Raw genomic sequence first — 72,089 nt, 5'->3', positions numbered from 1 at the left:
AAGACTCTTAAGGGACGTAGGTTGCGTCCAATCACAAATAGCCCGAACCTTGACAGGATCCATCTCAATAGAAGAAGGGGAAAAAATGTACCCCAAAAAAGAGATCTTCTGAACCCCAAAAGTACACTTTGAACCCTTTACAAACAAAGAATTGGCCTGCAAAACCTGAAAAACCTTCCTGACCTGTTGAACATGCGACTCCCAGTCATCAGAAAAAATCAAAATATCATCCAAATACACAATCATAAATTTATCCAGATATTCACGGAAAATATTGTGCATAAAGGACTGAAAGACTGAAGGGGCATTAGAAAGACCAAAAGGCATCACCAGATACTCAAAATGGCCCTCGGGCGTATTAAATGCAGTTTTCCACTCATCTCCCTGCTTAATCCGCACCAAATTATACGCACCCCGAAGGTCAATCTTAGAGAACCACCTTGCCCCCTTAATACGAGCAAACAAATCAGTCAACAGTGGCAAAGGATACTGATATTTGACCGTAATCTTATTCAACAGCCGATAATCAATACAAGGCCTCAGGGAACCATCCTTTTTACCCACAAAAAAAAACCCTGCTCCTAAAGGGGATGAGGATGAACGGATATGTCCCTTTTCCAAGGACTCCTTAATATACTCTCGCATAGCAGCATGCTCTGGCACAGACAGATTGAACAAACGACCTTTAGGAAACTTGCTGCCAGGAATCAACTCTATAGCACAATCGCAATCCCTGTGAGGAGGGAGCGAACTAAGTTTAGGCTCCTCAAAAACATCACAGTAATCAGACAAAAATGCCGGAACCTCAGAGGGAGTAGATGAAGCAATGGAAACCAAAGGTGCTTCCCCATGAGCCCCCTGACATCCCCAGCTTAATACGGACATTGTTTTCCAGTCAAGAACTGGGTTATGAGTTTGTAACCATGGCAATCCAAGCACTAAAACATCATGCAAATTATGCAACACAAGGAATCGAATCACCTCCTGATGGTCTGGAGTCATACACATAGTCACTTGTGTCCAGTATTGAGGTTTATTCCTAGCCAATGGTGTGGAGTCAATACCCTTCAAAGGGATAGGGACTTCCAGAGACTCTAGACTAAACCCACAGCGCCTGGCAAAGGACCAATCCATAAGACTCAGGGCGGCGCCAGAATCCACATAGGCATTCGCGGTAATAGATGATAACGAACAAATCAAAGTCACAGACAAAATAAACTTAGACTGCAAAGTGCTAACTGCAAAAGACTTATCAACCCTTTTTGTGCGTTTAGAGCATGCTGATATAACATGAGCAGAATCGCCACAATAGAAGCACAACCCATTTTTACGCCTATAATTCTGCCATTCACTTCTGGACAGAATTCTATCACATTGCATATTCTCCGGTGCCTGTTTAGAAGACACCGCCAAATGGTGCACAGGTTTGCGCTCCCGTAAACGCCGGTCAATCTGAATAGCCATTGTCATGGACTCATTCAGACCTGTGGGCGTAGGAAATCCCACCATGACATCTTTAACGGCGTCAGAGAGACCCTCTCTGAAATTCGCCGCCAGGGCGCACTCATTCCACTGAGTAAGCACAGACCATTTTCGAAATTTTTGACAATATATCTCAGCTTCATCATGCCCTTGAGAGAGGGCTATCAAGGCTTTTTCAGCCTGAATCTCCAAATTAGGTTCCTCATAGAGCAACCCCAACGCCAGAAAAAACGCATCCACATTGAGCAGCGCAGGGTCCCCTGGCGCCAAAGCAAATGCCCAATTCTGGGGGTCACCCCGCAGCAAGGAAATAACAATCTTAACCTGCTGAGCGGGGTCTCCAGCGGAGTAAGATCTCAGAGAAAGATACAATTTACAATTGTACTTAAAATTCAAAAAACGAGATCTATCTCCAGAAAAAAACTCTGGTATAGGAATTTTAGGTTCAGACATAGGAGCATGTATGACAAAGTCTTGTAAATTTTGAACCCTAGAAGCGAGATTATTCAGATTTGAAGCTAAACTCTGGATATCCATTTCTCAGCAGCTGAGATCTGAGCCATTCAGGGATTAAGAGGAGAGAAAAGCAGCAGACTGCAATTATGGCTAGACAGACTTCAGAGGAAAAAAAAAAAAAAGGTGTCAGAGACTTCTTTTCTCTCCTTCTTCAGCCAATACTTAACACTTTGGCCGGCTATACTGTCATGGTTCCCAATGGCAGGGACATAGGCAAAAACAGGACTAGCTCTAAGAAGATGGAATCTAAGCTGACCGCGATGCTGAACCTCACGCACAACTACCAGTGGCAGGGGAACGTACCTGCGTTTTATCCCTAGACGTCTCGCACCAGCCGGAGATCTAGCTACCCCTAATAGAGGAAACACAGACCTGGCTTGCCTCCAGAGAAAACCCCAAAGTGATAGTAGCCCCCAACATATAATGACGGTTAGTTAAGAGGAAAACACATACGCAGGATGAATACAGGTTCAGCAAAGAGAGGCCCACTAACTAGATAGCAGAGAATACAAAAGTGGACTTCGCGGTCAACTCAAAACCCTGCAAAATACCATCCTGAAATGACTTTAAACTCCGGTATCAACTCATGACACCGGAGTGGTCATTTCAGTTCACTAGAGCTTCCAGCAGCAAGATTCATATAAATGCACGCTGGACAAAAGGTACAACTGATCCAAATGAACGCTGGACAAAACTTTCACAAAAGGTACAGATGATCCAACTTATCTGAATCAGCAGACTTGGAGCAGGTAGCAAGTAACAGAGGAGCTCTGGTAACATTGATAGCCGGCAAGTAAATGACTGAGAAGCCAGACTATATAGGAAACTCCCATTTCCTGATGGGAACAGGTGCACTGGAGATAAAAGACAGAAGTCAACCAGTACCACCAGTAGCCACCAGAGGGAGCCCACAAACAGAATTCACAACAGTTTTCCTTTATTGGATGCTGTCCTTCGCTTGGTTGTTCCTTCCCGGTGAAAGACCTGGCTATTCATTGCTTGCCTTGAGAAACACTTGATGGTGTCTCCGCAGCTTTTCTACATACATTATAATAGGGATCGACAGGTCTTCCACTATGCCCAATCCAGAAGATGGACACCCAACCATGACTATTCAAATTTTCACAAATTTTTGTTAACATCTGCAGCAGCAACAGCAGGCACAGAAGCCTCACTGTTATGATCTGGTGGCCTAAGAGCAGCATGAGACGTACTCTGGAGAAGGTGGTACCTTCACTGACCACAGACCCTGAACTTAGCACCGCAACTAGAAGTAGCCAAGGAATGTACCTAGCGCTCCCTAGACATCTCGACACAGCCGGAGGACTAATTACCCCTAGAGATAGAAAAGGGAAATCTATCTTGCCTCAGAGAAAATCCCCAAAGGATAGACAGCCCCCCACAAATATTGACTGTGAGAGGAGAGGGAAAAAAACATACACAGACTGAAATCAGAATTTAGCAAAGGAGGCCACTTCTAGCTAAATAGAAAGGATAGGACAGAGTACTATGCAGTCAGTATTAAAACACTAGAAAATATCCACCACAGAAAATACAAAAATCTCCACAGCTAACTAAAGATATGGAGGGTATATCTGCATCTCCAGAGATACCAGCTTGGCTAAACAATTCCTTATACAGACCAAGCTGGACAAGACAAAAACATGGAAAAGAACTGAACAATAAGGCCACAGCATGTGGACAGCAAAAAATCAAGGCCAGAACTTATCTTTTTTGAAATGAACTGCAAAGCAGGAGAGACCAGGCAGAGATATGAATCCTCCAGGAACAAAGGACAACTGGCACTGACTAAAGGGTGAAGCAAGACTAAATAGCCCAGTCACAATTGCAAAAAGTGAACACACCTGATAAATGCTGCGATTCAGAGACAGCAGCGCTACCACTTACAACCACCGGAGGGAGCCCAAGAGCAGAATTCACAACAGTACCCCCCCCCTTGAGGAGGGGTCACCAAACCCTCACCAGAGCCCCCAGGCCGATCCGGACGAGCCAAATGAAAGGCACGAACCAAATCATCAGCATGAACATCGGAGGCAACAACCCAAGAATTATCCTCCTGGCCATAACCCTTCCATTTGACAAGATACTGAAGCTTCCGCCTCGAAAAACGAGAATCCAAAATGTTCTCAACCACATACTCCAACTCCCCATCAATCAACACCGGGGCAGGAGGATCAACAGAGGGATCAACGGGCACCACATATTTCCACAACAAAGATCCATGAAAAACATTATGGATGGAAAAAGAGGCTGGAAGGGCCAAAAGAAAAGACACTGGATTGATAATCTCAGAAATCCTATAAGGGCCAATAAACCGAGGCTTAAACTTAGGGGAAGAAACCTTCATAGGGACATGACGGGAAGACAACCAGACCAAATCCCCAACCCGAAGCCGGGAACCAACACACCGACGACGGTTAGCAAAACGCTGAGCCCCCTCCTGAGACAACACCAAATTGTCAACAACATGAGCCCAAATTTGCTGCAACCTGTCAACCACAGAGTCCACCCCAGGACAATCAGAGGGCTCAACCTGCCCCGAAGAAAAACGAGGATGAAAACCAGAGTTACAAAAGAAGGTTGAAACCAAGGTAGCAGAACTAGCCCGATTATTATGGGCAAACTCGGCCAATGGCAAGAAAGCCACCCAATCATCCTGATCAGCAGACACAAAGCATCTCAAATAAGTCTCCAAAGTCTGATTAGTTCGCTCGGTTTGGCCATTTGTCTGAGGATGAAATGCGGAAGAAAAAGACAAATCAATGCCCAGCCTAGCACAAAAGGCCCGCCAAAACCAAGAAACAGACTGGGAACCTCTATCGGACACAATATTCTCCGGAATGCCATGCAAATGAACCACATGCTGAAAAAACAACGGAACCAAATCAGAAGAGGAAGGCAACTTAGGCAAAGGTACCAAATTAACCATCTTAGAAAACCGGTCACAAACCACCCAGATAACTGACATCCTCTGGGAAACCGGAAGATCCGAAATAAAATCCATAGAAATATGCGTCCAAGGCCTCTCAGGGACCGGCAAAGGCAAAAGCAACCCACTAGCGCAGGAACAGCAAGGCTTGGCCCGCGCACAAGTCCCACAGGACTGCACAAAAGAATGCACATCCCGTGACATTGAAGGCCACCAAAAGGACCTACCAACCAAATCTCTGGTACCAAAAATCCCAGGATGACCAGCTAACACAGAACAATGAACCTCCGAAATCACTTTACTAGTCCATCTGTCAGGAACAAACAATTTCCCCACTGGACAGCGGTCAGGTTTATCAGCCTGAAATTCCTGAAGAACTCGTCGTAAATCAGGGGAGATGGCAGGAAGAATCACCCCTTCCTTCAGAATACCGACCGGCTCAAGGACCCCAGGAGAATCAGGCAAAAGGCTCCTAGAGAGGGCATCAGCCTTAACATTCTTAGAACCCGGAAGATACGAGACCACAAAATCAAAACGGGAGAAAAACAGGGACCATCGGGCCTGTCTAGGATTCAGCCGTTTGGCAGACTCGAGATAAATCAGATTCTTATGATCGGTCAAGACCACAATACGGTGCTTGGCCCCCTCAAGCCAATGTCGCTACTCCTCAAATGTCCACTTCATAGCCAACAACTCGCGATTGCCGACATCATAATTGCGTTCCGCAGGCGAAAACTTTCGAGAAAAGAAGGCACACGGTTTCATCAAGGAACCATCAGAATTCCTCTGAGACAAAACGGCGCAGGCGCCGATCGATCTGAATGGCTAGAGACATAGATTCACTCAGACCAACAGGCGTGGGGAACCCCACCATAACATCTTTAAGGACTTCAGAAAGACCCTTTCTGAAAATTGCTGCCAGAGCGTCCTCATTCCATTTAGTGAGCACAGACCATTTTCTAAATTTCTGGCAGTATAATTCTGCCGCTTCCTGACCCTGGCACAGAGCCAACAAGGTTTTTTCCGCATGATCCACAGAGTTAGGTTCATCATACAATAATCCGAGCGATTGAAAAAATGCATCTACATTAAGCAATGCCGGATCCCCTGACTCAAGGGAGAATGCCCAGTCCTGAGGGTCACCACGCAGCAGAGAAATAACTATTTTAACTTGCTGAGTGGGGTCACCAGAGGAACGGGGTTTCAGAGTAAAAAACAATTTGCAGTTATTTTTAAAGTTCAAAAACTTAGATCTATCCCCATAAAACAAATCTGGAGTAGGAATTCTAGGCTCTAAGGCTGGAGTCTGAACAACATAATCTTGGATACTCTGAACTCTTGCAGCAAGCTGATCCACATGAGAAAACAAACCCTGAACATCCATGTCCGTGCCCAAATCCACCCAGAGATTAAGAGGAAGGAGAAAGACAAAACAGACTAAAGAGAAAAAAATGGCTCTGAACTCTTTTTCTTTTCCTTCTTTTGAGATGCATTCAACTCATTTTTGGCCAGTTGTACTGTTATGGACTGGTAATTTAGGAGCGACATGCGACTAGCTCTGGGCAGGTGGTAACTATACAGACCGCAGTTCCTGATCTTAACACAACACTAGCAGTAGCCATGGGATGTTCCTGTCACTCCCTGGACACCTCGTTACAGCCGGAGAACTAGCTACCCCTAAAGGTAGAAACAGGAAAGCTATCTTGCCTCAGGGAAAATCCCCAAAGGATAGGACAGCCCCCCACAAATATTGACTGTGAGAGGAGAAGGAAATGACATACGTAGTATGAAACAAGATTTAGCAAAGGATGCCAATTCTAGCTAGATAGACAGTAAGGAAAGAAACACTGTGTGGTCAGTAATAAAAACTAGAAAAAGTCCACCGCAGAGATATGCAAAAATCTCCACACCTGACTAAAGGTGTGGAGGGCAAAATCTGCAGCCCAGAGCTTCCAGCTTAGCTGAATAGATCCATACTGATAAGCTGGACAAATGAGCAAAACATAGAATGTGCTGAACAATAAAGTCCACAACAAGTGGACAGCAAAAGGACAAAAGGACTTATCTTTGCTGAACTGGACAGAGTGTCAGGGAAATCCAAAAGAGCAGTGGCTCCAAGCAGGAACAATTGACAACTGGCATTGATTGAGGAATAAGGCCAGACTAAAAAAGCCGAGCCAGAAAGACGATCAGTGGGAGCAGCTGCTGATGCTAAATCCAAGAAGCAGCTATACCACTCAAAACCACAGGAGGGAGCCCAAGAGCAGAATTCACAAAAGTGCTACTTACAACCCCTGGAGGGAGCCCAAGAGCGGAATTCACAACAGCCAATGCAGTGTGATAGGATTCTGTCTAGAACGGAACAACGGGAATTCAGACGTCAGAATAGGTTGTGTTTAGTGTTGAGCGATACCGTCCGATACTTGAAAGTATCGGTATCGGAAAGTATCGGCCGATACCGGCAAAGTATCGGATCTAATCCGATACCGATACCCGATACCAATACAAGTCAATGGGACTCAAGTATCGGACGGTATCCCTGATGGTTCCCAGGGTCTGAAGGAGAGGAAACTCTCCTTCAGGCCCTGGGAACCATATTAATGTGTAAAATAAAGAATTAAAATAAAAAATATTGCTATACTCACCTCTCCGACGCAGCCTGGACCTTACCGAGGGAACCGGTAGCGTTCTTTGCTTAAAATGCGCGCTTTTACTTCCTTCCGTGACGTCACGGCTTGTGATTGGTCGCGTGCCGCCCATGTGGCCGCGACGCGACCAATCACAGCAAGCCGTGACGTAATTTTCAGGTCCTCAATGCCTAATTCTAGGCATTCAGGAATTTAAAATTACGTTCCGGCTTGTGATTGGTCGCGTCGCGGTCACATGGGCGACGCGACCAATCACAAGCCGTGACGTCACGGGAGGCAGGAGACGCGCGCATTTTTAAAATTACGTCACGGCTTGTGATTGGTTGCGTGCCGCCCATGTGACCTCGACGCGACCAATCACAGCAAGCCGTGACGTAATTTCAGGTCCTGATGCCTATTTCTACATTGAGGACCTGAAATTACGTCACGGCTTGCTGTGATTGGTCGCGTCGCGGTCACATGGGCGGCACGCAACCAATCACAAGCCGTGACGTAATTTTAAAAATGCGCGCATCTCCTGCCTCCCGTGACGTCACGGCTTGTGATTGGTCGCGTCACCCATGTGACCGCGACGCGACCAATCACAAGCCGGAACGTAATTTTAAATTCCTGAATGCCTAGAATTAGGCATTGAGGACCTGAAAATTACGTCACGGCTTGCTTTGATTGGTCGCGTCGCGGCCACATGGGCGGCACGCGACCAATCACAAGCCGTGACGTCACGGAAGGAAGTAAAAGCGCGCATTTTAAGCAAAGAACGCTGCCGGTTCCCTCGGTAAGGTCCAGGCTGCGTCGGAGAGGTGAGTATAGCAATATTTTTTATTTTAATTCTTTATTTTACACATTAATGTTGTTTCGATACCGATACCCGATACCACAAAAGTATCGGATCTCGGTATCGGAATTCCGATACCCGCAAGTATCGGCCGATACCCGATACTTGCGGTATCGGAATGCTCAACACTAGTTATGTTTTTATTGTGGCGATGCTTCTCATGTAATTTCAGTCTGCCCTAAGCGTACAAAGAGGATCACTAGTTCATTTACCATCAGTACTGTACAACCTAAATTTCTGTTATTGGTGTCCTTGATCTGCTCATTGTCATCATTTTCTGTCATGGCGTTTGTGGATTCAGGCGCCGCCTTGAACTTAATGGATTTTGAGTTTGCCAGGCGTTGTGGTTTTCCCTTGCAGCCTTTGCAGAACCCTATTCCTTTAAGGGGGATTGATGCTACACCTTTGGCTAAAAATAAGCCCCAGTTTTGGACACAGGTGACCATGCACATGGCGCCAGCCCATCAGGAAGATTGTCAATTTCTGGTGTTGCATAATTTGCATGATGTTATCGTGCTGGGTTTCCCGTGGTTGCAGGTACATAATCCTGTGTTGGATTGGAAATCTATGTCTGTGACTAGTTGGGGTTGTCAGGGGGTTCATTGGCCAAGCCTTGTTGTTCCCGTGCTAGTGGGTTACTTTTGCCATTGCCGGTCCCTGAGAGGCCCTGGATGCATATTTCTATGGATTTTATTTCTGATCTTCCGGTTTCCCAGAGGATGTCGGTTATCTGGGTTGTTTGTGACCGGTTTTCTAAGATGGTTCATTTGGTGCCTTTGCCTAAATTGCTTTCCTCTTCAGAGTTGGTTCCGTTGTTTTTTCAGCATGTGGTTCATTTGCATGGTATTCCGGAGATATTGTGTCCGACAGAGGTTCCCAGTTTGTTTCTAGGTTTTGGCGGGCCTTTTGTGCTAGGCTGGGCATTGATTTGTCTTTTTCTTCTGCATTTCATCCTCAGACAAATGGCCAGACCGAGCGAACTTATCAGACTTTGGAGACTTATTTGAGATGCTTTGTGTCTGCCGATCAGGATGATTGGGTGGCCTTTTTGCCATTGGCCGAGTTTGCCCTCTTTTACCGGGAAGGAACAACCACGGGAAGGGCAGCATCCAATAAAGGAAAACCACCTATGCCAAAACATGGTATCCATCCATAGTCTCTTAACTAGGCACTGCTCCTAATAGCCAGTTTCCTACTCCACGCTGATGAGGGGCAAATTCCCCCGAAACAGCTGTCTGTGGATGGATACCATGTTTTGGCATAGGTGGTTTTCCTTTATTGGATGCTGCCCTTCCCGTGGTTGTCCCTTCCCGGTGAAAGACCTGGCTATTCATTGCTTGCATTGAGAAACACTTGATGGTGTCTCCGCAGCTTTTCTACATGCATTATAATAGGGATCGACAAGTCTTCCACTATGCCCAATCCAGAAGATGGACACCCAACCATGACTATTCAAATTTTCACAAATTTTTGTTAACATCTGCAGCAGCAACAGCAGGCACAGAAGCCTCACTGTTATGATCTGGTGGCCTAAGAGCAGCATGAGACGTACTCTGGAGAAGGTGGTACCTGTACTGACCACAGACCCTGAACTTAACACCGCAACTAGAAGTAGCCAAGGAATGTACCTAGCGCTCCCTAGACATCTCGACACAGCCAGAGGACTAATTACCCCTAGAGATAGAAAAGGGAAATCTATCTTGCCTCAGAGAAAATCCCCAAAGGATAGACAGCCCCCCACAAATATTGACTGTGAGAGGAGAGGGAAAAAACATACACAGACTGAAATCAGAATTTAGCAAAGGAGGCCACTTCTAGCTAAATAGAAAGGATAGGACAGAGTACTATGCGGTCAGTATTAAAACACTAGAAAATATCCACCACAGAAAATACAAAAATCTCCACAGCTAACTAAAGATATGGAGGGTATATCTGCATCTCCAGAGATACCAGCTTGGCTAAACAAATCCTTATACAGACCAAGCTGGACAAGACAAAAACATGGAAAAGAACTGAACAATAAGGCCACAGCATGTGGACAGCAAAAAAATCAAGGCCAGAACTTATCTTTGTTGAAATGAACTGCAAAGCAGGAGAGACCAGGCAGAGATATGAATCCTCCAGGAACGAAGGACAACTGGCACTGACTAAAGGGTGAAGCAAGACTAAATAGCCCAGTCACAATTGCAAAAAGTGAACACACCTGATAAATGCTGCGATTCAGAGACAGCAGCGCTACCACTTACAACCACCGGAGGGAGCCCAAGAGCAGAATTCACAACAGTACCCCCCCTTGAGGAGGGGTCACCGAACCCTCACCAGAGCCCCCAGGCCGATCCGGACGAGCCAAATGAAAGGCACGAACCAAATCATCAGCATGAACATCGGAGGCAACAACCCAAGAATTATCCTCCTGGCCATAACCCTTCCATTTGACAAGATACTGAAGCTTCTGCCTCGAAAAACGAGAATCCAAAATGTTCTCAACCACATACTCCAACTCCCCATCAATCAACACCGGGGCAGGAGGATCAACAGAGGGAACAACGGGCACCACATATTTCCACAACAAAGATCTATGAAAAACATTATGGATGGAAAAAGAGGCTGGAAGGGCCAAAAGAAAAGACACTAGATTGATAATCTCAGAAATCCTATAAGGGCCAATAAACCGAGGCTTAAACTTAGGGGAAGAAACCTTCATAGGGACATGACGGGAAGACAACCAGACCAAATCCCCAACCCGAAGCCGGGAACCAACACACCGACGACGGTTAGCAAAACGCTGAGCCCCCTCCTGAGACAACACCAAATTGTCAACAACATGAGCCCAAATTTGCTGCAACCTGTCAACCACAGAGTCCACCCCAGGACAATCAGAAGGCTCAACCTGCCCCGAAGAAAAACGAGGATGAAAACCAGAGTTACAAAAGAAGGTTGAAACCAAGGTAGCAGAACTAGCCTGATTATTATGGGCAAACTCGGCCAATGGCAAGAAAGCCACCCAATCATCCTGATCAGCAGACACAAAGCATCTCAAATAAGTCTCCAAAGTCTGATTAGTTCGCTCGGTTTGGCCATTTGTCTGAGGATGAAATGCGGAAGAAAAAGACAAATCAATGCCCAGCCTAGCACAAAAGGCCCAACAAAACCTAGAAACAGACTGGGAACCTGTATCGGACACAATATTCTCCGGAATGCCATGCAAACGAACCACATGCTGAAAAAACAACGGAACCAAATCAGAAGAGGAAGGCAACTTAGGCAAAGGTACCAAATGAACCATCTTAGAAAACCGGTCACAAACCACCCAGATAACTGACATCCTCTGGGAAACCGGAAGATCCAAAATAAAATCCATAGAAATATGCGTCCAAGGCCTCTCAGGGACCGGCAAAGGCAAAAGCAACCCACTAGCGCAGGAACAGCAAGGCTTGGCCCGCGCACAAGTCCCACAGGACTGCACAAAAGAACGCACATCCCGTGACATTGAAGGCCACCAAAAGGACCTACCAACCAAATCTCTGGTACCAAAAATCCCAGGATGACCAGCTAAAACAGAACAATGAACCTCCGAAATCACTTTACTAGTCCATCTGTCAGGAACAAACAATTTCCCCACTGGACAGCGGTCAGGTTTATCAGCCTGAAATTCCTGAAGAACTCGTCGTAAATCAGGGGAGATGGCAGGAAGAATCACCCCTTCCTTCAGAATACCGACCGGCTCAAGGACCCCAGGAGAATCAGGCAAAAGGCTCCTAGAGAGGGCATCAGCCTTAACATTCTTAGAACCCGGAAGATACGAGACCACAAAATCAAAACGGGAGAAAAACAGGGACCATCGGGCCTGTCTAGGATTCAGCCGTTTGGCAGACTCGAGATAAATCAGATTCTTATGATCGGTCAAGACCACAATACGGTGCTTGGCCCCCTCAAGCCAATGTCGCTACTCCTCAAATGCCCACTTCATAGCCAACAACTCGCGATTGCCGACATCATAATTGCGTTCCGCAGGCGAATACTTTCGAGAAAAGAAGGCACACGGTTTCATCAAGGAACCATCAGAATTCCTCTGAGACAAAACGGCGCAGGCGCCGATCGATCTGAATGGCTAGAGACATAGATTCGCTCAGACCAACAGGCATGTGGCACCCCACCATAACATCTTTAAGGGCTTCAGAAAGACCCTTTCTGAAAATTGCTGCCAGAGCGTCCTCATTCCATTTAGTGAGCACAGACCATTTTCTAAATTTCTGGCAGTATAATTCTGCCGCTTCCTGACCCTGGCACAGAGCCAACAAGGTTTTTTCCGCATGATCCACAGAGTTAGGTTCGTCATACAATAATCCGAGCGATTGAAAAAATGCATCTACATTAAGCAATGTCGGATCTCCTGAATCAAGGGAGAATGCCCAGTCTTGAGGGTCACCACGCAGCAGAGAAATAACTATTTTAACTTGCTGAGTGGGGTCACCAGAGGAACGGGGTTTCAGAGCAAAAAACAATTTGCAGTTATTTTTAAAGTTCAAAAACTTAGATCTATCCCCATAAAACAAATCTGGAGTAGGAATTCTAGGCTCTAAGGCTGGAGTCTGAACAACATAATCTTGGATACTCTGAACTCTTGCAGCAAGCTGATCCACACAAGAAAACAAACCCTGAACATCCATGTCCGCGCCCAAATCCACCCAGAGATTAAGAGGAAGGAAAAAGACAAAACAGACTAAAGAGAAAAAAAATGGCTCTGAACTCTTTTTCTTTTCCTTCTTTTGAGATGCATTCAACTCATTTTTGGCCAGTTGTACTGTTATGGACTGGTAATTTAGGAGCGACATGCGACTAGCTCTGGGCAGGTGGTAACTATACAGACCGCAGTTCCTGATCTTAACACAACACTAGCAGTAGCCGTGGGATGTTCCTGTCACTCCCTGGACACCTCATTACAGCCAGAGAACTAGCTACCCCTAAAGGTAGAAACAGGAAAGCAATCTTGCCTCAGGGAAAATCCCCAAAGGATAGGACAGCCCCCCACAAATATTGACTGTGAGAGGAGAAGGAAATGACATACATAGTATGAAACAAGATTTAGCAAAGGAGGCCAATTCTAGCTAGATAGACAGTAAGGAAAGAAACACTGTGCGGTCAGTAATAAAAACTAGAAAAAGTCCACCGCAGAGATATGCAAAAATCTCCACACCTGACTAAAGGTGTGGAGGGCAAAATCTGCAGCCCAGAGCTTCCAGCTTAGCTGAATAGATCCATACTGATAAGCTGGACAAATGGGCAAAACATAGAATGTGCTGAACAATAAAGTCCACAACAAGTGGACAGCAAAAGGACAAAAGGACTTATCTTTGCTGAACTGGACAGAGTGTCAGGGAAATCCAAAAGAGCAGTGGCTCCAAGCAGGAACAATTGACAACTGGCATTGATTGAGGAATAAGGCCAGACTAAAAAAGCCGAGCCAGAAAGACGATCAGTGGGAGCAGCTGCTGATGCTAAATCCAAGAAGCAGCTATACCACTCAAAACCACAGGAGGGAGCCCAAGAGCAGAATTCACAAAAGTGCTACTTACAACCACCGGAGGGAGCTCAAGAGCGGAATTCACAACAGCCAATGCAGTGTGATAGGATTCTGTCTAGAACGGAACAACGGGAATTCAGACGTCAGAATAGGTTGTGTTTAGTGTTGAGCGATACCGTCCGATACTTGAAAGTATCGGTATCGGAAAGTATCGGCCGATACCGGCAAAGTATCGGATCTAATCCGATACCGATACCCGATACCAATACAAGTCAATGGGACTCAAGTATCGGACGGTATCCCTGATGGTTCCCAGGGTCTGAAGGAGAGGAAACTCTCCTTCAGGCCCTGGGAACCATATTAATGTGTAAAATAAAGAATTAAAATAAAAAATATTGCTATACTCACCTCTCCGACGCAGCCTGGACCTTACCGAGGGAACCGGTAGCGTTCTTTGCTTAAAATGCGCGCTTTTACTTCCTTCCGTGACGTCACGGCTTGTGATTGGTCGCGTGCCGCCCATGTGGCCGCGACGCGACCAATCACAGCAAGCCGTGACGTAATTTTCAGGTCCTCAATGCCTAATTCTAGGCATTCAGGAATTTAAAATTACGTTCCGGCTTGTGATTGGTCGCGTCGCGGTCACATGGGCGACGCGACCAATCACAAGCCGTGACGTCACGGGAGGCAGGAGACGCGCGCATTTTTAAAATTACGTCACGGCTTGTGATTGGTTGCGTGCCGCCCATGTGACCTCGACGCGACCAATCACAGCAAGCCGTGACGTAATTTCAGGTCCTGATGCCTATTTCTACATTGAGGACCTGAAATTACGTCACGGCTTGCTGTGATTGGTCGCGTCGCGGTCACATGGGCGGCACGCAACCAATCACAAGCCGTGACGTAATTTTAAAAATGCGCGCATCTCCTGCCTCCCGTGACGTCACGGCTTGTGATTGGTCGCGTCACCCATGTGACCGCGACGCGACCAATCACAAGCCGGAACGTAATTTTAAATTCCTGAATGCCTAGAATTAGGCATTGAGGACCTGAAAATTACGTCACGGCTTGCTTTGATTGGTCGCGTCGCGGCCACATGGGCGGCACGCGACCAATCACAAGCCGTGACGTCACGGAAGGAAGTAAAAGCGCGCATTTTAAGCAAAGAACGCTGCCGGTTCCCTCGGTAAGGTCCAGGCTGCGTCGGAGAGGTGAGTATAGCAATATTTTTTATTTTAATTCTTTATTTTACACATTAATGTTGTTTCGATACCGATACCCGATACCACAAAAGTATCGGATCTCGGTATCGGAATTCCGATACCCGCAAGTATCGGCCGATACCCGATACTTGCGGTATCGGAATGCTCAACACTAGGGTTGAGCGAAACGGGTCGATCATTTTCAAAAGTCGCCGACTTTTGGCTAAGTCGGCGTCTCATGAAACCCGATCCGACCCCTGTGCTTGTCGGCCATGCGGTACGCGACTTTCGCGCCAAAGTCGCGTTTCAATGACGCGAAAAGCGCCATTTCTCAGCCAATGAAGGTGAACGCAGAGTGTGGGCAGCGTGATGACATAGATCCTGGTCCCCACCATCTTAGAGAAGGGCATTGCAGTGATTGGCTTGCTGTCTGCGGCGTCACAGGGGCTATAAAGGGGCGTTCCCGCCGACCGCCATCTTACTGCTGCTGATCTGAGCTTAGGGACAGGTTGCTGCCGCTTCATCAGAAGCAGGGAGAGCGTTAGGCAGGGTCCACTAACCACCAAACCGCTTGTGCTGCAGCGATTTCCACTGTCCAACACCACCTTCGGTGTGCAGGAACAGTGGAAGCTATTTTTTTTTTTTTTTCCCCTCAGCGCTGTAGCTCATTGGGCTGCCCTAGAAGGCTCCGTGATAGCTGTATTGCTGTGTGTACGCCACTGTGGAAACCAACTGCTTTTTTCAAAGCACATATCCTCTTGTTCCTTCCTTTCTGCACAGCTATCTTTTTTGTTTGTCCACACTTTTTATTTAATTTGTGCATCAGTCCACTCCTATTGCTGCCTGCCATACCTGGCTTACATTACTGCAGGGAGATAGTAATTGTAGGACAGTCCCTGTTTTTTTTTTTTGGTTTTTTTTTTGTGGGAGATTAAGATTGGCATTTCTGCTACAGTGCCATCCCTGTGTGTGCCATCTCTCACTGAGTGGGCCATAGAAAGCCTATTTATTTTTTCCGTGATTTGTGTTCTAAAATCTACCTCAACACAGAAACACTACATCAATCAGTGGGAGAAAAATATTGGCCTCAGTCAGGGCTTGTGTGCCACTGCTGTGTGTGCGCTATCTCTCATTCAGTGGGCTATAGCAAGCCTATATTTATTTTTTTTTTTTTTTTTTAATATTATTTGGTTTCAAAAGTCTCCCTGAAAAAAAAAAAAAACCTAAAAAAACAGTGGGAGAGTAATATTGCCCTTTCAGCTTGTGTGCCAGTCTTGACTCCTGGGTGTGCCACCTCTCTCCCTTTCATTCAGTGGGCCATAGAAAGCCTATTTATTTTTTCCGTGATTTGTGTTCTAAATTCTACCTCAACACAAAAACACTACATCAATCAGTGGGAGAAAAATATTGGCCTCAGTAAGGGCTTGTGTGCCACTGCTGTGTGTGCTATCTCTCATTCAGTGGGCTATAGCAAGCCTATTTTTTTTTTTTTTTTTTTTTTTTTTATATTATTTGGTTTCTAAAGTCTCCCTGAAAAAAAAAAAAAACCTAAAAAAACAGTGGGAGAGTAATATTGCCCTTTCAGCTTGTGTGCCAGTCTTGACTCCTGGGTGTGCCACCTCTCTCCCTTTCATTCAGTGGGCCATAGAAAGCCTATTTTTTTTTTTTTAATATTATTTGGTTTCTAATTCTCCCTGAAAAAAAAAAAAAAACCTAAAAAAACAGTGGGAGAGTAATATTGCCCTTTCAGCTTGTGTGCCAGTCTTGACTCCTGGGTGTGCCACCTCTCTCCCTCTCATTCAGTGGGCCATAGAAAGCCTATTTATTTTTTTTTTTAAATATTATTGGGTTTCTAAAGTCTCCCTGAAAAAACAAAAAATACATAAAAAAACAGTGGGAGAGTAATATTGCCCTTTCAGCTTGTGTGCCAGTCTTGACTCCTGGGTGTGCCACCTCTCTCCCTTTCATTCAGTGGGCCATAGAAAGCCTATTTTTTTTTTTTTTTTAATATTATTTGGTTTCTAATTCTCCCTGAAAAAAAAAAAAAAACCTAAAAAAACAGTGGGAGAGTAATATTGCCCTTTCAGCTTGTGTGCCAGTCTTGACTCCTGGGTGTGTCACCTCTCTCCCTCTCATTCAGTGGGCCATAGAAAGCCTATTTATTTTTTTTTTTAAATATTATTGGGTTTCTAAAGTCTCCCTGAAAAAACAAAAAATACATAAAAAAACAGTGGGAGAGTAATATTGCCCTTTCAGCTTGTGTGCCAGTCTTGACTCCTGGGTGTGCCACCTCTCTCCCTTTCATTCAGTGGGCCATAGAAAGCCTATTTTTTTTTTTTTTAATATTATTTGGTTTCTAATTCTCCCTGAAAAAAAAAAAAAAACCTAAAAAAACAGTGGGAGAGTAATATTGCCCTTTCAGCTTGTGTGCCAGTCTTGACTCCTGGGTGTGCCACCTCTCTCCCTCTCATTCAGTGGGCCATAGAAAGCCTATTTATTTTTTTTTTTAAATATTATTGGGTTTCTAAAGTCTCCCTGAAAAAACAAAAAATACATAAAAAAACAGTGGGAGAGTAATATTGCCCTTTCAGCTTGTGTGCCAGTCTTGACTCCTGGGTGTGCCACCTCTCTCCCTTTCATTCAGTGGGCCATAGAAAGCCTATTTTTTTTTTTTTTAATATTATTTGGTTTCTAATTCTCCCTGAAAAAAAAAAAAAAACCTAAAAAAACAGTGGGAGAGTAATATTGCCCTTTCAGCTTGTGTGCCAGTCTTGACTCCTGGGTGTGCCACCTCTCTCCCTCTCATTCAGTGGGCCATAGAAAGCCTATTTATTTTTTTTTTTAAATATTATTGGGTTTCTAAAGTCTCCCTGAAAAAACAAAAAATACATAAAAAAACAGTGGGAGAGTAATATTGCCCTTTCAGCTTGTGTGCCAGTCTTGACTCCTGGGTGTGCCACCTCTCTCCCTCTCATTCAGTGGGCCATAGAAAGCCTATTTATTTTTTTTTTTAAATATTATTGGGTTTCTAAAGTCTCCCTGAAAAAACAAAAAATACATAAAAAAACAGTGGGAGAGTAATATTGCCCTTTCAGCTTGTGTGCCAGTCTTGACTCCTGGGTGTGCCACCTCTCTCCCTTTCATTCAGTGGGCCATAGAAAGCCTATTTTTTTTTTTTTTTTAATATTATTTGGTTTCTAATTCTCCCTGAAAAAAAAAAAAAAACCTAAAAAAACAGTGGGAGAGTAATATTGCCCTTTCAGCTTGTGTGCCAGTCTTGACTCCTGGGTGTGCCACCTCTCTCCCTCTCATTCAGTGGGCCATAGAAAGCCTATTTATTTTTTTTTTTAAATATTATTGGGTTTCTAAAGTCTCCCTGAAAAAACAAAAAATACATAAAAAAACAGTGGGAGAGTAATATTGCCCTTTCAGCTTGTGTGCCAGTCTTGACTCCTGGGTGTGCCACCTCTCTCCCTTTCATTCAGTGGGCCATAGAAAGCCTATTTTTTTTTTTTTTTTAATATTATTTGGTTTCTAATTCTCCCTGAAAAAAAAAAAAAAACCTAAAAAAACAGTGGGAGAGTAATATTGCCCTTTCAGCTTGTGTGCCAGTCTTGACTCCTGGGTGTGTCACCTCTCTCCCTCTCATTCAGTGGGCCATAGAAAGCCTATTTATTTTTTTTTTTAAATATTATTGGGTTTCTAAAGTCTCCCTGAAAAAACAAAAAATACATAAAAAAACAGTGGGAGAGTAATATTGCCCTTTCAGCTTGTGTGCCAGTCTTGACTCCTGGGTGTGCCACCTCTCTCCCTCTCATTCAGTGGGCCATAGAAAGCCTTTTTTTTTTTTGGTTTTTTTAATATTATTTGGTTTCTAAAGTCTCCCTGAAAAAAACAAAAAAAACATAAAAAACAGTGGGAGAGTAATATTGCCCTTTCAGCTTGTGCGCCAGTCTTGACTCCTGGTTGTGCCACCTCTCTCTCTCTAATTGTGGGCCATAGAAAGCCTTTTTTTTTTTTTTTTTTAATATTATTTGGTTTCTAAAGTCTCCCTGAGAAAAAAAAATAAATAAATTAGGTGGGAGATTAATATTGACATTAGTGCTTGAGTGACAGTCCTGCGTGTGTGTCATCTCTGTGATTTTGTGCCACAGAAAACAGAGTGTGTAACATTGTGCCTGATTTTCCTTGTGGTCTCACCAACCTGTTAAGGGATATTGAAATCATACTGAAGTTATAGCTCACCGTGTAAGTTGTTTGATAGCAACAAATAAAGTTACTTTGGTTAAGATTTTAAAACAATGAGGAAGTCTGGTGCAAGAGGTCGTCGTGGGCGTTCATTGTCAGCTGGTAATGATGGTAGTGGTAGTGGAGCATCAGGTGGTCGTGGGGATAAAAATATTCCACCTAAGTCTGGAGCTGTGGAGCCAGTTTCGTCGTCAGGCTACACAAGGCCTCGAACGCTCTCTTTTCTGGGAGTAGGAAAACCGCTTTTAAAGGCGGAGCAGCAACAGCAAGTTTTGGCTTACATTGCAGACTCAGCCTCTAGCTCTTTTGCCTCCTCTTCCGAAACTGGTAAATGTAAAAGCAGCGCGTCGCTTGTGGATGTTCACGGTCAGGGACAAGTCGCTTCCTTGTCCTCCTCAGCAAAAACTACAACAAGAGAGAAGGATGCAGCAGGCGACACAACGGGTCACTCCATGGAGCTCTTTACACATACCGTCCCTGGCTTAGAAAGTGAAACATTTAACAGGCCATGCCCATTACAAGTATATTCTGACATGGAGTGCACTGATGCACAGCCACAGCCAGAGTACTATGCTGCTCCTTTGACTCAGACCACCACATTGCCCTCTCAGGGTACAGATCCACAATCAGACCCTGATGAGACTATGTTGCCCCGCCACGAACGCTATACCACCGACCGACACAGTGACACAGACGAAGTTGCACACGAGCTCGAAGAGGAGGTAATAGATGACCCAGTTATTGACCCCGATTGGCAGCCATTGGGGGAACAGGGTGCAGGCGGCAGTAGTTCAGAAGCGGAGGTGGAGGAGGGGCCGCAGCAGGCATCAACATCGCAACAGGTTCCATCTGCCGGGCCCGTATCTGGACCAAAACGCGTGTCAAAGCCAAAACCTGTTGGAGCACAGCGTTGCCATCCGGTTAAAGCTCAGTCTGCAATCCCTGAAAAGGGATCAGAGTCTAGGAAGAGTGCAGTCTGGCATTTTTTTAAACAACATCCAACTGATCAGCGCAAAGTCATCTGTCAAAAATGTTCAACTAGCTTAAGCAGAGGTCAGAATCTGAAAAGTCTAAATACTAGTTGCATGCATAGACACTTAACCACCATGCATTCTCAAGCCTGGACTAACTACCAAACGTCCCTCAAGGTTGTAGCACCCTCGGCCAATGAAGCTAGTCAGCAACGCAACATCCCTTCCGTCACTGTAAGGCCACCATTTTCCGCACCACCGGCAGTATCTGTGCAGGTTTCTTTGCCAGCCAAAAGCAGTCAGGGTCAGGGAATCACCAGTTTTGTAGGAGGAAATATTGCATGTAGGGCACCGGCGGAAACAATACCGTCTCCAACCGTCTCTCAGTCTGCCATGTCCACCGGCACACCCGAAAGTTCCACGATCTACAGCTCTCCAGTCCAGCTCACCCTACATGAGACTCTGGTTAGAAAAAGGAAGTACTTATCCTCGCATCCGCGTACACAGGGTTTTAACGCCCACATAGCTAGACTAATCTCGTTAGAGATGATGCCCTACCGGTTAGTTGAAAGCGAAGCTTTCAAAGCCCTGATGGAGTACGCTGAACCACGATACGAGCTACCCAGTCGACACTTTTTTTCCAGAAAAGCCATCCCAGCCCTGCACCAGCATGTTAAACAGCGCATCGTCCATGCACTCAGGCAATCTGTGAGTACAAAGGTGCACCTGACTACAGATGCATGGACCAGTAGGCATGGCCAGGGACGTTATGTGTCCATCACGGCACACTGGGTGAATGTGGTGGATGCAGGGTCCACAGGCGACATCAATTTAGGGACAGTTGTGCCTAGCCCACGGTCTAGGAAACAGTTGGCTGTAGGCGTTCGCACCCCCTCCTCCTCCTCCTCGTCCTCCTGCAGAAGCTACAGCTCTTCCACAGAACGCAGTCGGCCAACCACTCCATCGGCAGATGACACTGTTGCACACCAGTTGTCCCATTATGGGCCAGCTACTGCCAAGCGTCAGCAGGCTGTATTGGCTATGAAGTGTTTGGGCGACAACAGACACACCGCGGAAGTTCTGTCCGAGTTCTTGCAACAAGAAACGCAGTCGTGGCTGGGCACAGTAGATCTTGAGGCAGGCAAGGTAGTGAGTGATAACGGAAGGAATTTCATGGCTGCCATCTCCCTTTCCCAACTGAAACACATTCCTTGCCTGGCTCACACCTTAAACCTGGTGGTGCAGTGCTTATTGAAAACTTATCCTGGGTTCTCCGACCTGCTCCTCAAAGTGCGTGCACTTTGCTCACATATCCGACGTTCGCCTGTACACGCCAGCCGTATGCAGACCTATCAGCGGTCTTTGAACCTTCCCCAGCATCGCCTAATCATAGACGTTGCAACAAGGTGGAACTCAACACTGCACATGCTTCAGAGACTGTGCGAACAGAGGCGTGCTGTTATTTATTTGTGGGAGGATACACGGGCAGGCAGTAGGATGGCAGACATGGAGTTGTCAGGTGTGCAGTGGTCGAAGATACAAGACATGTGTCAAGTCCTTCAGTGTTTTGAGGAATGCACACGGCTGGTTAGTGCAGACAACGCCGTAATAAGCATGAGCATCCCCCTAATGCGTCTGCTGATGCAAAGTTTGACGCACATAAAGGAGCAGGCGTCTGCACCAGAGGAAGAGGGAAGCCTTGATGACAGTCAGCCATTGTCTGGTCAGGGCAGTGTACAGGACGAGGTAGCGGGCGAAGAGGAGGTGGAGGACGAGGAGGATGATGGGGATGAGTATATTTTTAATGCGGAAACTTTCACGGGGGCACAGGAAATTGGTTGCGTGTCACGGCCGGGTTCTGGTTTTTTGAGGGACACAAGTGACGTAGATTTGCCTGCAACTGCCCCTCAACCAATCACAACCGGAGATTTGACAAGTGGAACTTTGGCCCACATGGCGGATTATGCCTTACGTATCCTACAAAGGGACACACGCATTACGAAAATGATGAACGATGACGATTACTGGTTGGCCTGCCTCCTTGATCCACGCTATAAAGGCAAATTGCAAAATATTATGCCACATGAGAACTTGGAACTAATATTAGCAACCAAACAATCAACTCTTGTTGACCGTTTGCTTCAGGCATTCCCAGCACACAGCGCACGTGATCGTTCTCACACGAGCTCCAGGGGGCAGCAGACTAGGAGTGTTAGGGGTGCACACATCAGAAGTGGCGTTGGACAGAGGGGTTTTCTGACCAGGTTGTGGAGTGATTTTGCTATGACCGCAGACAGGACAGGTACTGCTGCATCAATTGAAAGTGACAGGAGACAACATTTGTCCAGTATGGTTACTAACTATTTTTCATCCCTTATCGATGTTCTCCCTCAACCGTCATTCCCATTTGATTACTGGGCCTCCAAATTAGACACCTGGCCAGAATTGGCAGAATATGCATTGCAGGAGCTTGCTTGCCCGGCAGCAAGTGTCCTATCAGAAAGAGTATTCAGTGCTGCAGGGTCAATATTAACCGAAAAAAGGACTCGTCTGGCTACCCAAAATGTTGACGATCTAACATTCATTAAAATGAACCACAACTGGATTTCAAAATCTTTTGCCCCACCTTGCCCGGCCGACACCTAGCTTTCCTATGAAAAGCTCTTGCCTGTGAATTACTTTTCTAATGTCTAATTTGCTGCTGCAGATTGTACAGCATACGACATGTTTACACCTCCCTAAATGGCCAAACTCCCCACACGGGGCCGTGGTATCGCGACTTGGCGCAAGCACCCGTGAGACTGCTGTTTGTCTGAAGAGGTGGGTGTGCTCGCTTTTGGTTGACGGCATTGCTACTGGGTCCCTCATAGTACAATGTAGTGTCTCTGGCGGTGGTGGTGCGCACCCAACGTCAGACACACCGTTGTAACATGAGTGGCCCTGGGGCGGTCCCGCCGGCCTCAAGAGAGTTCCCCCCTACCCCAGCTCAAACTGGGCTCTACTACGTGCAAAATTATGTCGCACAGCTCCACCAATCTTTAGTCTATTCGCTGACATCATTCAATGTCTGGCACTGACAATACAAATTTGTAGACATCTATGATGCAACTTAAAGTAGTCTGTGTCTGTGTCCTATATTGGCACCATTAAATAGTTACTGCCAAATTACTATGTCAGAAACACAGCAGATGAGCCCACCCCTGTACCTAAGTATGCCATCTTTTTTTTTGTTTTGGTTGTTTTGCGAGACATTAACATCTATTTATATTTTGGGAGTACTGGGACAGACACTCCTTGCACTACTCCTCCACTCAGCACCAAGCTGCCTGCCCGTGTATCCATGTAACCGCTGTAAAACTGCCATGAGCCTATTGTTTGTTATTTTAGGCCTTTGATAGCCTGTCTGCGGTCCCTACTCCTCCACTGACCACCAAGCTGCCTGCCCGTGTATCCATGTAACCGCTGTAAAACTGCCATGAGCCTATTGTTTGTTATTTTAGGCCTTTGAAGCCTTTCTGCGCTCCCTCCTTCCACTAGTCCTCCACTGACCAGACCACTGCTGCCCGTGTACCCCTGGAACCAATTTTAAAGTGCCTACAGCCAGCCCATTTTATTGTGTTAGGCCTTCGAAGCCTGTCTGCGGTCCCTCCTTCCACTAGGCCTCCACTGACCAGACCACTGCTGCCCGTGTACCCCTGGAACCAATTTTAAAGTGCCTACAGCCAGCCCATTTTATTGTGTTAGGCCTTCGAAGCCTGTCTGCGGTCCATACTTCCACTAGTCCTCCACTGACCAGACCACTGCTGCCCGTGTACCCCTGGAACCAATTTTAAAGTGCCTACAGCCAGCCCATTTTATTGTGTTAGGCCTTCGAAGCCTGTCTGCGGTCCATACTTCCACTAGTCCTCCACTGACCAGACCACTGCTGCCCGTGTACCCCTGGAACCAATTTTAAAGTGCCTACAGTCAGCCCATTTTATTGTGTTAGGCCTTCGAAGCCTGTCTGCGGTCCATACTTCCACTAGGCCTCCACTGACCAGACCACTGCTGCCCGTGTACCCCTGGAACCAATTTTAAAGTGCCTACAGCCAGCCCATTTTATTGTGTTAGGCCTTCGAAGCCTGTCTGCGGTCCATACTTCCACTAGGCCTCCACTGACCAGACCACTGCTGCCCGTGTACCCCTGGAACCAATTTTAAAGTGCCTACAGCCAGCCCATTTTATTGTGTTAGGCCTTCGAAGCCTGTCTGCGGTCCATACTTTAAATACTCCTCCACTCACCACCAAGCTGCCTGCCCGTGTATCCATGTAACCGCTGTAAAACTGCCATGAGCCTATTGTTTGTTATGTTAGGCCTTTGATAGCCTGTCTGCGGTCCTTACTTTAAATACTCCTCCACTCACCACCTAGCTGCCTGTGTATCCATGTAACCGATGTAAAACTGCCATGACTGCCTACTGTTTGTTATTTTAGGCCTTTGATAGCCTGTCTGCGGCCCCTACTTGCAATACTCCTCCACTGACCACAATGCTGCCTGGAGTGCCTGCCTGTGTATCCATGTAACCGATGTAAAACTGCCATGACTGCCTACTGTTTGTTATTTTAGGCCTTTGATAGCCTGTCTGCGGCCCCTACTTGCAATACTCCTCCACTGAGCACAATGCTGCCTGGAGTGCCTGCCTGTGTATCCATGTAACCGATGTAAAACTGCCATGACTGCCTACTGTTTGTTATTTTAGGCCTTTGATAGCCTGTCTGCAGCCCCTACTTGCAATACTCCTCCACTGACCACACCAATGCTGCCCGTGTACCCCTGGAACCTATTTAAAAGTTCATAGAGCCTAGTTATATATTTTATTTACTATTAATAAGGCCATGATGGACTACGCTGTACCACGCTACAAGCTAACCAGTCGACACTTCTTTTGCGAGAAAAGCCATCCCAACCCTCCACCAGCATGTAGAAGACCGCATTGTCCATGCACTCTGGCAATCTGTGAGTACAAAGGTGCACCTGACAACAGACGCATGGACCTGTAGGCATGGCCACGGAAGATTACGTGTCCATTACGGCGCAATGGGTTAATGTGGTGGATGCATGGTCCACAGGGGACAGCCTACTAAGTCTGTCTGCAGTCCCTAATTCAAATTGTCCTCCACTGTCTAAATCGGAACTTCCACCTTCTGGCTTTCGGCCTATAGTATCAGAAATTAAACTGCATTTGGCCTTCAACTTTGGTTAGGGCCTACTAACGGCTTCTGCCCCTCCCTGGTGTTGCCCTCAACTAAATAAAGCTGAGCTTCAACCTTCCGGCTCTCATTATGTGGTTTAAAAAAAAAAAATGGTGGTTAGGGCCTACTAACGGCTTCTGCCCCTCCCTGGTGTTGTCCTCAACTAAATAAAGCTGAGCTTCAACCTTCCGGCTCTCATTAAGTGGTTTTAAAAAAAAAATGGTGGTTAGGGCCTACTAACGGCTTCTGCCCCTCCCTGGTGTTGTCCTCAACTAAATAAAGCTGAGCTTCAACCTTCCGGCTCTCATTAAGTGGTTTTAAAAAAAAAATGGTGGTTAGGGCCTACTAACGGCTTCTGCCCCTCCCTGGTGTTGTCCTCAACTAAATAAAGCTGAGCTTCAACCTTCCGGCTCTCATTATGTGGTTTTAAAAAAAAAAAAAATGGTGGTTAGGGCCTACTAACGGCTTCTGCCCCTCCCTGGTGTTGTCCTCAACTAAATAAAGCTGAGCTTCAACCTTCCGGCTCTCATTAAGTGGTTTTAAAAAAAAAATGGTGGTTAGGGCCTACTAACGGCTTCTGCCCCTCCCTGGTGTTGTCCTCAACTAAATAAAGCTGAGCTTCAACCTTCCGGCTCTCATTATGTGGTTTTAAAAAAAAAATGGTGGTTAGGGCCTACTAACGGCTTCTGCCCCTCCCTGGTGTTGTCCTCAACTAAATAAAGCTGAGCTTCAACCTTCCGGCTCTCATTAAGTGGTTTTAAAAAAAAAATGGTGGTTAGGGCCTACTAACGGCTTCTGCCCCTCCCTGGTGTTGTCCTCAACTAAATAAAGCTGAGCTTCAACCTTCCGGCTCTCATTAAGTGGTTTTAAAAAAAAAAAAAATGGTGGTTAGGGCCTACTAACGGCTTCTGCCCCTCCCTGGTGTTGTCCTCAACTAAATAAAGCTGAGCTTCAACCTTCCGGCTCTCATTATGTGGTTTTAAAAAAAAAATGGTGGTTAGGGCCTACTAACGGCTTCTGCCCCTCCCTGGTGTTGTCCTCAACTAAATAAAGCTGAGCTTCAACCTTCCGGCTCTCATTAAGTGGTTTTAAAAAAAAAAAAAATGGTGGTTAGGGCCTACTAACGGCTTCTGCCCCTCCCTGGTGTTGTCCTCAACTAAATAAAGCTGAGCTTCAACCTTCCGGCTCTCATTAAGTGGTTTTAAAAAAAAAAAAAATGGTGGTTAGGGCCTACTAACGGCTTCTGCCCCTCCCTGGTGTTGTCCTCAACTAAATAAAGCTGAGCTTCAACCTTCCGGCTCTCATTAAGTGGTTTTAAAAAAAAAATGGTGGTTAGGGCCTACTAACGGCTTCTGCCCCTCCCTGGTGTTGTCCTCAACTAAATAAAGCTGAGCTTCAACCTTCCGGCTCTCATTATGTGGTTTTAAAAAAAAAATGGTGGTTAGGGCCTACTAACGGCTTCTGCCCCTCCCTGGTGTTGTCCTCAACTAAATAAAGCTGAGCTTCAACCTTCCGGCTCTCATTAAGTGGTTTTAAAAAAAAAAAAAATGGTGGTTAGGGCCTACTAACGGCTTCTGCCCCTCCCTGGTGTTGCCCTCAACTAAATAAAGCTGAGCTTCAACCTTCTGCTCCAAATTACCATTTTAAAAAATGCAATAGGCTTTTCCGGCCTACTAAAGGTGTCTGCCCCTCCCTGGTGTTGTCCTCAACTGAACAAAGCTGAGCTTCCACATTCTGGCTTTCGCCCTATACTATCAGATATTAAACTGCATTTGGCCTACTAGTGTGGTTAGGCCCTTGAAACAGTGTCTGCTGCTCTTGGGTTTGCTACTCCACTGAACAAAGCAATGCCGCCTGTTTAGTCCTGTTACCAATTTTGAACTGCATGTAGCCTACTTTATTCTTTGGCCCTATATCTGTTTCCTCCTCATCCTGCCCATTGCCCAGCCACTGCTAAATGAGTCTGCTGGTACATTGACCTAGACCACTACATTCCCCTTGTACTCTACACAGCCAGAATCTGTCCCTGCTGAAAGTAAGGTTCCCCTTCCCGCATGTTATACCACCTTACACAGGGACAAAGAGGAAGGTGCAGATGAAAGTGCAGGTTCCTTCATCAGGTGGGGGGGCATACTCGTTGGCGACGTCACTGGCACAGGGCCCCTCAGAGTACGCAAAAGTGTCGCTGCTGGTGGGAGGCGCCCCCGCCATGCAAACACACCGCCGTACTTTGAGGGGCCCTGTGCCAGTGGCAATGCGAACGAGTGGGCCCCCCCTGCTTGCTCAGGATCACAGCACTTGCAACTTTTAAATACTTACCTTTCCCTGCAACACCGCCGTGACGTAGTCCGCATTTCCTGGGCCCACGAAAAACTTGAGCCAGCCCTACTCCCCCCACAACTTTCCCCCAATTCCCTATGCCCAACTATTATTATACAGTTAATTAAGATTGGCAAGCTTCAGAAACAAGAATGGATGTTTTTGGCATTAAAATGGGCACTGTAGGTGTTTTCCTGGCCTCCACTCACTGCCGACTATGCTTCCCCATTGACTTGCATTGGGTTTCGTGTTTCGGTCGATCCCCGACTTTTAGCGATAATCGGCCGACTGCACTCGACTCGACTCTGGACAAAATCGGGTTTCCCAAAACCCTACTCGATCTTAAAAAAATGAAAGTCGCTCAACCCTACTCAACACTAGTTATGTTTTTATTGTGGCGATGCTTCTCATGTAATTTCAGTCTGCCCTAAGCGTACAAAGAGGATCACTAGTTCATTTACCATCAGTACTGTACAACCTAAATTTCTGTTATTGGTGTCCTTGATCTGCTCATTGTCATCATTTTCTGTCATGGCGTTTGTGGATTCAGGCGCCGCCTTGAACTTAATGGATTTTGAGTTTGCCAGGCGTTGTGGTTTTCCCTTGCAGCCTTTGCAGAACCCTATTCCTTTAAGGGGGATTGATGCTACACCTTTGGCTAAAAATAAGCCCCAGTTTTGGACACAGGTGACCATGCACATGGCGCCAGCCCATCAGGAAGATTGTCAATTTCTGGTGTTGCATAATTTGCATGATGTTATCGTGCTGGGTTTTCCGTGGTTGCAGGTACATAATCCTGTGTTGGATTGGAAATCTATGTCTGTGACTAGTTGGGGTTGTCAGGGGGTTCATAATGATGTTCCTTTGATGTCAATCTCCTCTTCTTCCTCTTCTGAAATTCCAGAGTTTTTGTCTGATTTTCAGGATGTATTCGATGAGCCCAAGTCCAGTTCCCTTCCACCGCACAGGGACTGTGATTGTGCGATTGACTTGATTCCAGGCAGTAAGTTTCCTAAGGGCCGACTTTTCAACCTGTCTGTGCCTGAACATACCGCCATGCGGAGTTATGTTAAGGAGTCTTTGGAGAAAGGGCATATTCGGCCATCTTCTTCACCGTTGGGAGCAGGTTTTTTTTTGTTGCTAAGAAAAATGGCTCCTTGAGACCTTGTATTGATTGTCGCCTCTTGACTAAGATCACGGTCAAGTTTCAATACCCTTTACCTTTGCTTTCCGATTTGTTTGCTAGGATTAAGGGGGCTAGTTGGTTTACGAAGATTGACCTTCGGGGGGCATATAATCTTGTTCGTATTAAGCAGGGTGATGAATGGAAAACTGCGTTTAATACGCCCGAAGGCCATTTTGAATACCTTGTGATGCCATTCGGGCTCACTAACGCTCCATCTGTTTTTCAATCCTTCATGTATGATATCTTCCGGACTTATATTGATAAATTCTTGATTGTATATTTGAGAGATAAAGGTATTAAATGGCAACATTATCAAATCTCCATAAATATTATCATTGCCCTATACTGGATATATATAAACCCAGCCAGATAACTTTGCATGAAATGGTAATGTGGGAAACCACATAAAAAACGACCAAATTGGGTGCTAATACAACAACATCTTTATTGAAAATCAACACAGACAAGTAAAAAACCTACTAAGGCTCAGGACAGAAGACAGAACAAGGTGCAATAATGGTGGCAATATACCCATCAAATGGCCACCATGTCCAGAAATCGTGCGGACCAGTAACCGATGGCTACCCTCTCCAGATAAACATCAAGTCTGTATCATATATATCATTCATAACCCCATGGTCCTCTAAGACCGTACAACTCACCCTATATATGCCCAGAAAACCAGGACTAATCACCGCAATTGCGGTCGGGAGTATACCTGTAAACAGGGGGATGTTGAGAAGGAAGCCCGGACCGGTCACCGCACGAGCACCCGATGCGCGTTTCGGAGCGGAAGCTCCTTCGTCAGGGGGCACCCCCTGACGAAGGAGCTTCCGCTCCGAAACGCGCGTCGGGTGCTCGTGCGGTGACCGGTCCGGGCTTCCTTCTCAACATCCCCCTGTTTACAGGTATACTCCTGACCGCAATTGCTGTGATTAGTCCTGGTTTTCTGGGCATATATAGGGTGAGTTGTACGGTCTTAGAGGACCATGGGGTTATGAATGATATATATGATACAGACTTGATGTTTATCTGGAGAGGGTAGCCATCGGTTACTGGTCCGCACGATTTCTGGACATGGTGGCCATTTGATGGGTATATTGCCACCATTATTGCACCTTGTTCTGTCTTCTGTCCTGAGCCTTAGTAGGTTTTTTACTTGTCTGTGTTGATTTTCAATAAAGATGTTGTTGTATTAGCACCCAGTTTGGTCGTTTTTTATGTGGTTTCCCACATTCCCATTTCATTGATTGTATATTTGGACGATATTTTGATTTTTTCCGATGATTGGAAGTCTCATGTGGAACAGGTCAGGATGGTATTTCAGATCCTTCATGACAATGCTTTGTTTGTGAAGGGGTCTAAGTGTCTCTTTGGGGGGCAGAAGGTTTCTTTTTTGGGCTTTATTTTTTCTCCCTCATCTATGGAGATGGATCCGGTTAAGGTTCAGGCCATTCATGATTGGATTCAACCCACATCCGTGAAGAGCCTTCATAAATTTTTGGGTTTTGCAAATTTTTATCGCCGGTTCATTGCTAACTTCTCCAGCGTGGTTAAACCCTTGAATGATTTGATGAAAAAAGGTGCTGATGTGGCAAATTGGTCCTCTGCGGCTGTCTCTGCCTTTCAGGAGCTTAAACGCCGATTTACTTCTGCTCCGGTGTTGCGCCAACCAGATGTTTCTCTTCTGTTTCAGGTTGAGATTGATGCTTCTGAGATTGGGGCAGGGGCCGTTTTGTCTCAGAGGGATTCTGTTGGTTCTTTGATGAAACCGTGTGCCTTCTTCTCCCGCAAGTTTTCGCCTGCTGAACGCAATTATGATGTCGGCAATCGGGAGTTGTTGGCTATGAAGTGGGCGTTTGAGGAGTGGCGACATTGGCTTGAGGGAGCTAAGCACCGTATTGTGGTCCTGACCGATCATAAGAATTTGATTTACCTCGAGTCTGCCAAACGGCTGAGTCCTAGACAGGCTCGATGGTCCTTGTTTTTTTCCCGTTTTGATTTCGTGGTTTCGTATCTTCTGGGTTCTAAGAATATTAAGGCTGATGCCCTTTCTAGGAGTTTTTTGCCTGATTCTCCTGAGGTCCTTGAACCGGTCGGCATTCTGAAAGAAAGGGTGGTCCTTTCTGCCATTTCCCCTGAGTTACGGCAGGTTCTTCAGGAATTTCAGGCTGATAGACCTGACCGCTGTCCTGTGGGGAAATTGTTTGTTCCTGACACATGGACTAGTAGAGTGATTTCTGAGGTTCACTGTTCTGTGTTGGCTGGTCATCCTGGTATTTTTGGTACCAGAGATTTGGTTGGTAGGTCCTTTTGGTGGCCTTCGTTGTCACGTGATGTGCGTTCTTTTGTGCAGTTCTGTGGGACTTGTGCGCGGGCCAAGCCTTGTTGTTCCCGTGCTAGTGGGTTACTTTTGCCATTGCCGGTCCCTGAGAGGCCCTGGATGCATATTTCTATGGATTTTATTTCTGATCTTCCGGTTTCCCAGAGGATGTCGGTTATCTGGGTTGTTTGTGACCGGTTTTCTAAGATGGTTCATTTGGTGCCTTTGCCTAAATTGCTTTCCTCTTCAGAGTTGGTTCCATTGTTTTTTCAGCATGTGGTTCATTTGCATGGTATTCCGGAGAATATTGTGTCCGACAGAGGTTCCCAGTTTGTTTCTAGGTTTTGGCGGGCCTTTTGTGCTAGGCTGGGCATTGATTTGTCTTTTTCTTCTGCATTTCATCCTCAGACAAATGGCCAGACCGAGCGAACTTATCAGACTTTGGAGACTTATTTGAGATGCTTTGTGTCTGCCGATCAGGATGATTGGGTGGCTTTTTTGCCATTGGCCGAGTTTGCCCTTAATAATCGGTCTAGTTTGGCTACTTTGGTTTCGCCTTTTTTTTTGTAATTTTGGTTTTCATCCTCGTTTTTCTTCTGGGCAGGTTGAGCCTTCTGACTGCCCTGGTGTGGATTCTGTGGTTGACAGGTTGCAGCAGATTTGGGCTCATGTGGTGGACAATTTGGTGTTGTCTCAGGAGGAGGCTCAACGTTTTGCTAACCGTCATCAGTGTGTTGGTTCCTGGATTTGGGTTGGTGATTTGGTTTGGTTGTCTTCCCGTCATGTTCCTATGAAGGTCTCTTCCCCTTAGTTTAAGCCTCGGTTTATTGGTCCTTATAGGATTTCTGAGATTATTAATCCGGTGTCTTTTCGATTGGCGCTTCTGGCCTCTTTTGCAATCCATAATGTCTTCCATAGATCTTTATTGCGGAAATATGTGGTGCCCGTTGTTCCCTCTGTTGATCCTCCGGCCACTGTTTTGGTTGATGGGGAGTTGGAGTATGTGGTTGAGAAGAATTTGGATTCTCGTTTTTCGAGGCGGAGGCTTCAGTACCTTGTCAAATGGAAGGGTTATGGCCAGGAGGATAATTCTTGTGTTTTTGCTTCTGATGTCCATGCTGCTGATCTTGTCCGTGCCTTTCATCTGGCTCGTCCTGATCGGCCTGGGGGCGCTGGTGAGGGTTCGGTGACCCCTCCTCAAGGGGAGGGTACTGTTGTGAATTCTGCTTTTGGGTTCCCTCCGGTGGTAGTAGTAGGTGGTAATGCAGTTGTCCCTGGGTTGCAGTCCTGGTCAGGTGTGTCTGCTGATTGCAGTTCTGACTGGGGTATTTAGGTGTGCAGGATTCATTAGTCCTTTCCAGTTGTCAATTGTTGTTGGGAGGTGTTGGACCTCTGCCTGGTTCCTCCTGTCTTTCTGCCAAATCAGCAAAGATAAGTGTCTGTTCTTTTTTTCCTGTGGCACACATGCTGTGTGCTTCGCAATTCAGTGCTATTCTTTGTGTTTTCTTGTCCAGCTTAGATTGTGTCAGTATTTTCTCAGTCTTGCTGGATTCTCTGGAGTGGCAGATATACATTCCATGTCTTTAGTTAGATTGTGGAACTTTTTGTATTATCTGTTGTGGATATTTTTGGAAGGGTTTTAATACTGACCGCCTAGTAATCTGTCCTATCCTTTCCTATTTAGCTAGAGTGGCCTCTTTTGCTAAATCCTGTTTTCTACCTGCGTGTGTCTATTCTTCTCCTACTCACAGTCATTATTCGTGGGGGGGCTGCCTATCCTTTGAGGGTCTGCTCTGAGGCAAGATAGCATTCCTATTTCCATCTATAGGGGTATTTAGTCCTCCGGCTGTGTCGAGGTGTCTAGGGTTTGTTAGGCACACCCCACAGCTACTTCTAGTTGCGGTGTTAGTTCAGGATTTGCGGTCAGTACAGGTTCCACTGACTCCAGAGTAAGTTTTCATGCGGCTCCAAGGTCACCGAATCATAACATACGTCCTCTTTCATGAATTCACATAATTTACCTGTAGTGAAACCTCCATCAGGGGGAGCTGGTGAGGGAAGAGAGGTTAAACACTAAGCCAGAGAATAAAAAAGCCAGACAGAGAACTTAGCAACAGAGACAGATACCAAGAGACGGGGTCAGAGATAAGCTGGGGTCATACACGTGAATACAAGTCAAAGTCAGGAAGATCACCAAGGTACAAGGGTCAGAGGCTCTAAACTGAAAGCTTGAGCTATCACTAACACTGGTCAGCAGGCTGTGATGGACTGAAATAGCCAAGCTAGCTCCAGAACGAGGCCGAGGAGATTAACTCCTGCATGACCAGTCCCAATAGAGGACAGCAGAAAAAACACTCCAGACTGGGCCATGACATTACCATTCTCCCACATAAACTTTCATATCTCAGTCAAATTAGCATCCATAAAATCCCATGCTTTCATATAGAATTCTACCGGCAATTAATCTTTACCCAGTGTCTTATTGTCAGGATTCAAACCTAGCAGCTTCTGTGCATCAGACAGCAGCTCTACTTTCGTCCCCTCAAAGCGACTTCAATGTGATGTGGTCCCTAAAAAAAATGGTTTTATAAATTTTGCTGGAAAAGTGAAAAATCGCTGGTCAAACTTTAATCCTTATAACTTCCTAACAGAAAAAGTTCTGGTTCCTAAATTGTGCTGATGTAAAGTAGACATGTGGGAAATGCTATTTATTAACTATTTTGTGTGACATATCTCTGTGACTTAAGGGCATAAAAATTCAAAGTTGGAAAAAAGATAAATTTTCCAAATTTTTGCCAAATTTCCATTTTTTTTCACAAATAAACGCAAGTCATACCAAATAAATTTTACGACTAACATGAAGTACAATATGTCATGAAAAAACATTCTCAGAATAACCAGGATCTGTTGAAGCATTCCAGAGTTATTACTTCATAAATTGACAGTGGTCAGAAATGTAAAAATTGGCCCGTCATTAACGTGCAAACCATCATCGGGGGGGTAAAAAGGTTAAGTACTGTTTCTGCAGTATATTGCAGATTAATGAATTCACAGTCACACTGATTATGCAGGTACAGCACTTTCATGTGTATCTCTTGAGTCTTTGGACTATTAATCACAGTCTAGGACTATCACTCTTCAATGTGCTTCAGCATTGCAGTAGTACATCACAATCATATTAGGTCCATTTCTGTATATGTGGAGTGAGCTTTTTTCTCTGATGTCTTATCCCTAACCTGTAGAATCCTAAAATCAAACTCTTGGCCAGCCCTCATCTTTTATAGTCCTTGTGATAGTTCCTTATAATTGGCTGCATTAAACCATGTGATGTGATAGTTGCAAGTCGTTATGGGAAAGCCTGCATGGCTAAAACTTTAGAATCCCACTTTCTGGGTCTTCAGCAGTGCATCAAATGGTGCTGGGGCATTGCTTTTATCCTCGCAAACTTTCTGTACTTACAGGGAGCTTCAAATTTGAGTAAAATCGACTCAAAGAGAATCCTCCATGAATCACCTCTTTCCTAGTTTGAAATACTCCTTATTACTATACAAAATAACAAGAACTTGAATTTTACAATATATTAATATGATATGGTATTATTGCACTAAAGTGCTTACAAGAAGAAAAATTTATTTTTCATTTACTTTTCATGTATATACACGAATCTTACAAATATAAGAAATGAATGCTATTATCTAATATTCAGTTCATGGTTTCTATTTGTGCGTTCCTAGCACTTAAAGTATATTTATTATTCATGCACAATGGGCCCCGCTAGTGCAGTATCATGTATTAAATCAATAGGAATATATCAGAAAAACAACTCCCAATATAACTACTGTTGATGAAACCCTAGAAAATACATGAAAGATTGCATCAATGCTAATATCCTGCAGCTACTGTCAACAGGACATACTCAGTACAACCGATAATTATGCAGAAAGCATCAGCATGTTATTAGATGATTAGAGTCATTAACAATTCAGCTTTTTGTAATAGGCACTGGAATATTTATGATAAACCATTTGTGGGAAAGGGGACTGAACAAAACAATGCTATCATTCATTCTTTAATAACCATCCAATGTCACATCTAATGCAAAGATAATCAACAAGGATAAGATTGAGAAATGCTAGGTCTAAATTGGATATACTGTTTCCAGATGCATTTTAAAGAAGATTATATAACTGGAGTATTAAATGTGAAACATTTTACAATATAGTCATAGAATGCCTGATTCTCTGTGGTGCATAAGATGTCTCTCTAGTATATAGGACATCATTATAGTGGTTTAAAAGTAAATAATTTAATCTTTGGTAATATTTTCCTTGAATATTTTGAGGTTTAAAATTAAGCTTTTAACATGTTCTACTCACTAAAACCACTAAAATCATCACATAGGCAATTAGGAAGCAAGTGCAAACATTAACATGTTGCGATTATACTGCTAACATATCAACAAGTATCATATTTTAACATCTCAAACACCATATTTTAACCCCTTTCTGACATCTGATGTACAATCCCGTCGAGGTGGTATGGGCCCATATGACCACCGACAGGATAGTACGTCATCACTGATCTGCTGCGCTCAAGGGGGGAGCGCGGCCTATCGGGGCCGGGTGTCAGCTGATTATCACAGCTGACATCCGGCACTATGTGCCAGGAGCGGTCACGGACCGCTCCTGGCACATTAACCCCCGGAACACTGCGATTAAACATGATCGCAGCATTCCGCCATCATAGGGAAGCATCGCGCAGGGAGGGGGCTCACTGCATGCTTCCCTAAGAACCTCGGAGCAACGCGATGTGATCGCGTTGCTCCGAACGTCTCCTCCCTCCCCCTCCCTGCAGGCCCCCGGATCCAAGATGGCCGCGGGGCTCCTTCTGGGTCCTGCAGGGAGGTGGCTTGCAAGCTCCTGCAGGCGCCAGCAAGCTTCCTGCAGTGCCTGTCAGATCGCTGATCTGACACAGTGCATTGCAAAATGTCAGATCAGCGATCTGACACTATACAGTTATGTCCTACACTGGGACACAGTAAAAAAAAAAATATTTACATGTGTAAAAAAAAAAAAAAAATCCTAAATAAAGAAAAAAAAATTGTTCCAATAAATACATATCTTTATCTAAATAATAAAAAAACAATAAAAGTGCACATATTTAGTATCGCAGCATCTGTAACCACCCAACCTACAAAACTGTCCCACTAGTTAACCCCTTAAGTGAACACCGTAAAAAAAACTAGGCAAAAAACAACACTTTATTATCATACCTATGAACAAAATGTGGAGTAACACGCGATCAAAAAGACGGATTTAAAAAAACATGGTACTGCTGAAAATGTCATCTTGTCCCGCATAAAATGAGCTGCCATACAGCATCATCAGTGAAAAAATAAAAAAGTTATAGTGCTCAGAATAAAGCGATGCAAAAATAATTATTTTTTATATAAAATAGTTTTTATCTTATAAAAGCGCCAAAACATAAAAAAAGATATAAATGAGGTATTGCTGTAATTGTACTGACCCAAAAAATAAAAAACTGCTTTATCAATTTTACCAAACGATGAACAGTATAAACGCCCCCCCCCCAAAGAAATTCATGAATTGCTGGTTTTTGGTAATTCTGCCTCACAAAAAAAGGAATAAAAAGCGGTCAAAAAATGCCACGTGCCCAAAAATGGTACCAATAAAAACGTCAACTCGTCGCGCAAAAAACAAGACCTCACATGCCTACATAACTCTGTAGACCAAAATATGGAAAAATTATAGCTCTCAAAATGTGGAGACGCAAAAACAATTTTTTGCAATAAAAAGCATCTTTTAGTGTGTGACAGCTGCCAATCATAAAAATCCACTAAAAAACCCGCTATAAATAGTAAATCAAACCCCCCTTCATCACCCCCTTAGTTAGGGAAAAATAATAAAATAAAAAAATTTATTTATTACCATTTTCCCATTAGGATTAGGGTTAGGGTTGGGGCTGAAGTTAGGGTTAGGGTTGTGGCTAAAGTTAAGGTTGGGGTTAGGGTTGGGGCTAAAGTTAGGGATGGGGCTAAAGTTAGCGATTTGGTTTAGATTACATTTACGTTTGGGATTAGGGTTAGGGGTGTGTCAGGGTTAGGGATGTGGTTAGGGATAAGTTTGGGATTAGGGTTAGGGGTGTGTTGGAGTTAGGGGTGTGGTTAGGGTTGGGATTAGGGTTAGTGGTGTGTTGGGGTTAGAGGTATGGTTGGGATTAGGATTAGAAGCGTATTCGGGTTAGGGTTTCAGTTAGAATTTTGGGGGGTTTCCACTGTTTAGGCACATCAGAGGTTCTCCAAACGCGACATGGCGTCCCATCTAAATTCCAGTCAATTTTGCATTGAAAAGTCAAACGGCACTCCTTCCCTTCCGAGCTCTGCCATGTGCCCAAACAGTGGTTTACCCCCACATATGGGGTATCAGTGTACTCAGGACAAATTGTACAATAACTTTTGCGGTCCAATTTCTCCTGTTACCCTTGGTAAAATAAAACTAATTGGAGCTGAAGTAAATTTTTTGTGAAAAAAGTTAAATGTTCATTTTTTGTTAAACATTTTGTTTTGTTAAACATTCCAAAAATTCCTGTGAAACACCTGAAGGGTTAATAAACTTCTTCAATGTGGTTTTGAGCACCTTGAGGGGTGCAGTTTTTAGAATGGCATCCCACTTGGATATTTTCTATCATATAGACCTCTCAAAGTGACTTCAAATGTGATGTGGTCCCTAAAAAAATGGTGTTGTAAAAATGAGAAATTGCTGGTCAAATTTTAACCCTGATAACTCCCTAACAAAGAAAAATTTTAGGTTCCAAAATTGTTCTGATGTAAAGTAGACATGTGGGAAATGTTACTTATTAAGTATTTTGTGTGATATATCTATGTGATTTAAGGGCTTATTAAGTATTTTGTGTGATATATCTATGTGATTTAAGGGCATAAAAATTCAAAGTTGGAAAATTGCGAAATTTTCAAAATGTTCGCCAATTTTCCATTTTTTCATAAATAAACGCAGGTAATATCAAATAAATGTTACCACTATTATGAAGTACAATATATCACGAGAAAGCAATATCAGAATCATCAGGATCCGTTAAAGTGTTCCAGAGTTATTGTCGGGGTCGTAATACGACAATTAATCCTCATTCACCAGTCATTCCAAATTGTAATGTGAGCGCAGAACTTCTGGTACCGGAAAAAGAAATGATTCAGACACGTAGCTGATTCAATCTTTGCTGATGCTCTTGCGTTCACCTCAGTGAGGAGCTGAGCAGCAACTGTGCTTTATTCTTCAATACATATTACTAAAAAGGGAATGCAATGGGTGGGGTTTAAGCAGCATACATCTAGTGCTCAGTCTCTCTGATTCGTCGAACATCTCCTGGTGAATTCCTCCTCTTCTTCTCATTCCTTTAGTTTTGTTTCCAAAGAAATGATTCATCCCTCCAGACACAAACCAGAAACGAAACTGAACCCTGGCAGCTATTTTTAAATACAATTACATATGCATTAGCTAGCAGATAGGAAAAACTTATTGTTTTACAGTGTAAGATATATAAAAGTACAAAGGTATATAAGAAAATACATTTTCACCTTGACAATCCCCCCTAAACACTAAGTTTTTCCCTTAAAGAAGGATCCTTCGAGACTGTCCATGTGATGGGAAAAGGGGAGGTGGATTTCTTCTTCCAGACACCTCAGAAACTCTCCCCTAGCGAGAGGCCTCCAGGCAGCTGAACCCTTCACTAACCTCACATGGAGTTCTCCCACTGTCCCTAAACTAAGTCTCTTAGCATCATCTGAGAATGGGGGGTTTTGTCTACTCTCTTGAGGGGGAATATACTTAGGGATCTCCCCTGGATCAGTACCATTGTACTCTGGTGGGTCTTCTTCTTGATTGAGGACGGTGCCAGTCGGAGTTGCTTTGGCAATAACCTTTTTGTACAAAGAATAACACAACAGAAAATTATCGATCCAATTATAAGGAGAGCAATCAGTACTAAACAAACTTATTGAAGGAATCCCTTGATCCCACCTAACCAACTGGAGAAGAAAGATGTGTCTGCTCCAGCATACCTGACACGTCGTCTTATTGTCCTAATTTGTTCAACTTCTTTAGAAACCTTCAGGTCTTTTGGATCTACATTTCGCCATTCAGGTCTGGCTGTCTATATTTCGTCTCGTAAGTCTTTGGTCATACCGTCAATGAATGTATTTACCAATACTCTGACATCAAGTGGGTTTATGGGACTGTACTCCATGTCTTCCCATTTCAGCTGTAACCGTCCAAAGTATAGCTCTACACTCTCTCCTTTTGTCACATCTGCAAAAAGATCTTAATTTGCGTCCTAGCACGTCACCTGTTTTTGTGCTCACTAACTACCTAGGCCTGCCTAGGTGCACTTATACGTCCAACATATGATCATTATTTGTCTGTAGAATGAGAAAGGTTGGTTCTCAGGGTCAGCCAAATGTTTTTTGCGTAGCTAGCTAGTCAGAGGGCCTCCAGGGATAATACTCCTGTATCTGTCTTACCCTACCTGATGTGGTTGGTTCTCTGGTGGTGGGGGCGACATGACATGCTGGTCTACAGCTCCTTCCCAAAAGGATTACTGTCAGCCTACTCCTAAAAGTTAATGTCCCCACTATCCGCCAACCACAATCCTGTGTCAGCTTCTTATATCACTGCATGTGATCTTGTCTGGACAGGATTCAGTGTAATTCTCTTAGGTCGGGTTGCAGCACGGGTCATACAAGTGCTAGGGCCCAAATCCTCAACTATACCCTGGAAGGCATCTTGGCTAAAATTGACAAACCTTTGTTCACTGTAATATATGTAATTGATCCATTCAACATTTTTATTAATCTGAACCTGTGGGATTATAGAAGCAAAGCCAGCATAGATCTGGTTCTGGGCTTTAAACTGGTCAGGTACCCCCCTTGGCACCCCAATGGCATCAATATATACTAGTGGATCTTCTTCATAACTCATATGGAGCTGATCGAGACTTCTCCTCTTTCTGGTAGGTTCATCAGGTATCTTTGGATCCCAAGGTAAAATTTTGAACTGCATGGCTAGTTTAACAAGGGTGCATTGGCCTATCCAGGCATTAGGCAACCTAGGACGGAGCTTACCATCCCCACATAACCAATAAATGTCGTACATATAATGTGTATGTTTGATTAGCAAGTCAGTATCTAAAGAACTGTTCTCCCTGCAGAAACCTGTCTCGAAGATCCCTACTGGTGTACCTGTAATTGTAGCAGGTGTAATTGTCAGCTAATACGGTTACTTCTCCTGGGACCTTTAGTCTAGGTTTCTCATGAATCAGTGGGACATAATTGGGCAATCAGTGGGCTTCAAACCTTTCAACAAATTCATGACACAGGCAGTGGTGTTGTCATCAGGAAAAAGTAATGCATGTGTGTATAGGTGTGTATTCGCAGCAGCACCAGCAATACATCCTACAGAGATATTCTGGACTCTTACATTGTATCTCACCCATTCTAACCATAGGTTTTTCCTTGGGGCTATTTGTGTTTCTATGGAGAAAACCTCTTGCCAACTGAGACCTGGAATGGGGATCACTTCATTAACTACATTTTGCAAACGCTCACTTGGGCCTGTTTTAGGTATACTGGTAACAGGGGCCTTGGTTGGTCTGAAGCTAATATCCTGGAGCTGTATATGGCCTAAATACGCATGGGGTCCAGCACTAAATACATAATTATAATGCCTTCCTAATACAAATGTCTGCAGGTCAGCAGATTGGGCATTCTCCAGATTCAGGAGGAGGGGGTGACAACTTTTACCCCATTTACAGCCCCTAAGTGGTTGCAGAAGGGCTGTTAGATGCATTCTCTCACGAAGACTTCTACCCGTCCCATCCTTGGGAACATGGCTTCACTAGGTTTATATCCCCAATCGTCTCCCGTATTCCAGGCAGCATCTGTCTAATAATAACAGTTATTGTTATCATTTCTGGTAACACACATATAAAACTGGATGATCTCCTCTACCACCCGTTCAGTCTCGGGACACTTGACTACATCACAGAAATCAAATCGCCAGATATTCACCGGGGCTGTCAGGTTTATCCAGAGAATAGTGGGACCTTAGTATTTTCATTTACATTAGGAGCCGAGAAGGTAGGGGCGAGGATGGCCCCCATTTCCAGGATCAAAAACAACAGCAACATTTCCCTTCAGTCACTACTGTGACTAAACACTGGTTCGGTCTCTTTTACAATATGAGGCGTGGATCCAGGTGCTCTTTCCTTCAAGTTTTACTGCAGTGGGGGTGACCAGGATCACCGTGTGAAGTCCTTCAAATCTCAGCTGGAGACAATCTCTGCGCACAAACTTTTTCACATACACCAGGTCTCCTGGCACAAAGGGATGGTGTCCAGGAACCTTGTCTGGGTCTGGAAGAGAACTGAAGACAGTTAAATGCACTTTGGCAAGGTGTCCATGTAAGGCCTGCACATAGCTAGTCAAGTCCTGGTACTTGAGCTGCAACTGTTGTGGAAAGAAACATTCAAGATTGGGGCTCCTGCCAAACAGAATCTCATACGGTGACTGTCCTGTCTTCCTGTTTGGGGTATATCTTACTGAAAACAAAGCTAGAGGAAGGCATTCTGTCCATGGTTTACCAGTCTCTGCCATTGCCTTCTGGATTTTAAGCTTAAGAGCTCCATTTAGTCTCCCCACTTTTCCACTACTCTGTGCATGGAGTATGCAATGCTTGACTTACCCCCAGTGCTGCCATTACCTCTGACATGATCTCTCCAGTAAAATGGGAACTCCGATCGCTCTCAATGACTTCAGGAACTCCATACCTGCATATGATCTCAGCCATCAGTTTCTTCACCGTTGTCTTAGCCGTAGCTTTGGCAACTGGGTAGGCTTCTGGCCAACCTGAAAATAAATCAATGCAGACCAACACATACTCATACGTCCCTACCCTGGGTAACTGAATATAATCAATCTGCAGTCTCTGGAATTGGTTAAAGGGCCGGGGAGTGTGTTTGGATGGGGTTTTCACTGTCCTACCCTGATTATGTGTGGCACATATCATGCAGCTCTGTACCTGCCTTTCTGCGCAGGTGGAAAACCCGGAGGGCAATCCATTGTTTCTGTAGGGTGTCACACATGGCCGTCTTCGAGTGGTGCACATTCCCGTGCAGAACCTGTGCCATCATTGGGTACAGTACCTGTGGTAGGCAGACCTTTTCACCCCTCCCCCATAGTCCGGTAACGGTATCAGAGCAAGCCCCAATCTTTTGCCACCTATTTTTCTCCTCCTTACTTGCCTGTTCTTGTAACCGGGCTAAGATGTCTTTCAACACAAGTGGAGACGGTGGGGTGTCTAGGTGATGTACTCGAGAGGCCACAGGAGTGCTTGCTGCTTTCTTCGCAGCCTGGTCTGCCAGTGCGTTACCCTTTTGTCCGTCCATCAGTGCCTTTGGTATGTGCCTTCACCTTTATGATGCCTGCTTGGGTGGGAAGCTGTAGTGCATTCATAAGTTGCTGGACTGCCTCAGCACGTTTAAAGGGGTGGCCATTTGCTGTCAGGAAAGCCCTGGCTCTCCAGATAGGCCCATAATCGTGTGTAATGCCAAAATCATACCTGGAATCAGTGTAGATATTTACATTCTTACCTTCTGCTAGTTTGCTCTGCTTCTTGTGCAGACATATGAGCTGGCATTGACTCTACCTTGATTATCTCATGTTCTGAGACCACAGCATATCTGGTACAGTAGCATCCTCGGTCATCTTGGTGACGGGATCCATCTACAAAAAGCTCAAAATCAGCATTAGAATAGGCACACTAGAGACCAGCCGTTTCCTGAGACATCAATTCTAGACAATCATGTGGTTTGGAAACCTAATCTTGTTCCTCTGGATCCATTCTAGAAAGAAAAAGAGTGTCCTTGCTCATGTCACCTTCATGTCACCTACTCCTCCCCCCTTTGGATCCAGGGGAACTAGGAGAAGAGTAACGGGGTTTAGGACAGTGCACCTTTTCAAAGTCACATTAGTAGGCATGAGAATAGCACACCGAAGTCGCAGCTGTCCAGCCATGGACATGTGGCTAGATTGTACTTGGTTAGGGATACTATGTACATCGTGTGGGGTGTGGACCATCAGTGGGTGATCCAAAACAATCTCTGAAGACTTGTGTAGCAACAGCTGGACAGACAACACGGCCCGAACACAGAAGGGGCTTCCTCTTGCCACCGTATCCAGGCGGCCACTATAATAAGCAACAGGTCTCTGTTTGTCTCCATGAAGCTGAGTCAGCACACCTGTAGCATGTCCTGCATAGGTGAGCTCTGTCTGCAAGGCAGTCTGCAATACTGTACGGCAATGCTCGGGTGTCTTGTAATCAGTATCTAGGGCCTGCAGTGTGTAACACTATATCACAGGGCAAATTCCCTCCCTGGGTAGTCATAGCATCTCCTGGATGCAAGGGGCCATAAGTGGCAAGGTAGGCCTGGCACTCTTGGGCTATGGATGGGCCCCCCTTTTTTTTCTTAACGGGAAACACGGGTGTGTTACATGGGGAAACACAGGGTATCAGGGCACCATTATCGAATAACATTTGTATTTGCCCCTTGAGACACTGCTCCTGATCATGTTTCAAAGGGTACTGATGGACTTTGGGAAAAGGAGCACCAGGTTTGAGAAACACTTTTACTGGTTCTACAGGCATTATTGGGGGAGAATCTGGGTCTATCAGGACCATCATAACTGTGGGAAGGGCAAGTAGGATACACATCTCTTTATATTCATCTGCATAGGAGTTATATAACGCAAGGACCATCTGACCATCATCTTGGAATTATATCCTGGAGCAGAACTGTAATAATAAATCTGCCCCCAGTAAATTTACCGAACATATAGAAAAGATTACGAACTGAGCAGTAACTTCAGGGAAAGGTCCCACAGGGATAGGTTTTATAAGAGTATATTCATTGGGTCTGTCATCTACTCTAATTAAAACAAGCTCTTGATCTGAGAATTTGCATGGCGGGGCTGGGGAGATAATGAAATTCCCATACGGGGTTAAAGGCGTATTGGAATGTGAAGCTGGACTCACGTGTACGAAGGGAGGAGGCAGAAACTAGAGTCTGTTACATAGACAGTAAGAAGCGCTGCTGATTTAACCCTTCCTTTCCTGCTGGACTAAATTCTTTTGAAAACCTTTTACTATTTGCAATGCATCATCCGGAGTGGAAATCCCAATATCGGATCTACTACAAAAAGGTATGAATGGGCTTTTTATTACAATGGGAATCCCAGATCTTCAAACACTACCATAAGACGCCCATAGAACTTCTCGGCAATCCAGGATATATTGGTGCCTTTTACCAATCTTTCAATTACTTACAAGTTTTCATCTAGGACTAGGCAGGTCTATTTCACTTTCAATTTCATACAGTACTTATTGCTGTAAACATAAATCTCTCAGTGTGTATTAAACCAAGGACAGAGAAAACTTTGGAATGCAATACATGGCCCCCCCCTCCCCCGTAGCCCACAGCGCCGAGGGGAAAAATTGCAGGCAGGTCGCGCAGGGATTCACTCAGCCCCTCCCATCTAGTAACACGGAGATAAGAACTTCCACTGCATTCTTCAGCGCTGAAGGGAGAGCAAGAGCCCAACTCTATACCCCCCTTTCTCCAGCACGTAGCGCAGATAAGGAGAAAGAAGAAGAAGTGACAAAGAAATCTCGCAGCGGTCTGCTCAGCCCCTCCCCTACAGTACACAGTACTGATACAAAGCTCCGTATCTTCTACAGTCACAAATTACAGCAGTTTTCAGACCTAATTTCTACAAAACTTTCCTATAATCCTCCGTGGTCTGGGCGGAGCCCCAAGGACGGTCCGTACACACACACAAGGCAGGTCTCCACCCAGGTTGGATTCTGCACAACACAAACAGGACACACCTACGCTTCTGGAGATCTCTTTCCGCCGCCATTGCAGGGCGGTGGCTGGGACTACATTTTCATCATCAGTGGCACGGCGGCCATTTTACAATCTGTAAGATCACAGTTCACAGGCATTTTATAACCAAACACGGGCTCTACATTATCTGATCCTCCCCTCCATCAACCTATTCTTATCCTTTGTTCTTTAAGCCTCGCGCAACTCGCAGATAAGCTTCTTGACTGTCTCTTGCCCTCCCGTGACCATTGTCTTGACTTCCACGGCATCCTCATCTAACTTGTGGGGCACGGACTTCTACTTTAAGATACGCAGCTTGGCTCCCAGGATACTATGGCCTCCTGCAGTAGGCCACTGGCAGCGATCTTCAACACTGGGTTCCACAATACGGAATCTCGCTCAACGTATTAGAAAAAGAAGAGCCTCGCGCTCAATATTTCCATCCCTAACCTGAACACAGTGATTAACAGACTATCCTGCCACGATATCCCAAACAGTCGGGAGGCGGTCTCCTAGTGAGACCCCTCCACAAAAATTCTGGTGGTCCCGTATGGAGCGTCTTAATTACCTGTTTCTGGTGGTCCCGTTCCGGGACGTCTTAATTACCTATTTCTGGTGGCTCCATACGGGGCGTCTTAATTACCTATTTGTACTCAAAATTCTGGTGGTCCCCCACTTGGGACGTCTTAATTACCGGTTAGTACAATATCACAGAGGCTGCGTCTCCTATCCCTTTCACTAAGCTGCCCCACAATCTACAACTGGCTCAATCTTTCACTCCACTTCACTACTGGACAATAGTCACGGGTAGGGTGGTTGAACGGAGTACAATGACCGATAGAGGAGGTGTGGTGTACAGAGGTCGCACAGGATGCGACGTCTCTCAGTTGCTGGTTCAGAGCGTGGCACAGGATCACGTTTGATCTCACCACTCGATCATTCACCTCCCGGACCCAAGGAGACTACAGACAAACCAATAACGGCTGAGACACTAGCAAGTGTGACATATACAGTGTACATGATCGCCACTTACCGTGTACGGAGGGTGATCAGTCCTCGAGGTCAGCCACTACGGGTATCATCCACAGACATCCAGGCATGGGTCCAGAGGGTCTCGGATCGCTGGCCACGCCCCCCGTTGGTCGCGCCAAAATTGTCGGGGTCGTAATACGACAATTAATCCTCATTCACCAGTCATTCCAAATTGTAATGTGAGTGCAGAACTTCTGGTACCGGAAAAAGAAATGATTCAGACACGTAGCTGATTCAATCTTTGCTGATGCTCTTGCGTTCACCTCAGTGAGGAGCTGAGCAGCAACTGTGCTTTATTCTTCAATACATATTACTAAAAAGGGAATGCAATGGGTGGGGTTTAAGCAGCATACATCTAGTGCTCAGTCTCTCTGATTCGTCGAACATCTCCTGGTGAATTCCTCCTCTTCTTCTCATTCCTTTAGTTTCGTTTCCAAAGAAATGATTCATCCCTCCAGACACAAACCAGAAACAAAACTGAACCCTGGCAGCCATTTTTAAATACAATTACATATGCATTAGCTAGCAGATAGGAAAAACTTATTGTTTTACAGTGTAAGATATATAAAAGTACAAAGGTATATAAGAAAATACATTTTCACCTTGACATTATAACCTCATAAAGGGACAGTGGTCAGAATTGTAAAAATTGGCCTGTCATTAAAGTATATAAATCATAAATTTACCCTATAAAAACAGATTTTATTATTCCTTATTAAAATCAACACATGGTCACACATCAAAATCAAAACACCGTGAAAAATATTTCAAAACAACCCTTTGGGGAGTTTTTGGGGGTCCCTAATATGGTACCTATGCTTGCACCTTCCTATCAGCGGAGGTTGGCACCCTATGGGATAATTCTTGGTGCCCCTGCTCAACAATGGCGGCCCCTGATGGCCCTAAATATTTAAATGAACCATATGCTCCCTCCCAAGATAGGGAATAAAGGGCACCTCTAGTATCTAAACAATGATCAATCCTAATTTTTAGGGACACCCTAGTCCCCAACAAAAGTGCAATAAAAACAATGATGAACACAATCTGCATTCGGTGGTAACAATAAGCATTTAAATTCTACTTTTCGATGCTGGTAAGATAACCATCCAGTAAGATCAACCTCTTTACATAATTATAAATGGTTATCTCCTTATATGATAGGGTACAAAATAGCCATGACCGTTAGTCACATTAATTGCTGCAGTACAACAATGTCCTAACTGCCCACTATGGTCATAAACAAAAGTTTAGGCATGGCAAATAAACTTGATAGTACTCATCTTGCAACACCACTCGCCAGTTCTGCCTCAACACGTTTTGCCCCTCTGGCTCATCAGGAGGCCCGATACATAGAATGTGTCCCGATCTGGATATGATGCTTACCGATAATCCAATCACCTCCATTTAAATAGTCCCGCACTTATCCCCCTTCACTTCCGCATCGCCAACCGGAAGTTCGGATATTGCGATGTCTTATGGGTCAGATCGCACTGCGTATGCCCTGGCTGGGACGCACATAGAGAACTTTCTGCGCATGCCCCGTGTAGAACGCGCGGGCATATCTTGACCAAACCACACCGATACTCCTAGGCTTAACAATACATTGCAGATGGATTTCACCGAGCGTGCGCTTTCCTGGTCACCCAGGCCTCTTTTGCGATGAAGCTGGATGGCTATAATCAATATATATCTTAGTGTACCCAACATAAATATGGATAAGGGGACCTACAGGCTTATATATTCCCAACTAACTCATTTATGACCATATTCACCCAGATATTAGCGATCTTCTTATTATAACTTTTCCCTCTGGGTTACACTTCCCAAGTGCTATAACGCTTTCAGGGAGATATTCCAAATTTATTAATCCATAATCTTTCTTATTTTACAGGGGTACAGGAAAAAATACTTTATATGGAGGATTTTTTAATGCAAAAATTATTTACACCCCAACTATTTACAGTAATATGTACACCCCCAACTCAGGGGAAATATCATGGTCCAGTCCTCTAGATTCTTTCATACAATCAGTCCAAGTATAAATATACCAACGGTAGGGGAGCAGCAAGAGCAGGCCCACAAAAAACACGCAAAGGACATTTGATCATTTATGCCCTTGGGCACCAGTCAATCCTTCCTAAATGTCCATTCACATTCCCTAACAGGTCCAGTTAATCTAGATTTGTGGTTGGAGGATGCGAATCAGGCTTTCAGTGTAGGTGGTTCTGGTGAGAAAAGTATCGGCACCTTAACCTTCAAGAATATATTTAATGAGATCTATGCAGGGTATAAGGAATATATAAAATTGTGGTGGGAGATTAGAACATTGGAGAACCATATGAAAAATAGGATAATTCCTAGGGGGCTAAGAATTGATATCACCCCTTGCCCAAGAACGTCATCTCCTGAGTTATTAAATTTATGGCTAAAAGAATCTATTGATTCATCCCTGAGATTCATGCAAATTTTATTGCTTGAATAAAAGAAATTACTGGAAAAAGCAGCAGCCAATTTGAATAAATTGATTGAAAGTGCTTTAAAATTTAAATCAGATCCAGATTTTAATAGAACGGAGTGTCTTCTACAAACATCAGTAGAAAAATATCAAGCCCTCCTAAAAGAAAGGAAACAGTTGCAATTTCAGAAAGACTTAAAATACTTTGGAGAAAATCAAGTATATAATTTTCAAAGGGATAGGGTCTCAGTGGCCTCATCCTCAGATATAGAGACCTCAGACTCAGAAAGGACTGATATACCAACTTGAGAAGCACATTTTTTCAGAAGTGCACCGCAACAAAAATGGCAGGGCACAAGGGGGAAATTTGGAAGGAGAGGGAGCTACAAAAATGGGGGGGAACAGAGAAAAACATCAATAACCACGCCTTCATCGGCTTTGGCATCAGGTCCTCCTCCATCTGGACCCTCATCCTCCTCTTCCTCTTTTTTAGAACAGGGTGCGAGGACGGGATACTTTCTAAGAACCAAGTTCAACTAGATAGGGAACAGATTATCAACCTGTCCTCATACCTTCTCTCTAGGAATGAAATCAGTATACTAAAAAAAGGCTTAAACTTTGTACCGACAAATAATTTTAACTGTTTTGAATGGGTTAAGGATATAAATCTTTTCTGCAGAAAATTAAAATGGAAAAAATTCTTCAAACATAATAACTGAGAAGAATGTCACAGGCAGGGTCTTCAGGAAGAGGACATGGAAGGATATCAGGCCTTGCTTGGTCTCCTTAGGGAGAATGCACAGGATTTGGAGAGGGGGAAAGGCCCTTTCACAGGGTTAAAAAATCAAAAGTACAAGAATGGCGCCCCAAGGAGATATGATTAATATTGATATTTTCTTGCAGTTAGTAGAGAGGGATCTACGTAAAATCAAGGGCTTTAATCCAGGTATAGAATGCAACTTGACAGAAAAAGAAAGAGAAGCCTTGGAAACATTGAGGAAGAATGATCATTTGATCATCAAGGCATCCGACAAAGGTGGGAATTTGGTGATTATGGACCATTTGGAGTATTGTAGAATGAAATTTTGAGATCTGATCCAATGGAGGTATATAAGGCCAATCTTAAATTAATCCTTGATGAAGCATTGGCAGTGGATCTCATCTCAAAAAGTGAATATGAATATCTTTTACCGACATTTTCCCTGCTGGCGACGTTTTATACATTGCCCAAGATACATAAGGGCTTAGACCCTTTAAGAGGATGACCAATTGTTTCAGGGGTGGATTCATTAACACAAAATTGTGGTATATATATATAGACGAGATACTCTGCCCCTTTGTAACATCTATCCCCTCTTACCTAAGAGATACGGCGGATCTCTTGCAGTAGCCTGTTGGTCTCCACGTCAAAAAAAGAGCATGGTTGGCATCAATAGACGTGGAAGCTTTGTATAGCAATATACCACATGATAAAGGTATTGAGGGAGCTAATCATTTCTTGAAACAAAGGTCGACAGCCTGTATTAAACATAGTAAATTTGTCTTATCTCTCCTGGAATTTACTCTTTCCCATAATGCTTTCACCTTTAATGGGAAGCATTACCACCAGCTCAGGGGCACTGCGATTGGGAGTCCATGTGCCCCATCGTATGCAAATTTGTTCCTGGGCTGGTGGGAGGAGACAACAGTTTTTGAGGAAGATATAAAATGGTGGCATGAATTCATAGCCATTTGGTATAGATTCATAAATGATGTTTTTGTGGTCTGGACAGGTACTAGTAGACAGTTTGGACAATTAAAAAAAACAAAAAAAAAACATAATCAGGTTCCTCGCATCATGTTCTCATACCCTTTATGCAGTTAACAGCCCTCTGTGTCTGTACTGCTACATACTTAGGCAGTTAACTGGTTCATGCAGCTTTACATGAACACCCGCTGGGTTCACATTGCGTTCAGTGACTCTGTTAAACGGACTACGTTACACCGTGGCATAACACGGTGTAACGTAGTCCGTTAACGCCGCCACTGAAAGCAATGTTAGAAGCATCGCTAGCGCACGCCCACAATGCTCTATCTGCGCTAGCGCGCTGCAAATGTCGACACTTGCGTTACAGCAGCCCGTTAGCGTATGTGCTGAACGGGCTGCTGCTAACGCAGTGTGAACCTTACACTATGGCTGGTCCAAATAACTAAAGCAATTGTTACCATCCACCTCTCGTGTCTCCCCTTTTCCTCATAGTTTGTAAGCTTGCAAGCAGGGCCCTCATTCCTCCTGGTATCTATTTTGAACTGTGATTTCTGTTATGCTGTAATGTCTATTGTCTGTACAAGTCCCCTCTATAATTTGTAAAGCGCTGCGGAATATGTTGGCGCTATATAAATAAAAATTATTATTATTATCCTTGAATGTTAATAATATAGGTATGAGATTTACATCGGAGATCCATGAGGATGAGACAGCATTCTTGGACGTAAAAATCAAAAAAGAACCTGATGGTAGCCTGTCAACTAATATCTATCATAAACCAACGAGTACAAACAACCTCTTGAACTGGAATAGTCATCATCCGACCCCCCTGAAAAATGGTATCCCTAAGTGTCAGTTTCTTAGACTCAGGATAAATTGTTCTGATATCAAAATGTTTAAGAGCCAGACTGGGGATATGTTCAATAGGTTTAAGGAAAAGGGCTATCCAGGTCATGTTTTGGATACAGCATACAGGTTCGCTGAAAAAGAGGATAGACAACACCTGCTACAGAAAAGGGGGGGTTAGAAAGAAATTGATAATGACATTACTAGCATCATTGGCACTTTTGATTATCAACATCAAAATGTGAGAGAAGTCATTAATAGACACTGGGACATACTCAAAATGGATCCAGACCTTAGGGACATTATAGGAGAATGCCCCAACATTACTTTTCGGAAGGGAAGATCTATTAGGGATTTATTGGTACATAGCCATTATAAAAGGCCAGTGGGAGAGGGGACCTGGCTGGATAGGAAGCCATGTGGGTTTTACAAGTGTGGTCAATGTCACATGTGTAAATGGATGAAACCCAACAAATCATTCAGGAGCTCCTCTACGGGAAAAATGTTTTACCAGAGGGACTTTTCAAATTGTAAGACCACTGGAGTTGTATATAAGGCCACCTGCCCATGTCCAAAGGATTATATTGGAAAGACAAATTTTGTAGGCCTCCTCTTGCTGCTCCCCCTACCCTTGGTATATTTATACTTGGACTGATTGTATGAAAGTAGGAATCTAGAGGACTGGACCATGATATTTCCCCTGAGTTGGGGGTGTACATATTACTGTAAATAATTTTTGCAATAAAAAATCCTCCATATAAAGTATTTTTTCCTGTACCCCTGTAAAATAAGAAAGTTTATGGATTAATAAATGTGGAATATCTCCCTGAAAGCGTTATAGCACTTGGGAAGTGTAACCCAGAGGGATAAGTTATAATAAGAAGATCGCTAATATCTGGGTGAATATGGTCATAAATGAGTTAGTTGGGAATATACAAGCCTGTAGGTCCCCTTATCCATATTTATGTTGGGTACACTAAGATATATATTGATTATAGCCATCCAGCTTCATCGCAAAAGAGGCCTGGGTGACCAGGAAAGTGCACGCGCGGTGAAATCCATCTGCAATATATTGTTGAGCCTAGGAGTATTGGTGTGGTTTGGTCAAGATATGACCGCGCGTTCCACACGGGGCATGCGCAGAAAGTTCTCTATGTGCGTCCCAGCCGAGGCATGCGCAGTGCAATCTGACCCATAAGACATCGCAATATCCGATCTTCCGGTTGGCGATGCGGAAGTGAAGGGGGATAAGTGCGGGACTATTTAAATGGAGGTGATTGGAGTAGCGGTAAGCATCATATCCAGATCGGGACACATTCTATGTATCGGGCCTCCTGATGAGCCAGAGGGGCGAAACACGTTGAGGCAGAACTGGCGGGTGGTGTTGCAAGAGGAGTACCATCAAGTTTATTTGCCATGACTGAACTTTTGTTTATGACCATAGTAGGTAGTTAGGACATTGTTGTACTGCAGCAATTAATGTGACTAACGGTCATGGCTATTTCGTACCCTATCATATAAGGAGATAACCATTTATAATTATGTAAAGAGGTTGATCTTACTGGATGGTTATCTTACCAGCAACAAAAATTAGAATTTAAATGCTTATTGCTACCACCGAACGCCGATTGTGTTCATCATTGTTTTTATTGCACTTTTGTTGGGGACTAGGGTATCCCTAGAAATTAGGATTGATCATTGTTTAGATTTTAGAGGTGCCCTTTATTCCCTATCTTGGGAGGGAGCATATGGTTCATTTAAATATTTAGGGCCATCAGGGGTCGCTATTGTTGACCGGGGGCGCCAATACGTATCCCATAGGGTGCCAACCTCCGCTGATAGGAAGGTGCAAGCATAGGTACCATATTAGGGACACCCAAAAACTCCCCAAAGGGTTGTTCTGAAATAGTTTTCACAGTGTTTTGATTTTGATGTGTGACCACCTGTTGATTTTAATAAGGAATAATAAAATCTGTTTTTATAGGGTAAATTTATGATTTATATATTTAACGTAGGCCCTAAAGAAATAATTTATTCTGGTCATTAAGGTGCAAACCATCCTTGGGGGTAAAGGGGTTAACATTATCCAAGGAACTGTCAAGGGCTTTTGGCTGTAAACGACCTCTGCTCCTTATTAATGTGTCTAGTGCTTTCTGATGTCCTATAACATCCTTTCCACCCCCATTCTATAAAGCTTGTGCTGGATTTAGATACGACCTGAAGAACAGGGAAAAATCTTGTACTTTTTACCCAAGTGTGCAATTGCAGCATAAAAAATCCACATTCACAGTTAGAGATGCACAATAAATAAAGTGTGCCTGCTTTAATACATTTCTATTTTTAAAATGTTTTGTGTTCTAACACCTTTTGTGGATAATTAATGGTTCCATTTATATTACTTCTTACTTCCAATGAATTTCCTGTTAATTTTAAATTGAATAAAACTAATGAAAATAACTGTTCTATAAGTATTGTGTCCCAAAACTGTTAACTGGTTCTGTAATTAAATATGTAAATTGAACGGTTAGTCTAAGCATTAATCTAAAGGTTAATTTCCAAAACTTTCTAATAAATGTGATTCAAGGGGTATCCTTTCTCCTTGCGGAGAATGACATGTCAAGTATACTGAGATGAGAAGACTTTTAAGCTGCAATGCTGCTCTGGAAAAATGCAAATTGTCTCTTCAGAAAGGAAGAGGACTTGAACTCTAGTGCCACCTATAGGAAGTAGCAATCCGAGAAGCTAGTGTTGACCCTTTAATGAGTCTTGTCACATGACCAAGGAAAAAAAACAAAACCAGAATTTGCAAATTGAGATTCTTGTTTTTTTACTTTTATCGTAGTCATTTGACAGGCTCATTAAAGGGTCGACATTGACTTCTAGGATTATTACTTCCTATAGGTGGCAATAGATTTCTTGTCCTCTTCCTCTCTGAAGATACAAGCTTCAAATAAATGTGAGACAGACTATGGCCCATATATAACAAGCATGTTTTGCCAGAATTCTGGCATGAAACTTTGTGACTTTTTGTCATTTTTACTCTTCCTCTGGTAAGCTTCACCAAATTTTTGAGAAATAGGGCTTAGCAAGGAGATTGCATATCCAAAAGTGGCTTGAAAATTCATCGTATGTGGCATCAATTTCCATAGAAACGTAGTCCAGTCACTAACTGTAGTACATATCTAATACAGTGCAATCAATTAATCTTGATAAATTGGTGTCTAAAAATGTTCTTTACAACATTAATTCACTTGAAGAATACAATAACCTTTGCTATAAAAGAATGAATGGATATATTATCTTTGTTTACTATTAATAAATTGTTACCTTAGAGAATTTATTATGTTCATGATAGTTAATTAAATGTATACGTTAATTGCAATTATACAGTATTTAACCATTTCTGGGAAGTGATTACAATGCGCTCACTGTATAGTAAGAGGTGACTGTAAAAGATCCATGATTTAGGTGAAAACCTCATTTTAAATGATCAGTCTAGAACACAGGATAAATGTATGATTTAAAAGTCATCCAAAATTCATGAATAAGGAAAATTTTATGTCTGAAATATGCTGGATTTTGACTTGATGCAATATTTTTAATGTACCTGGAACCTTTTAAGCTATACTTGAAGTTGAGTGAACATGCTCGGTGAAACTCGGATATCACTCGAGTATCCGGCTGCTCGGATGTGCTTGGCACTCAGCAAGTATTAGCCGGTGCTTGGTTAAGGACTGAAATCCCCACTCCCCATGTTTGGCGCCTATTACACAGCCAATAAGCATGCGGGAATTGCCTGTGCATCACTGTAATGCCATTGTCATCTTGGTAATGGCCATGTGACATCATCAGGGCTTATAAAAGAACAGGCATCGCAAGGCTCAGCACACTGATGCCACTGCATAGCTCTGTGACAGTTGTAACTGGAGGAAGAAATTGTTTGTCCATACATGTGTGTGTGCAGTTTAATGAATCAGAGTCCTGTAGTATTGATAATCGTGCTTAAGCTGAAACATTATTCTAACAGTCCTTGTAAGGGCTATTTTTGTGCTTTGAAGTTTGTATCAGATACAATCTGCATTTAGCCTAGGGAGGAAGAGAATGTTCCAGGAGTAGAGAGAGTGGCTGACTACAGTCTTTAGGCAGGGATTAGGGTTTTGAAATCCGCTGCTAAATATGTAGATGTGGCAGTGGACCACATTTTTTAGAGGGTGAAAAAATCAACTGTTTTCATCCATAGGGTATTAGGTGCTTTGAGGAACATTTCTGTGTTATATAAAATAACACTCCAAAGAATGTTGATTTTTTTTCTCTATTCAATTACTCAATATACTCTTATGTGTTCTGTGGAACATTTCTATGGCATACAATACTCCCACTGTACTGAGTTACTCATTCATATACTATTACTTGGTCTGTGGTACTTTTCGATGTTATATAACACTCCAAAAAAGTGTTGAAAAATGTTTCTGTATTCAATTACTCATCCATATTCTATTACGTGGTCTGTGACACATTTTGATGTTATATAACAGTCCAAAAAAGCACTGAAAATGTTTTCTGTATTCAATTTCTCATCGATAGAGTATTACGTGCTCCGTGGATGATAAAGATGGTAGAAAGAAGGTTTTTGGTAGCCAGTGGAAACTGGCGTGACTGTGGACGTCGCAGTAGCCTGTGGTCTGGAACATGCTGCTTTGCTGGAACCTCACAGACCCAATCCCTGGCTGCAGCCTTTAATGCTAGAGTTTTTGCTTACTGCGGACCTGAGAGCCAGAATCCAAAAACTGGTGAACAAATTGCGGGGCCTAAGCTGTTCAGATGACACAAGGAGGCGAGCCCCAGGATGAGGACTGAAGAAATCCTAGCAGCCCTCAAGCCGCGAGATACCAAGAGTTGGCATCCTGGAGGAAGGTCATTAATGGCAGCAGAGATGGGCATCTATCTAAGAGTTTGGGACCAATCATCACATCTCATTCAACCAGTGGGAAGTAGAGATGGATCACTTGCCTCGAAGGCTGCAAGGGCTGATGGCTGGAACCAGGATCAAACTCCTCAAAATGTATAAAGAGGCCAGAATAAGCCCTGCTGACAGCATAAATATGGTTCAGAATACAAAATAGAAAGCTGCAATACCTTGAACCCTTGAACCACAATTGAAGTGATGGTGGATAGTCCAGGCATTCCCCCGGAAGAATCTTAGGGCAAAACACGTGTCGGTGTGAGGTGGAATGCATGGACTATCCACCATCACCTCCATCGTGGTTCAAGGTTTCAAGGTATTGCGGCTCTCTATTTTGTATTCTGAACTATATTTAAGCTGTCAGCTGGGCTTATTCTGGCCTCTTTATGTATTATGAGGCAGTGGCCCCTGTTACAGCTAGGCGGCGCTGTTTGTGCTCTTCAGAATGTGTATGGAGGCGTAGTGAGGCCATGAGGGCGTATTGTGGTCACAGGTGTGGCTGTGATTAGTATGGTGAAGCAGTGACTGATTAAAAGCCCTGTAGTATAGGGGAAGGTGTGTCAGTGTTGGTCTTGGAAGCAGACAGAGCTGTTGTCTGCAGAGCACTCCCTATGTGAGGCAACACAGGGGCAAGAGGAACCAAAGAGACTGATACCCTGCGTCTCGGGCTGTCTTTTGTTTAACCGGCTGCTATCCAGATGATACAGCGTGCTGTGCACTACGTGAGTAAAGAGACCTGGTCCTGGAGTGTGGTCACCCAGGGAAACTGGACAAAGGGAAGACCAGACTGTTTAGGGACTGCAAAATAAAGCCTGTACTATGTAATCTAATGGACTGTGTGAAGTAACACTTTAAAGAAACGTTTTGTCTTGAACTTGCTTGGGTCACTGCCTCATCACTGTGCAGCGTGGACACCGCTGCTCTACAGTATTTTTAGGTGTAGATTTGCTAAGGGATGCTAAAGGTACTCACTTTACTTATTCCTTATACCTTGTACTCGTTGCCACACTTTTATCTAACACTTGATATTACAGTGCCTTTGTTCCTGTACAGCTATACTCACTTTCATGATTTTATTGATGTACGATTTGTTCAAATATTTGTACCTATTACTCTTATTGCTTAGTTAAGGATGGTTACTTCATTGAAAGGCTCTTATGTGGGTTCTATTTACTTATTTTAACCATTACATAGGTTGTATAGTGCTGGGATTCCCCCTACAGGGTATTTTGTGTATGATTGGTTTGTTTCTTTTAATATTTTCTATTTTTGTTTATGGAATATTTAATAAAATATTAAGTTTTATACATTTTTAATTGCATATATCCTCTAGAACTTGATTTGTGTGAAATTTCATTAGTTTCAAACAAAAAACAAATTGACCTGCTACAGATGCATAAATTTGTTGAACAAGGAGAAGACAGAGACAAAATATGCTAAAAGAGTATAAAGATTTTATTTATGTTGCAAGTTACAAAGAAATATACCATATAAATGTTTTTTTCTTTTATGGGTACAATGTCATTAAATCAATAAGTGAATATAAAGGGTCAGGGAATTGGTCAGGAAAGGGAGTAACATTACATGTGCAATAAATAAATTAGATCCCTGTATGGCGTCTATGTCAAATTATACTCACAGATTCAGTAATGCTCCATATATGCTAAAAAACACATTGGTCTAGTGAAGGAGCACTGAGTACCTGCTTGTCATATAGTATCCATAATTGTATGCTGCACATATTTTGTGAGGTAGGAAAGAAGGGACTATATATTTGGTGTTCAAAAATTTACTGTTGTCATTAGTGTTGAGCATTCCGATACCGCAAGTATCGGGTATCGGCCGATACTTAGCGGTATCGGAATTCCGATACCGAGATCCGATACTTTTGTTGTATCGGGAATCGGTATCGGGATCGATATAATGTGTAAAATAAAGAATTAAAATAAAAAATATTGCTATACTCACCTCTCCGACGCAGCTTACACCTTACCGAGGAAACCGGCAGCCTTGTTTGCTTAAAATGCGCGCGTTTACTGCCTTCCGTGACGTCACGGCTTCTGATTGGTCGCGTGCCGCCCATGTGACCGCGACGCGACCAATCACAACAAGCCGTGACGTAATTTTCAGGTCCTGAATGCCTAATTCTAGGCATTCAGGACCTGAAAATTACGTCACGGCTTGTGATTGGTCGCGTGCCGCCCATGTGACGCGACGCGACCAATCACAAGCCGTGACGTAATTTTCAGGTCCTGAATGCCTAATTCTAGGCATTCAGGACCTGAAAATTACGTCACGGCTTTATGTGATTGGTCGCGTCGCGGTCACATGGGCGGCACGCGACCAATCAGAAGCCGTGACGTCACGGAAGGCAGTAAACGCGCGCATTTTAAGCAAACAAGGCTGCCGGTTTCCTCGGTAAGGTGCAGGCTGCGTCGGAGAGGTGAGTATAGCAATATTTTTTATTTTAATTCTTTATTTTACACATTAATATGGATCCCAGGGCCTGAAGGAGAGTTTCCTCTCCTTCAGACCCTGGGAACCATCAGGGATACTGTCCGATACTTGAGTCCCATTGACTTGTATTGGTATCGGGTATCGGTATCGGATTAGATCCAATACTTTGCCGGTATCGGCCGATACTTTCCGATACTGATACTTTCAAGTATCGGACGGTATCGCTCAACACTAGTTGTCATATATACTCTAGAACTTGGTTTGTGTGAAATTTCATTGGTTTGAAATAAAAACCTAAATTGGCTTGCTACAGGTGTAGAAATTTGGTTCTTGAAAAATAGACATACATTGTCATATACTGTATAATGCTGAACTTGGTGTGTGTGAAATCTTGTTAGTTTGAAATAAAAAAAAAGTCCAGCTACAGGTGTAGAAATTTGATTGTTCAATAACTGATTATTGTCATATCAACTGCTGAACTTAGTTTGTGTGAAATTTCATTGGTTTTAAATAAAAAACAATAATTGTCCTGCTACAGATGTAGAAACTTGGGTGTTCAAAAAATTACTATTGTCATATATACTGTTGAACTTGGCTTGTGTGAAATTTCATTGGTTTTAATTTTGTCCCTGAGTACTATGTCCCTATCCCCCACTATTTCTCCCATTGTGGCGTCTCTGCCTTGTACCAGCACGTGTCCAGGAACATCACCCGTGCCTTTACCAATGTGGTTACTGGGATTTTCCACTTAATGACATACACGTGGACAAGCACTTTTGGCCAGAGATGTTACATTTCCCTGATGCCACACTTGGTGAACATTGTGGAGGCCGGAGCAGAGTCCCAACCTGGCACGAAACATGTGCTTCTGACACCGAGGATTGCTGGCCCTGCTTCTATAAGGACATCCTATACCTTCCTTAAACCCATCCTGCTCCTCCTCATTTCCATCTCCATTGTGCTATCTCAGGGCACTTCATTCACATCAGCTGGAAGCTGGAAGATCTGCAGCACTGCCTCAGTCAAGTGGCAACAGGCTCTTCTGAAGCTTATTTCTCTAGGAGATATTGAAAGGGATAACAGACCATATAAATCTCTGGATGTTGGTGCTGAGCCTTCAACCAGGCATGATCATGTGTGATAATGGATGTTACCTGGTGGTGGCTGTGAAGCTTGGCAAGCTCACACATGTACTATGCATGGCCCACGTACTCAACTTGGTAGGTCAGCAGTTTCTGAAAACCTATCCAGGTTGGCCAAAGCTTCTGGTCAAGGTACATAATGTCAGAAAATGAGTTATAGCTGCCATCGCTCTGGCAGTGCTGCAGCAGTGCCTGCAGGTGCCAGCTCACCAACTGGTGTGCATCATGACCACACACTGGACCTCCATACTGCACATGCTGGCAAGGCTTTGTGAGCAGCAGAGGCCAGCTGTGTGATACCAGCTCCAACATGTCAGTCGGTATACTTGTCAGCCTTCACAGAGTGGGCATGGATATCTGACATTTGTGCAGTTCTCCAAGACTTTAAGGACTTCACAAAGATGGTAAGTGATGATTACGCTATCATCAGTGCAATGATTCCGCTTCTGTGCCTACTTAAACAGTCACTGCTGACAAACATGAAGCTTTGCATGTGGACCAGGTGGAGACAGAGGAAGACACGAGAAAGGGAGATACTACCCAGCCCAGCCTTATCTCATCTGCTGAGCACAGATTGGGTAACAATGAGGAGTTGGAGATTGAAATGTAGGAACGAGAGCTGGCTGGCAAAAGAGGCTAGTAATCACACAAGTTTCTTCACATCTCTCCTACCTGGATTGGCTGAGGAGGGGAATGAGAAGGAAGAGATGGAGTAGGAGATGGAGAATAGTCATCATGGTACAGACAGGGAAGTGTTGGCTGTAGGGACCTTGACACATATGGCAGACTTTAGGCTGCCTTTCCCATGAGGCTTGCATTGATTATATTCATCTTGGTCAAAAAAGAGTACTGTTTGTTCACCCTGCTAGACCCACACTACAAGAAGAACCTTGCATCTCTTTTTCATGGGGTGGAGAGGTGTTCTAAAATGGTGCTATACCAGAAGGCCATTATGAAAAATAAGTTGAAAAAATTCCCATCAGACAATGCTAGCGGCAGAGGGCAAGTTTACTTTCCAAATCGAGGAGAAAAAGTGAGGGACACACATCAGGTACAGCAGGGGCAGGAGTACAGTGTCAAAGGCCTGGGTCAGTTTCATGGCACCCTCCCAGTGTCCAGGCCCTGATGATTAAGTAACTTTTACAAGGAGGGAAAAGTTTTTAAAGCTGTTGAAACAATACCTGTCAGACAAAACCAGAGTACTCCCTAATTCCTCTGAAACCATCAACTAATGGGTCTCAAAGCTGGAAAGGTCATTAGAGACAGGCACTTTCAGCTGTCAACAAAAAGTGTTGACAGGTTCACTTTGATAACTATGACCAGACATTTCCATACCACAAGATGACAGCAGCAAATAAAGTGTTTTTAATGTTTAATATTTGAATGAGGCCCGCCGGTTGCTGCCTTCTAGTGTCTATGATTGACTGAATGACCCGATTTATATTTGTTTCCGGGCTTCACACTTTGTGCAAAGGCTTTATGAATGTAAAAGTATCACAACTATGCTTTCTTAATTTTTTATGAGGCACTCCAGTTGGTGCCTTCAAGGGTACGTGGATGACCCTGCTTTTTATTATTGGTAGACTTTGCACTGTGTGCAGAGTTTTTATGAGTATAGGAGAAACACAACTGCATTTTTTTCACAATATTTGAAAGAGGCATTACAGTTGGTGCCTACAAGGGTGTATGGATGACCCTGCTTGTATTTTTGGTAGGATTTGCACTTAGTGCATAGCCTTTATGAGTCTAGGAGTACCACTACATTACAATTTAGACACAATGTATATGAGACCCTCATTTATTTCTAATACAGGGTGTATCTGAGTCCTTCTGAATCCCTAATTTTTGGCAATTATTGCGCTCTTCATAAATATCACTGAAGTTTCACATTTTTAATAAAAAAATAAATTTGTATAATTAAATTATATGTTTTTTTAATCATTTTCAAAATTTGCATTATATACATGTCATTATACAGGAAAAAATGTTTCTTAACATTTTTGTCCTGTAAATACCAATTTTGAAAGATTTATTGTCAATCCTTAAAATTGAGTAAAAGTGTGACACCATTGTTCTCAGGGAGTTGGAGATGATTCAAGGGGTTTTCCCCATGCTGTGCCCCTTACATTCAGCACTTTTTCCATCCATTTCAACATTTTCACTGCCACTCAGACCACCTTGTAGGTTCTGACAGAAAAATGCTCAGATTTGACATTGACTCCCAATATACTCTTTGCTCGAAACAAGCATCCGAGCATTAGGAATTGCTCAGTTAAAGGGAATCTGTCACCCCAAAAATCATACATGAGATAAGGTCATCAGCATCAGGGGCTTATCTACAGCATTCTGTAATGCTGTAAATAAGCCACCGATGTAACCTGAAAGGTAAGAAAAACAGGTCATATTATACTCATTCAGGGGCGGTTACGCTGCGGTCCGGGTCCGGTGGGCGTCGTGGTCCGAGTCGGCGCCTCCCATATTTATACAATGACGTCCTCTTCTTGTCTTCCTGCCGCGGCTCCAGTGCAGGCGTACTTTGTCTGCCCTGTTGAGGGCAGAGCAAAGTACTGCAGTGCGCAGGCGCCGGGCCTCTATGACCTTTCCCTGCACCTGTGCACTGCAGTACTTTGCTCTGCCCTCAACAGGGCACCTGCACTGGACCTGCGGCAGGAAGACAAGAAGAGGATGTCATCATATGAAAATGGGAGGCACTGGACCGGACAGCGACACCTATCGGACCCGGACTGAGGCGGGACCGCCCCTGGGTGAATACAATATAACCTGTTTTTCTTACCTTTCAGGTTACATCGGGGGCTAATCTACAGCATTACAGAATGCTGTAGATAAGCCCCTGATACCAGTGGCCTTATCTCACATACGATTTTTGGGGTGACAGATTCCTTTTAAAGAAATGATTATTCAAGCATTTTAGTGCTCAATCATATCTAGCTATACTAATAAATTAGTAAAGTTATAAATCTAAATGGCTGTATAACCTAATTTGCATAAATCCGCATCTTAAATAGAGATGAGCGAACTTGTTTGGAAAACGTTCACCAATCTCCAATTTGGCACGATGTTGTACATTTGGATTTGTGTTCGGATTCCCAAGCTTTTTTCTTAAAAATAGGCCAAAGTTCGATAAGTGACCGAGTTCACAAAGAGCTCTTCAAAACGTCAGTGTTTCCAGTAGCAGCATGAGCCCCAAAATATCCACAGATGACATCCCTGTGTCATTAGTGTGACACTTACCGGGAATCATCAGTACTGTTCACGCTGTTCCACGGTGACGGGTGCTGAAGAAGACATCTCACATCACTGTCCCCTGCTCACGCTGTGATCAGCGTAAGCAGGGGACAATGTTGACTTGTATTTAACTGTAACAACAAGAGCAGGTGGCAGCTAATGGGAGTATTCATCATGCACCGACTGTGCTATAAATAAAAATAAGACAAAAAAGAGCTTTTACTCTATTTTTGAAAACCAGAGAGGAAAAACTGACGGCTGCAGGCTGCAACCCTCAGTTGTCAGCGCTAGCAAGGGATGATATCAAGAATAGAGGGGTCCCCACTCCATATTTTTTAATTATTTAAATAAATAATGAAAAAAAAACCGTCATAGGGTCCCCTCATATTTGACAACCAGCTGAGCTAAAGCAGACAGCTGAGGGCTGGCATTCTCAGGCTGGTAAAGGGCTCTTCCCACTTGCCCGTGGTGGTGGCAAATGGGGTTTATATTTGTGGGGTTGATGTCCCCTTTGTATAGTCTGGTGACATCAAGTCCACAGATTTTTTAATGGAGAGGCGTTTATAAAATGCCTATCCATTACTAATCTTGTAGATATATTATAAATAAACACACATCCAGAGTAAAGTCCTTTAATTAAAGGAATGACAGAGACTCCATTCATGAATGAAAATTAAAACATACTAACGCATGATCCATTCGACTCCAGCTTTGGTCTTCTGTAACAGAATTTTAATAATAAACTACAATATTCCTTACCTTGCTGTAGCTGACAGCTGAGGGTTGCAACCTGCAGCTGTCAGTTTTGCCTGGCTGGTTATGAAAAATACAGGGGAACCCCACATCATTTTTTTAATAACCAGGAAAGGCTAAGTATACAGCTGTGAGCTGATAGTAATAACCTGCAACCTTTATGAATGTTGTCTCTTTTCCAGAATATTAGCATCAGCTCACAGTTGTCGGCTTTCCCTAAGCTGTTTAGAGCACAGTAAGGGAATTACTGCTAATAAAAATGTCATAAGAAGTTATGAGTTCAAGAATGCTTTCTGGTAAAAAAAAAAAAAAGTCAGGGTACACAATGATATCTACCTCAAGAATGTTTCAGGTTTTCTTTATTTTTTTTTTACATTCTGCCCCAATAATCCACTGCTTCAAAAAACATATTTAATAAATGCAGCAAGTGGTTATGACAATAATGCAAACTACAGCAAAGTGACTTACAAAAAGAAAAAAAAAAAAGGAAAAGTATGTGGAGGATGGTTTAATTGCTTGCAAAAACTATCCTCCTAATGTTATTGCTTTTTATATGTATTTATTGATTAGTCCATAAAGTGTTTTAAACTCCAAACTATAATAAACTTGCAATTTTAATAGGGCCATAAAGACAGAATACTTCTTGGAAGCTTTCCATGTCTTGTGTCTATGAATCGAGGATCTGTTTAGAGAAAAAAATGCATTAAGGCTTCAAGGATTAATTACAAATGGGAGGCTTTCACAAGATTTAAAAGAAGACATTTAAAGACAAGGTTAACATATTACTAACTTTTGTCAATTCAGTCCATTTATTTTGAACCTCATTCTGTAATATCACAATTTATTTATTGTAATCTGATACTGAAGAAAGCAAACTGGAAATCAACAATACTGACCTTTAGATTTTCTGCTGTGTGATCAGCATTTTCTTTGCTGTGAAGTAATACTGTATTATACAGGCAACTTCTACTGCTGCTATGGGACATTTAAAGAGGAGGGTTCCAGCTCTAGTGGGTCTATTACCGGGTAAAAAAAAAAATTAACATTATGTAACCAGATATTAAAATTATCCTTTTATCATAGTAATATAAGGACATCCTAAACTTCTGTCATCTTCTTCCATGAGAAATATCAGCAATGCTATTTTCCTCACAATTCATAAACTATCTCTCCCTGGGTATCAGTAACAGCCTAAATTTAATTTATTTTGGTATCTTTCCCTCTTTTTCAAAAATGCTTTACATCCCATTACTCTCTTAACCTATTCTGTAGTCCTCACTCTGACCTGACTCTCATCTCACCCTTAACTCTATGCTTCTGGAACACTTTGGATCTGTACATACTTTGTGGTTTTGTCGCTTTTTTCTGCTCTTATTTGTCACAAAATCTGAACAATTTCCTTGTACCAGAGCGTCGGAGTGGGTGCACATCATTGTAGCTGAAGAAATTATCCATTTAGGTAATATTTTCATTTCCCTTTGTTTGTATCTAGACATGCCACATGACCTTACATCCTCAAACATCAGCTGTATCTTTTTATGTACAATGAACATATGGCGGGAATTCATTTTGCAATTGCACTTTATTTGAATGTAGGCACATACCAGATGCCCTAAATCCTATTATTCATGTGCATAAATAATACATTTATTACTTTCAAGGCTTAATCATTCTGCCATGTACTCATGGCTATGAATTCATTTGCACAGGCACTTCATTTATATACACATGGTATGCGATTATCCCTGTAGGTGATCTATTCATACCTTATGCTTATAAATTACATTTTGTCAACAATTTGTTACCATCTTACATTGTGCATTCTATTGGCAATAAAAATGCCTTAAAGCATTATCTCTCTCTCATTATTCTGGCATTTGGCCAAAATTAATAATTATGATAATCCTAATTGACCTAAAACTAGAAAGGTTTATTCTGATTTCATGTCAAATGCTGAGATAAACATGATTATGTGTCTTTTTATATAGAGCATGTAAACTTCTAGTTTCAACTATATACGATTATATCAGGGCCGGACTGGCCATCGGGCACTTCTGGCAAATGCCAGAAGGGTCGGTAACAGTAGGGGGCCGCTGCATGCTGACTCACCCCCCCCCACCAGAGCCCCCACCGCATTCAACTATACCGGTGTCTATGACGCCGGTACAGTTGAATGCAATGATGGAGGAGAAAGCATCTGCTGACGCCCCCTCTCCCATTATTCCCCACTCTGCCTCTGACACTGCGGGTGTGCGCACACTCACTGTGTGAAAGGCAGTGCAGCGGCAGCCGCCGAGACAGGAGCAGGGAGCAAAGCGGGCACAAGGAGAGTTGAGGAGTGTGTTTTTTGTTTTTTTTACTGGACTGTGGGACCATTCTTGGGGGGGGGGGAGGAAAGGTGCGGGCTGTGCTGTATACTACTGTGTGGGCTGTGCTGTATACTGCTAAGTGGGCTGTGCTGTATACTACTATGTGGTCTGTGCTGTATACTGCTAAGTGGGCTGTGCTGTATACTACTGTGTGGGCTGTGCTGTATACTGCTAAGTGGGCTGTGCTGTATACTACTGTGTGGGCTGTGCTGTATACTACTACATGGGCTGTGTTATCTGCTATGCGGGTTGTGCTATATACTATGCGGGCTGTGCTATATACTATGAGGGCTTTGCTATATACTATGGAGGGTATATTATATTCTATGGGGGAGGCCGTGTTATATACTATGTGGCTGTGTATATACTATTGTGGGGTATATTATATTCTATGGGGGAGGCTGTGTTATATAATATGGAAGGTATATTATATTCTATGGGGGGAGGCTGTGTTATATACTATGGGGGGCTGCATTTTATTCTATGGGGGCTACATTATATATTATGGGGAGGTGGGCTGTATTATATTCTATGGGGTGCTGTATTATATTATATTTGGGGCTACATTATATTCTATGGGGGGCAGTATTATATTTATATTCTTTGAGGGGTGATTGCATCATACTCTATGAGGGGGCTGCATTAAACTCTGAGGGGGGCTGCATTATATTCTATGTTGTGGCTGCATTATACTCTGGGGTGGCTGCATTATACTCTGGGGTGGCTGCATTATATTCTGTAGGTTGGTGGCTGCATTGTACTATATGTGGGCTGCATTTTACTGTATCGAGGACTATGGGGAATACGTTATACTATATGAAGAATTATGGAGTGCATTATACTATGGGAAGGGAATTGTACTATATGGAGCACTATGAGGAGTGTATTATGCTATATGGAGGACTGAGCAGTGTATTATAATATATGGAGGACTATAGGGAGTGTATTATATTATATGGAGGACTGTGGTCCACATTATAATATATGGAGGACTATAAGGTGTATTTTACTAAACAAGTAAAATGCTGCATATTCAGATTGTTTTTGCTGGAACAAAAATCATTGTTCTCAGCAGCACATCGCTGGTATAAACTGTAGATGTGCTGCTGATAACATGATACTGCATGGTGATCTGTTAGTGATCTATTAGTGATCGTTCTGTCCCATCATTATTCCTCAGCTGGTGGAAAGAGGCAAGAGGGAAACAAGCGATGAACAACTTCAGTATTGTCGATCAAACTTATTTAGCAGGCTGAACTCAGCACTTGTAAATACAACCTAAATGCTTTTGTGTGATGTGCAACATGTTAGCATTTGGGGCCCCATTTTAAACTTTGCCTAGGGCCCCACTTTGCCTAAAATCGGCCCTGCATACACATATACTGTACATACATGCACATAAACATACATATATATCATATATATACAAATTTATACACATTTATGCACATACACAGATACACGTACATACATGTACACATAGACATACACATATACATATACTGTACATACACACAGACATACAAATATACCATACATACAAACATGTACCGTACATACATACACAGATACACACACACAAAAATAAACATACACATACGTCTTCTCCTGACGAAGCTGCGCTCAGCAGCGATACGCATGGGGCCTCCCCACACCTTCTGGATCCCGGTATCATCTTCCTTATATGCTGTCTAATTATTGATTTTCATATATAGGTATTTTTTGGTTGCCATTATTGTTATTGATGACCTTCTGGATCCCGGGATCATCTTCCTTTACTCCTGACTTCTGACAGCTGACAGCCCAGACCGCAGACTGGATGACCTGATCGGGTGATTTACACTTTTACTCATACTTTGTGTTCTTTCTACCATTGTGCCACATACCCTGACCTTTGTGGGCACTTTTCTATAACCTGGGTGATATTCTTGTTCCACCTGATCACCCTGCTTTATATTTATATATTTTTCCTTTGATTTAATTTACCTTTTGCTGGTATTACCTCCCTTTTTTTTTTTTTTTCCTATTATGGCCCCTTGATAGTCACAGGCTTGTCTTCTATAGCAAGGCTACTCATTCATAGTGGGGGTTTCTGGGGACGCCCAGACCCTCTGTGCTCTTTTATTTGTTACATCTGTATTATTGAATTATTGAGTCACATTACATTTTTATAGGGCTTAGGGGGTTTTATTCCCCACTTTACAGGTCTTCCTTATATGCTGTCTAATTATTGATTTTCATATATAGGTATTTTTTGGTTGCCATTATTGTTGTGGTGTATAGCATATATATTACTATTTGTATTTTGGGCTGTCTTTCATGAGCATTCACCATGGGACTAGTGGTGTGGTTGTTATATTTTAATATGCTTTTATTCTAGTGTATGTGTCTCTGTTTTCAATAAACTTTTTGTATTTGTTGCTACTCAGCTTGTATTTTTCTGGGTGTGCGCTCCATTTGCGTGTCTGCTTTTCTTGGTTGCTCCATCAGAGCATGTTCAAGCGTTATCAGAGCATCTAAGTTTGCTTATATATTATGTTAAAGTCCCTGCAGCTGATTTGTGTGTTTTAGACAGCCTCAACACATGCTCAGATTGACAGTTTGTTAGGGTATCCCCATATGTGTTGAGACTGTCTAACAACCGCAAATTATGCAGCAACAAGGACTCAAACATAATATATGAGCACGTTCAGATGCTCGGATAACATCTGAGCATGCTCGAATAAGACATTATCCAAGCAAAATCGCTCATCACTAGTATTCACAGCTATTAAGGGCCTCCATCTCTTTGAGAGGTCCTTAACTTTCAAAAAGCACTTTTATGACCGATCTGTACACAATCTATTTCCAATAGAACTTTAATATGAAGCTTTAAACAACCTTGAAGAACTTGCACATGACCATAGCATGATAAAGGAAGGAAATTTCTGTCCACAATAGCTCCAAGATCAAGCAAGTTCCAACCCTTGTCCGTATGTTGTAATGTAGACTTATTTTTCCAATTGCTTAGCGCAGATTTAAAATAAAATGAATAAAATTAAGCAAGACAGTTTAAGTAGATTAGCCCAATAGTCTAAACAAACTTAAAAAAACTCAATTATGTTATTTTCAAACCTGCGGACAAGGGTGGTAACATTGTAGTATGGCTTAAACCCATCTATTATTATTATTATTCTTTTTTATAGCGCCATTTATTCCATGGCGCTTTACATGTGAAATACGGGGCAAATATAGACAAATACATTAAACATGAGCAAAAAACAAGGCACACGGGTACATAAGGAGGGAGGACCCTGCCCGTGAGGGCTCACAGTCTGCAGGGGATGGGTGATGATACACTAGGAGAGGGCAGAGCTGGTTGTGCGGTGGTTCAGTAGGTTCAGGATCACTGCAGGCTGTAGGCTTGTCGGAAGAGGTGAGTCTTCAGGTTCTTTTTGAAAGTTTCTATGGTAGGCGAGAGTCTGATGTGCTGGGGTAGAGAGTTCCAGAGTATGGGGGAAGCACGGGAGAAGTCTTGGATGCGGTTGTGGGAAGAAGAGATGAGAGGGCAGTAGAGAAGGAGGTCTTGAGAGGATCGGAGGTTGCGTGTTGGTAGGTACCGGGAGATCATGTCACAGATGTATGGAGGAGATAGGTTGTGGATGGCTTTGTAGGTCATTGTGAGGGTTTTGAACTGGAGTCTCTGGGCGATAGGAAGCCAGTGAAGGGCTTGGCATAGGGGAGAGGCTGGGGAATAGCGGGGAGACAGGTACAAAACTAATGCATTCCTTCACCTTAAAAACAAAGAATGCTATAAAAAATTGACATACAATCCATAGAATCATAGAAGAGTAGAGTTGGAAGGAACCTCCTGGGTCATCTGGTCCAACCCCCTGCTCAAAGCGGGATTCACTAAAATATCCCAGACAGATGTCTGTCCAGCCTCTGTTTGAAAACTTCCATGGAAGGAGAACTCACCACCTATCGTGGCAGCCTGCTCCACTCATTGACCTAACTGTCAAAAAGATTTTTGTAATATCTAATCTGTGCCTCCTCCCATTCAGTTTCACCCCATTGCTTCTTATCTTTCCTTGTGCAAATGAGAATAAAGATGATGCTTCTACAATGTGACAGCCCTTGAGATATTTGTAGACAGCTATTAAGTTTCCTCTCAGTCTTCGTTTTTGCAAGCTAAACATTCCCAAATCCTGTAACCATTCCTCATAGGACATGGTTTGCAGACCGGTCACCATTCTGGTCGCACTTCTTTGAACTTGCTTCAGGTTGTTGATGTCTTTTTTAAAATGTGTTGCCCAAAACTGGACACAGTATTCCAGATGAGGTCTGACCAAAGAGGAGTAGAGGGCAATAATGACTTTGCATGATTTAGACTGTATGCTTCTGTTAATACATCCAAGAGTTGCATTTGCCTTTTTTGCTGCTGCATCACACTGTTGACTCATGGTCAGTTTATGATCTATTAGTATACCCAAGTCTTTTTCACATGTGCTGTTGCTTAGCCCTATTCCTCCCATTCTGTATATGCTATTTTCATTTTTATTGGCCAAATGTAGTACGTTGCATTTTTCCTTGTTAAAAACCACTCAGTGAGTTGCTGCCCACTGCTCCAGTTTATTTATATTTATATTTATTTATTTTACTCATTTGTATAGCACCATTAATTCCACAGCACTTTACAGACATTATTGGCACTGTTCCTGATGGGGCTCACAATCTAAACTCCCTATCAGTATGTTTTTTGGAATGTGGGAGGAAACCGGAATACCCGGAGGAAACCCACGCAAACACGGGGAGAATATACCACTGCTCCAGTTTATTTATATCTTTCTGAATCCTCTCTCTCTCTTCTCTATAAACCAAAAACCGGGGCATACAATGCATAAGCTCTGCCATATAGAGTATATAGAAACCCAAAAAAGATGGACACTAGAGCTAAATAAAATATCAGAGAATTTTATTAGAAACTCTTTTTTAAAAACATATTAAGCGACAATCATAGATATGTAAATAAAGACACAATTAAAGGGTGACAGACAACATCCTAGTACGACGTACAGGAAAAAAGTATTGCAGGAATAATCAAAGTAGCCACTTAATAATACAGGTTAACTACACAAAAATCATTGGATTATCTCATCAAATATCTCTGTGCAATTAATGTAGTAAATCACCTATAGGCTATAGGCTCAAGATATCATATCAGATCAAATCATGGTAAAGTGCGAAGTGCCAGAATGAAATAAATAATATGGCCTCAAGTTCAGCCGCAATGGCTGTGATTGAGAGCTTTGACGAACTGCTTCATCAATCCAAGTTTTATGTGTAAGGGAGGAAAGACAATGTCCTTCCTATCCACTAGAGGATCATGGATGACATTCTTTTCGCCAGATGCCAAACTCTGTCGCTGAGGCCATTCAGTTTTCACCCAATGCTCTGCTGTAGCTCTTCTGTCCCAGTAGCACAGAAAACAAGGGTGTTATCATAACAAATGGGAATTATGCATGTTCAAAGAAAACAAAGATATTCTCACAATTTATTGGGAGACTAAATGAAAACTAAATTTACCTGAGTGAACTGTATAAACCGGCACTTTTCATACACTTCTTATATTTATCATGGAATTCATGAAAATGGGCTATATACCTATACGTGATGTGATAGAGAAATTGTAA

The sequence above is a fragment of the Ranitomeya variabilis genome, chromosome 1 (assembly GCF_051348905.1).
Source record: "Ranitomeya variabilis isolate aRanVar5 chromosome 1, aRanVar5.hap1, whole genome shotgun sequence".
NCBI lineage: Eukaryota > Metazoa > Chordata > Amphibia > Anura > Dendrobatidae > Ranitomeya > Ranitomeya variabilis.
The sequence above is the reverse complement of the archived record's forward strand: the minus strand, read 5'-3'. Positions refer to the sequence as shown.